General features: G+C 38.2%; 2 protein-coding genes across 2 annotated transcripts in view; one reads left to right on the top strand and one right to left on the bottom strand.

Annotated features, from left to right (window-relative positions):
* LOC139713155 (zinc finger C2HC domain-containing protein 1A-like) overlaps positions 1-6,736 on the top strand; it is an 11,666-nt gene extending 4,930 nt beyond the window's left edge. Inside the window, 7 exon segments of the mRNA XM_071624905.1 lie at positions 1-69; positions 965-1,110; positions 2,140-2,311; positions 2,935-3,058; positions 3,305-3,307; positions 4,040-4,225; positions 5,200-6,736. The exon segment at positions 1-69 is cut by the window's left edge and continues 61 nt beyond it. Of these exon segments, the coding sequence (XP_071481006.1) occupies positions 1-69; positions 965-1,110; positions 2,140-2,311; positions 2,935-3,058; positions 3,305-3,307; positions 4,040-4,225; positions 5,200-5,401 (902 nt within the window). The 3' untranslated portion in view covers positions 5,402-6,736.
* Positions 6,737-26,343: 19,607 nt separating this feature from the next.
* Positions 26,344-61,520, bottom strand: LOC139713157 (protein ABHD1-like). Its single transcript, XM_071624907.1, has 10 exons — positions 61,416-61,520; positions 56,290-56,427; positions 52,769-52,935; positions 51,396-51,505; positions 33,911-34,017; positions 32,987-33,099; positions 32,007-32,183; positions 30,725-30,773; positions 28,599-28,764; positions 26,344-27,165 (listed from the first exon to the last, which is right to left on the bottom strand). The coding sequence occupies exons 2-10, from the start codon at positions 56,404-56,406 to the stop codon at positions 26,984-26,986; spliced, it is 1,188 nt and encodes a 395-aa protein (XP_071481008.1). The 5' UTR covers positions 56,407-56,427; positions 61,416-61,520; the 3' UTR covers positions 26,344-26,983.
* Between the last annotated feature and the right edge of the window lie 10,569 nt (positions 61,521-72,089).

The following is a 72,089-nucleotide window of genomic DNA, read 5'->3' as shown; positions in this document are numbered from 1 at the left end:
GTGTATCCCATGCCATCAAGACAGGAGCGCCTCTACCCCCACCCCCATCACAAAAGAGAGTTAACCCAGGTGAGCACCTCTGCATCTATGTGATAGAAATGTTCACTCACGCAGCTGCCTCAACATGGTTCCATTATAAATACAGTATGTTTGCTCCTGTGACAATTGCTCCCATGAAATATCTGCATGCTACAGTGTAAGCCAAACATAAATTCTACCCACAAACATAACCCTAACCCTAATCCTCACATCAAACTCAACCTAAAACCCTAAACCATAACCCCAAGTCCTTGGAGGGAATAACACTGAAGCAATTGTCGCAGGAGCAAATGTCGTGTCACCCCTCAACGTAAAATAACTTTCTCATTTTCAGTCACCTCCAGGTTTACTTATTTATCTTTTGTGTACTGTCAATGAAATACTTGGGGATGAAGAATATTCAGTGTGATTTTTCTCTTGTGATTAGCTTTGTTAGCAAGTGTTAAATGATCTGCTATGCCACGTTACATCGATGATGCCATTAAAGATAAGTCAGAAAATAAAATGTAAGTCAGGTATTAACCAATGTGAATTGAGTATTTAGAGACTTATGTTAGACATTCTGACTTACAGTATGTTTGATGTCAACTTTTATGCATCAGGGCCCAGTTCTGTTTGTGAAAGACATTGTCGATTGAGACTTATTTGGTAGGCAACTCCTACCATGTACCAGTGGATTTATGCAGGTGCAAAAAAGAAAAAAAAAAATATTACTCTATGATATTAGATCTTACATGGTGTACTTGTGTCACTGTTAATTTTTTAAGAAACAAGGAAAGTGATGTAATGACAATCCATCCAAGAGTATGATTTTTTTTTTCTTCAATGATACTGATATGTGAGTAGCAGTGATTGACATTTTTGCTGTTTTGTTTTATGAACACCTTTGTACATCAATGTTTTCACTTGTTTTAATGATACCCAGATTATGTGCAATGTCCATCATGTGAAAGGCACTTCAGTGAAACTGCAGCTGAGAGGCATATAGCCTTTTGCAAAGAGAAAAACAAGCGGATGGACAAGCGTACTCCAAGTGCAGCAAACAAAAATAAGCTCAATGCAAGAACACAGGTAATCCTTTGGCCAGTGAGCTTTTTAGTCATCCCAAGTCTCCTTAGAACCCTCTGCAGAAGTGACAGAGTTTGTAGATGTTCATAATTGCAAAGAATCTTGTTAATGTGTGACTCAGAGAACAGACTTTGTATTACAAGTGTGGAGTGATATTGCTTGTACATGTATGTCACACAGTCATCTGAGGTACTTGCAGGATTGTCTAATAGATACAGGGCTGTTTGAAGGAGATGAAATATTTTGTTGTTTCGTCAAAAGGTAAGTGTAAACTGTCCTTGCCTGCTTGTGATCACATCCATTGTGGTCATCCCTGTGCTTATATGTACGTACAAATATTTTGTTTACTTTGCTATAGCCAGCAGAATAAAGAAGATGTATAAAAATGTTTGCTGTGTAGATCATTCATATCTTGCAATAGGGAAATAAACTTTAGTTGTGGACATCCTCAAATTTTCCAATATTTGACCATGCATCATAACAAGTATGTTGGGAGCATATTGTTGGCCATTATATCCACCATTTCTAATCAGATTGGTGCGTGCAGTTGACTGTATCTCACTGCACACCCATGGGGAAGTAGCCTGCTGGAGCATGCATTGTGCTGAGACATGAATCTACTGCATGGCATAGGGTTAGCTACATGTATGTCTCCCACTATGTAATTTCCTTTATACTGCATCATGTATGGTTTGTATACAAATACAAACCTTCAATTCTTGAGGAATACAAAGGTGATAATTTGTACAGGTTTCTGAAATATCCCCACCCCGTTAAAAAAGAAAAAGAAAATGAGAGAGAAATGTGGGTAAACAACTTTATAGTGCAGCATTTGGATGAGTATCAATAACAAGTTTGCTATTCATACTTTCAGAGTCGTTTTGTAGAGTGAAACTATTGTGTGTGTTCAACAAGTTTCAGTCTTAAATAGACAATATCAAAATGAGTGAATTATACTGGTTGGTTTGGTTGGTTTGGTTTGCAGCATCGGAGACACTTGTTGATTGTTTGCAATTTTTCATGTTTCTCCAGTACAAGCCTCCATTGCCAGGGAGCAAAAAGAAGCAGGCATCTCCAGCCAGCAGGACACCACAGAGTAGATCCATGTCACAGAGAGGCACTGGTGATGACATGTCAGACCTGGAGTCCCGTATGAATGGAGGAATGAGAATAGGAAACAGGACCACCGCCAGAAACAAATCCTGTGAGAATTTTGACTTAGTCTTCTCATAGCTTTGCCCAATTCAAGTGAATATATTCCAAAGTTTTTATCTCAATCTTTGGGAACATCTTGCAATCTTCTTCTCATATACCAGGGACAAGCCATGAGATGAGAAGAAGAACTTGTTTTGATAGAAATTAGCTTTTTTTCTTTTTGATAGTTGAAGGTGTTACCATATGATATCAATCCATACTTTTGACCTGGTAAGTTGTCAAATGTGAAGATTGCCTTACAAATTGTTTTGTTTCAATCAAACAACACCAGAGCAAGTTTTAATGTGATGATATACACTGTCACACCACTGGAACGCTGACAAAGAAAGAAAAGTTTCCTGTCAGCATATCTTATCCTGATGCAGTTGCCCACCATGAAACAAGTGGGATTTAGCAATACCATTTTTTTCCCCTGGAAAAATGGAATGTGTATCATTTTGATTGTTGTCACCATAGATTACAGGCTTTATTGTTTCAAAGGAAGGTCCACCCTTGTGTAAACAAGTGGCATATCTTAAGCTATAATGCTGTCTAGAAATCAGATTAATGTCATTTGTAGAACAGCACGTACCATATATCCTAGAGGTTTGTTGCTACTTTTTTCCTTGTCAGACACTGGCTCGAAAGCAAGAAGTGCAAGCCTGGAGAGACCATCTCCAAAGGCCACATCCAACTCAATGTCTCGTAGCTCCAGTGGAGACTCTGTGAGAGGGAGAAGGTGAGAAGTCCAGGGATGGTCACTATTAATCTTTCTGCTTCTATCATACTGCTGAGTTTAAAGCCTTACAATCGTGGCGAGTAGTTTGTGTGGCACGCAGACGAACGCAACATGCTGCCTCACCCATTCTGTACCAAATGTAGTGACACCGAATGAGAATAGCCCTGGCTCAATGGTCAGCGAACAACACTTTAGACTACAAATCTCCTGACCCAAAATGGCTGCCCGAGCCACGAGAGCTTGCGAATGGACGCACACTCTCAGTGCGTGTGCGTATGAAGAGAGGCCAAAGAGCCACACGTCTTCTGGCCTCTCTCCTCCAATCACCGCAGCTCACGGTCACAATGTTTGTGTGTATGATGCGTACACACACACGCACACGTCTCAGTGGCAGCATTGTCCACACGTTTATGGATATAGCACTGAGTCTGGCATTGCGCAATTGCATGCACAAACTTCGGTCGTTTGGGAGATTACGAAATAATGCACCATTAGGGGTGACGATCGTCCAACTTTAAGATATAGATCATAACTTTAAGTTTGATGAAATAGAATCATAGAGAGAAGTAGTTTGAAGTTATACAAGATTTGGTCAAGACTGCATGTCTGGAAGCAGCATATATGTATTAATTTTGTAATTCTTTGGGATCGAAGAATGTGCTTGTGCTTTGAATATTGATGCCAGTATTTTTTTTTTTCCGGAGTTTAAAAGATTTGTTTGCAAGAAACAGAAAAAAGAACACCTTGGCTGCTTCAAATTCCAGGGGACAAAACAGACCAATGTTTAGTAGGGCAGTCAGTCATGTTTCATGCCTTTATGGGTGAAATGCAACAATCCAGTTTCCAGACACTCCAATTTTTTATAGTGACACAAATCACTAAAGTGACTGAAGATGAATGTTTATCAGTCACATATTTTGTAATATTTCTTCCCCACAAATGCTAAGTAAATCTAAAAGAAAAGTTCTTTTATTCTCTTTTATTGTTGTGCTACATCAGACAAGAACCATCATACAATCATTCAGGTGATAACAGATATACAGAGCCTCATGATGACTATGATGACTATGGCTACAGTGAGGATTATCCTGATTCCAGACGGGGTTCAGCAGGGAGGAAGCTTCAACCAATATCCAAGAACCACACCCTTCCTCACAATCGACTGAAGGCTCTCTCAGATGACAGGTAGCTAAGCAGTGACCATGTCAAACCCTTCATCACAAAACCCACAAAACGTAACAATGGCTGATTTTCTTGTACACTTTGAAATGGGCTGTTTGGGATGATTGAGGTTTTGGGTATTTCCTGACAATGTTACCCTCTTTCTATAGACATTTAAAAAAAAAATGTGGACATAAAAAGTATACGTATGATTACAGAATCAGATTCAAACAGGTTTTGCCTCACTATATTTTTCTTTCTGCAGTTATTTATTTTTGCTTTCTACATAAGGTTTGCGGACATGTGCATGAAACATGTACAGAATCTGAAAAAAGAGCATGCAGTAGCACTGATACATGTACACGTACTTTAGTAAAGTCTTGAATAGAATGCTGCAGTCGATGAGTGTTCTAAGTTAATCTAAAAATCTCTCTACATTGGCTTCCACAGAGTTTTAATTCCCCTTTTTGTTCTACACACAAGCAGTAGCTTTGATAACAGTGACTACAACATATTTGAAGAGACCTGTAGATTCAAAGCCCCTTTACTTGACAGAAGCATTTATACATAATTGATTTTCTGTCACATCTTGTGGCAAGTTAGGACAATACCGTTTTGATGAGCTATATGCCATTGTTAATTGTAGAATCCCATTGTTCAAATTTGACTTTTTGAAATCTCATGTGACAAATTTTGGTTGGATTTGTGATGCAAAGTCACATTTAGCTATTTGTAAGTTCCTCTTAATACTGCATGTAATGTGTATTCAAATACAGTAGTATGTCATGTACATGTTCAGTGCATTTATGATTAGTGTTTCCACTTAAATTGATATGCAGAACTTTGTAGAAAACTTGCAAATTGAATGACTTTATTAGTATGAAAATCAATTTTCTCTACATTACCTTACCCCCATCAAGGAAGTTCACACATTTGCCAACAATGCTTTGTTCATTTCTCCTGTACCAACCTATGGAATCATCTTTGTTTTTTAACAGTGACTTTGCACTGTCCAACAGTCGAACACCAACACCTCCCTCATCTAGACCATCCTCAAATAGCAGCAGCCGGAGAACAAGTGCTGATGTCATTAATGGCCGCAAGCTGCCAAAGTTTTGCCATGAGTGTGGCACCAAGTATCCAGTGAGCAATGCCAAATTCTGCTGTGAGTGTGGGACCAGACGGGCGTACCTGGACTGAAACCAGATATGAGTACTATGTCTCTTTCTCTCTATCAACAGTACAAGCACAGCGAGTCTGTGCCTTGCAATAAATGATGCATTTTGCTGTATCAGGTGTGATTGTAACTCTGCTGTCTTAAACACAATATATTCTCAAAACAAACTCATACACATACAACACAGAATGACATGCTGACACAAGCTTGCACATTCATGCTTTTGTTCTCTCTATACAAATGCATAAATATTGTACTCATAAATTTTGATAGACAGGCTGGCATTGTTGAATACTGGTTGTTAATAAAAATTTCTGTGGGCAGAATGAAAACATGCAGAAAATTAGGAACAAAATTTGCTTTTGATAAGGCAGTAATTTGTATTTAAACTGGCTGGGTGTTGAATCATTGGCACCATTTTATTCACAATTTCACATTATTGTTTTGATTACTGAAATTATTGTTTTAATTACTGAGTGGCTAACTGGTCATCCAAGAATTATACTAAAGGCTATTGTGAACAACATTGTCTTTATAAGGAGAGCTGTTTTTATTAGTACTTGTCAGATGACACAAGTCATTTTTATTTGAAATGATTTTTTTTCACACTGTAACAGATTTTTCCCCCCATCATTTCCTGAATGCCACACATTTAGGGAAAGGATAAAAGAAAAAAAGATAAGAAAATGACAACAATCATGCAATCTCCATTGTGAAGTAAGAAACTAAGGCTTTTAATGACAAAGACATCATCTGTGAATCTGAGTTTGTAGTCAGATGTAGTGCAATATTACTATGTAGAAAGCCATGATAGAAAAGTATGTGTGCAAGAGGTGCAGATAGTGGTGTGATATTAGTAATCAATACAATATTCTGGGATTCTGGTTGAAAGTATGCCATTGACAAAGTGTCTATATTCTAACACTTCACATCCAGCAATATCATGGGGTAATTTCATCTTCTTTTCAGCCAGTGACACAAATGAATAACTGAATAACTATAAACTGAATATACATTTCAGTTTAACTGACACCTGTTCTATGCACATGATTTCAGTACACTCTTTTTACACAATTTGCATATCAACTTTCAATAATCACATTCTGGTCACAGTGTTTGCACTCCGTTCTGGTACTTGGTCCCATGGACATTTTCACTTACAATGTAACATCCTTCACAACTAAGGTAGCATATCTTATTACTGATTGCATTTTTTCTCTCACTTCTATTCTGCCAGACTAGCAATGAAAATACCTGTCATAAAGGTACGATCCTGGCTGTATAGAGCTTCTTGTAAATCTATTCAGTAAGTCAAGTTGCACCAGTAGCTCTCTATTGGTGACACAGAAAAAAAATCACAAAACACATGCTTTGTGATAACCAGTAGGTATTTGCATAGAAAATTAAGAATCAGAAAGAATATAAGTTTAATGTGATGAGAAATAAATGTGCTAAATACAATAATTCATAGAAAACTATGGTAGACCCTGGTTTGTTGAAAACTTGTATTTATTGTAATTCACAGAAGCAGCTAGGACAGCAAGTTATAATGCTCATTGATTATAATTTGCTTTGCCATGGGCATAGTGACTGCAATTGTTACAGCAGTGGTACACAATTTATTTGTCACAATGTTTCATATATACTTATACTGTTCTCACACCTCTGCATAAATGCCCAAAATAGGGCTATGAAAATATGCCAATAAGTGTTAGGATAATCTCAATAAAAATTTACATTCTCAATCGGGTTTGGGAACTGAGTGCACCAAGTATTATCACTGTGAGGAATTACAACGCTTGAATGCGATGGTTTGATCTATGGGTCATTAAGATAATATGCATGAAACTTGTCTTCAGAACAAAAGCAAGTACTTTACATACCCAAGTATGTGATCTGCGCATGCATTGTTTTGTCAAGGCAGACTCCATTTTGTCATAATTCTATTTCATTGTGGCACTTGTTATTATACCAACTACATTGGCAGCAGTGCATATTGATTTACTGGTTGTGAACATTGTGTAAGGAGCATCTCACTCTGGTATGTAAGAGGTCACTAACATGTACATGTATGTCATTAGGCATCTATGCAGAGATTGTGCTTATGCATCTCCATAAAGCACAGAACTGTGACGTCATGAGCATCAAATCAGTAAAGGGGCTACCAGATGAAAAATAGCTGGGAACTGACAATATGCATCCTTGTTCAGCAGGTACTTTGTATCAGGAGATTATTTCCACAAAATTAATAATCTTAAGGGATAGGTGGTGTCTCATCAATGCTCAAACACTTTGTGTTGATAAACTTAATGTAAACTGTTTGCTGTTTGTTATGATCACTAGCATGATTTCTATCATTATTGATTATATCATTATTTCAATGATTATGGCTTCATTTTGTCTGACAAAATACACATTTGTACCAATTCATTAGATTGGAAATGAAGTGAAAGAGCAAGATAGACCAATCTGGGTTTTGGTACAGGTACTGTTTTTATGGTAATTTGTAACTGGGGGTCTTCAAGTATGCCCAACAAAAGATAATTTATGCACTGACATACATGTAGCGATGCACCTGGCTCATCGCATAACCCATTGAAAGTGTTTATAATCTTATTTGGACCCCTCACCCCCGTAATGGCTGCCAAAAGTTAGAGTGCTCTGAAGTCAGATTCATCTATATACGTATCCTGAATGACAGTTTTTTTTTTTTTTTAAAAATTTGAACACCTTGATACATGAAGTTTCAGTACATGACATTGCGCCGAGTACAATAAATAGTAATACATTCGCTCCATTTATTTCCTCTCTTCAAATATGATTGGGACAATTCACTAGTACTGGGTATTCATAATGAATATGTGTGTGCTTTAATAAACACCTTGAAATGCATGCTAATGAGCATTTTCAGTGATGCATTTGTCACTTAATCAATTTAGTTGTTAGCAATGTTTTGGAAAAATGACTGAAAATGTATTTGTGAGCATGTAGTTTTTGTCTTTGAGTTCACTGTTTGTAAAATCCTTCATGAAACTGTCCATTGCAATTCACACTGCTCATAACCTGTTCCATTTTGAAAGATACTGATGCATTATACAGAATGTATCTCTTGTATCTGGTGTACCTTTATTTGCAAATTATGAGTATGTTTACATAGTTGATTCTGATAAAATGTGTACATTATATTAATTGTAAATAATGGAATTACATGATATTAAAGCTATGCTGCTAATTTAGATGACACATGTCTTTGTGCAATTCTTCATCAATTTTGTCCTGGCACTAAAAACAGAAACAACCACACAGTAATCCTTACATAAGTTGACAGCTCATAAATTGACAAATTCATGATTTTTCTCTGTGTAAATCAACATTGAAATGTTGACAAATTGCCTAGGTAGATATGGTTTCTTGGTCCCAACATGGAATATCCTGTTTTTACTGCCTTGTATCAGTTTGGGTGAATTACTGAATGCTGATGAGAGAGGTTGCCATGTGATGTCTTTAACTCTTTGTTTACCACATTCGCACACCTGACTCAGCCATGCCAAGTTTGCATATTTTGCTCAAATGCTCAAACCTGTCCAAACCAATTGATAAATTGCCAAATACCACAGTAGGCCCTACAATGAAAGCTTCATTTGTGATTCCATTTCTCACAGATAGCTTGCATTGCATGATGATTGAATAGCGGAGTTCCAAAAAGTTTTTGCAAGAAAATTCTAATTTTCTGTCGTGGTTGTGCACATGTGTTCAAAAGTCATGCCTCACAGACCTGGACAATTACATGGCTACTGGCCATTTGCAAGAAAAATAATCACAGTCATATCATAAGATTTACATAACAGCAAAGCTTAGAATTTTCTCTACAACTGTGCTCACCTCATGTTTAGCATAAACGTTTCTATGAAAAGTCACATGGCTTTGAAAGACAGAATGTTTTCCAACAGTGACTCCAGATAACAAATACCAAGCTGATAGGATTTTGTATGCAACAGAAAAGAAACTGGCAAGAAATCAAAAACATGCAGAGGCCTCGGACAAGCAAGAAAGGAAATGGTAGAAATGAACTTTGCCCAGAAGCTATCTGAGAATGAAATGAAGCTACTGCAAAACATGAAATTTTCGCGAATTGGAGCCGACGACCTTTTTCGTGGCATGAAATTTTCGCGAATTGCCACTGGCATTCAATGCATATAGTGTAGACAAGAACTTTCGCGTGCATATTAATTTCGCACATCTTGGCGCTCGCAAAATTCACAAAATTAAAATGCACACGAACATTCCTCGTTTTACCTTATACACAGGTCCTATACATATCTCGTCATGCCATTGTTAGACCAGAGAAGAAAAGTGCATCAATCAGAATTTTATTCAAATCCTAAGCAACTTGTCAAGGACAGTCACTGAATGACTAACTGATCAAGGGACCACACCTATTCAACAACCTGTTTGGGGTGCTGGCATCTAAAACATGTACCACAGAGAAATGATTCCTGCGCCATTATGATTATAATTACAGTTATGTTGTATCAAGTGGCTTTCCATACTCTGATTGGTTTCCATGTGTTGTGCACGCAACGTGTTACACCCGACGTGTGTAAGTACCGCTGACTCGGTCACGGCCAATAAACTCTTGAACATCATATACCAAGATCGTCTGATGTTTCTCCTTATTTACTGGCGTGGTGACAGCGCTGATTCGAATCCATGAATTCATCAATAGACGCTACCAGGATCCTAGATTAAGGTGAATCAAGCCCAATCAATAGGGGTCAGACGCTCACCAAATAATTTGGTGTGACAATCGAGGTTAAAGACACTAGAGTTCGAGTTTATTGAGTTGCCGCAGCTCTACGCACTGCAATGCCCGCAGCATCGTCGACGCAGCGATGCGCGGCTGTGGTCGAGCCCACTCGGAGCGGCACGGCATCCGAGCGCGAGCGGCGTTGCGCTGCTGCCTCCGCGAAGCCGGAGGTGGAGAAAGCCCAACCCTGGCGCCCGGTTGGTAATGCCGCTTCGGACTTTGAAGCGACACGCAAGCCTGATGATAAGGTCCCTCATTTCCCTGCTACCCTTCGGGGAGGTTATGAAGAGATTTTACAGGTTGAATTGCATTCTGGTTCTCCCTTTAATTTGGTGAGTGAATCGACTGCTGAAGCGTGTGGTTTGGATATCGTCGTTGACGATTTTGGCTATGACGACTACATTGATTGTGATGAATCGTTTACCCTCCCATCATGCATTGTAGGTCTCACTTCTTTCCGACTGGTCCACAGTGCTAGTGGTTATGAGATGTGGTTTGACGGCTTTGTGGTTGAGGATGGGTATATGAATGCTGCAGTCGCAGCAGGTGCTCCATTCATGGAACACAACGATTTGTCCATTAGACCCTCAAAACATAAGATCATGTTTGGTGACGAGCTCGTGTTCACATACACTGATTTGCTGTTAGACTTAGGTTGTGTTGATCCACCTGTGCACACAGTGATGAGTGATGATGTCCATGTAGTGAAGACGGAGACCAAGTGTGAGTGTGTGTGTGAGCCTACATTTGGACATACAGTTTACGGGCAGTGTGATATCCCTGTGCAGATGAATGAGACTCCAACTGGCATCGCTAGTGCATGTGAATATGAGCATACACATGAGCCTGAGTCGATGGAGTCTGACCGTAACGGCAATCTGATTAGTAAGCCTACAGTGTCTGCACAGAAGTGCAAAGAGTATGAGACACAACATGATGAATGTGTTGGGGATCAGCCCTGTGATGATTGTAAGTGGTTTCTCGAGAGTAAGATGGAGAAAGAAAGTGACACTGGTGGTCAGTCAGAAGTATGTCAGTCTGCTAGGCGTGAGTGCTTTCCCGAGAATGAGAGGGAAAATGAATGTGGCATTAGTACCCAGACTAAAGTGTATCTAGGTGACAGTCTTAGCTTTGACCATGCTGATAGGGATGATTGGTTGGATGGTTGTCTGGTTACACATACGAGCAAGTCCTCTGGTATTTTGACCACTTCATGTATTGGATGTGAGGTTGACTGTCCCACTGCTACTCCTGTCACTGAGCCCAGCTCTACCTTTCCCTGTACAGAGGTCAGTAGTGTTGCCATGGTTACTGAGCATAGCTCTGAGTGTGACTCCCATGGAATTGGCGCTGCTCCCTCTTCTAGTGAACATAGCATGTGCTCCGGGATAGTCTCCATGAATAGCTTTGGGTCCTCGTTAGATGAGTGTACACACACTACATGTAAATCCCTAGTCATTGATCCCACTTGTGATACTTCTATCACTGAGCCTAGCTCTGATCCCCCTGAGTGTACAGAATGTAGTTCTGATACCCCTGTGATTAGTGCTGAGCCTCGCTCTAGGAATCCCATAGATTATACGCTGATGGGACTCCACCCATCTCCTGAGAGTGCAAGTCTTGCCACTGTCGGTGAGACATTTCCCTCCTTGTATCCCAGGAACGCCACCCCTCCTGATGATCATCAGAAGTGGCCCATCATCAGCTCTGACAGAGAGACGCCAAGTGTTCCCCACTACAGCGATGGTGTGCCTGTCTCACCTCTGCTACATCACAACGCCAATCAGGACATGGCATCGTTTAGCTGCCAGTGTCGGTCTGCCCTTGACCGGAGTGACCAGCTGTCAGCCCTGGTTGTTGCTGGAGAGCCTCGTGATCCTGTCCATCAGCTGGATTGCCATACTCCATCACCAGACGTGTGTCCATCAACCAGTCAGACTGCGGTTTCTGTCCTCGCTGCTGACTATTCACAAACCTTCAATGCCGATGATGACACTCTGGGCCTCCACCTGTCCTTGGATGGTGCTGGCCCTGCCTGCTTTGACGCTAGCCCAACCTGGAGCACATCCCCTTGGACCTTTGGCCACCGCCCACCTTCAATCCGTGTTGAAGGAGGCCCTTCCCTTCGCCCCCCTGACGGTGCTCTGCAACTTGCCAGCTGGATGATGACCACCAAGAGCGATCCTGTTCACCAAGCTCCTACCAGTGACATCACCGCCTGGTTAGCCGCGGACGTCAACTGCTCCCCTGTGCCTTGGATCGCGCATCCCTCAGCACCCCCAGCCTTAACTGGCCTCGCAGTGCCGTTCCACCCTCCCTTGTCCCCAGTAACTCCAGGTTGAAGGACTTGATTAGGGTATCTTACCCCCTTGTCATGTTCTACTGCTTTTAAATAAGCAGTGTATAATTCTATATGTAGTTTTGTTTCTTACCTTCCCTTAAACCATGGTTAGTAGACATAATTCTGATACATGTTGTATGTACGTGTTGGTAGACTATTACTTCATATCCTCTGCATTGCAGGATATATTGTTTCTCAAAGTGGCATTAAGGTTGTGTTATTTATATTGTGTTCATTGTTGTCACAAGTGTGTCATTTCTTCTCAAAATTATGATTTTTTCTTTTTTTTAACAGATGAAGGGAATACACTGTATGTCACGTTATATGTTTCTAGCAAGGTGCTTTATTGTCTTATTGCAGCTCGATGTCCATAGTTACTTATGAACATTAAACTTTGTTACATTTTTTTTGTATTTGCCAGCTCCTTGCAGCATATCTTCTGTCTGCATGTTGTGTATTGAAGAGTCCAATACTTGCCATTATTCCCATACTTACCTCAGTGTCAAGCCAAAAGGGAGTATTCTTCTTTCAGATGTGACATACAGCTGTACGCATATTTTGTTTTCTCGAAGGGACCGCACCTTCTCCTCTTTCTACTGTGTGATGAGGTCTTTTATAATGTATGTGCTGGTTTTTAATTCGTACTAGGTTACCTGTTGGTACTCACTGCTGGTTCATTCATATCATGATGTAGGCTGTATTTTATTTCTGGAGCAAAATGACTTTAAGTTGTATACTAGCTTCTACCATGGTGGTGCGTGTATGCCTTGAATTTCCATTATAACTTGTCACATTTTTTATGTACAGTGTAATTTGTAAATGGTGTCATCTTTAGGCACATACATTGTATTGTATACCAGATCATTGCTTCTTATACCTGCCAATCATTTTCATAATATGCATATTTGATATGTTCATACTTTGCTTACAAACGCAGCCTTTTTGAGGGGCAGGTACATGTATCAATTCTCTAGACTTGACCCTCTGTCCACCTTTCGTAGTATCCTATACGGATATCCATAACACACAGTTTCATGATTTATAATACATGTCATTTTTGTGGTATATCACAGGACAATGTAGTTTGCTTGTTCATCCATACTTCAAAACAATTTGTATTTTTATAGATTTCACACTCTCAAAGTTGGCCTTAGTGTGTATCGGATAATGTTTTGTTTTGTGGACTTTTGTCCTAAATGTGGTTATATTTATTGTCCATTATAGTCTTGGACTATAGGTTTCTTAGGGGTTTTTTTTTCACACTTCTCCCATGTATCCACATACAGTGTGTGTTTATGGCCCTTTCTCCAGTATCTTATAGGCACTAATTGTTGTATCAACAGTATGAGTAATTTTTGCTGTTTTTAATACACGCTATTCCTCTTATTGCAAAGCTGGTCCATTGTAAGTCTACGTTTGGCTTAAGGAGGAAAATAGGAGTGAGGTGTGATGTAAGTGTTGAGTATTTATAATACATGTGAAGATGTACAGTGTAAGTAGTAAGATAGGTAGTTACACATGTATGTTTTTCATTAGGCGCAATGGAAGTGTTCCTTGAGTATTCGTTATAGGGGTACGTATCGAGGTAGGTAGGTACACTGTGTACTTCCACTGCTTGCTGTGTAAAGTACCATTTTTAATATTTTGCTATTGATTTTATTCTGTTAAAGTTTGGGGTTTAGTGTAACCTATTCATGAGTTACTCTGTGTGTTAAAGCAGTTATAAATGTGGTAGTTATTTTGATGTTGGTAAAGAGTGATTTATGATTAATGGAGGTGTTTTGATCAGAATAGTTTCAGCATGTTAATCGTGTTCTGAGCGATGTTATATGAGCTAAATACTGTGTGAGTAAGGTAGACCCGATTCTGTAAGGTGTCTGTGATAGTGCATTTATGTACCTGGTACTAGTTGCATAATCAATCTAAATTGGTTTAATGTTATGGTGCAGATTGTTTTTGTTTTGGATATGTGACCAACATCTAATTTTAGAGTAGGTCATTATAGATAATAGTCGTTTAACAGGCATAAGATATTTATTGAGAAGGATGTTGATAGTTGTTTCATGTTACATTATGCAATGTTAAGCCATATGTGGTGTGAAGGATAGTGCGTATGATTGTTGTTTTACTCTTGCATAGCCTGACACCGTATTGTTGATCAAGGCTGTTTCAGAAACAGTAGTTTTGAGTAGATTAGGTACATGGTAGTATAATCATTATTTAAGTAATGAGAGGAAAGAAGAAAGGGATCACGCCATTATGATTATAATTACAGTTATGTTGTATCAAGTGGCTTTCCATACTCTGATTGGTTTCCATGTGTTGTGCACGCAACGTGTTACACCCGACGTGTGTAAGTACCGCTGACTCGGTCACGGCCAATAAACTCTTGAACATCATATACCAAGATCGTCTGATGTTTCTCCTTATTTACTGGCGCTGGGTAGATCAACAGGATCATCGTTTCCTGTGGAGAAACATGAAGCAAGATCAGAAACCATATGTGTCTGTGAGGGAGATGGTAGCATTTGGGTTTCTCATACGAAGTAAAACTACAGGATGATGCAGCCTACATTAACAAAATAACAATGGAAAGCATCCTGAGTCAAGTATCTTGCATATTTGACCCAACTGGACTTGCAGCTGCCTATGCAAAAGGCTAATATACGTAGGACTGCAAAAACTGGGGGAAGAATGTGTAGACTGGGATGCTGAAATATCAGATGAAAGCCATGGACCTGATTTCCTTCACAAACCAAGATCAGAGTGGCCAGAAGAAGCCAAAGTAAATGAAGGATGTGGAAAAGGAAAGATGGTAAGAGCAGTTAGCCTTAACTGTGACAGACTCAGGAGAAGCTATCGACTGTCAAAGGTTTTCCAGAAGGAGAAAATTAGTACAGTAAGAGTGACATCATCTATGCTGAAGTTTGTGAGGAAGTGGATATCAAAAGTGCAAAGGAGAAAATGATAAAAATGACACAGACAATAATGGCACTTTGGCACCAGATCGCTTTGTGAGGATTACAGCCAGCTCAATGACCAGACTGTGTTGATATGAGATACAAATTTAGAGTCTGAAACAAGACTAGCAGGGCCCCATTTCATAAAAGATGTTAGGATGGCAACTCTTGCTGGAATGGCAACTTCCAATAGCAACAGCCAATCAGGAAGCTGGATTCTTGTCGTTACTATGACAATTGCCATTCCAGAAAGAGTTGCTATCATATCAACTTTTTATGAAATGGGGCCCAGATGTAGAGTCTGAAACAAGACTACAGACTGTGAAGATGGCTACCTGTTGAAAAAGCCAGCAAAGTGAGCTGCAAGATTATTGCCTCGGCATACCTTCATGAGTCCAGCATGAACACAAATATCACAATACAGCATGGTGTCAGGAGTGGGAGAATCAGCAAAACCACCCGATCGCTTGAACTTGTGACATTGATATGAAACTGGTGCGACGTCTTCGACAACTCTGGGAAACGCGAACGCCAGAGAATAGGAGCGACGCATTTGGTTAGCATGACATTGGACTGTCGCTTATTTTATATCACCGATGGCCGCAGAGGGTGTCAGTTCCTAGTCAACACGGGGGCAGAAGTGTCAGTTACACCATCCACTCGTACGGAGGGACTTTAACCCCGTCCCGGTCCCCAGCTCTGTGCGGTGAATGCCAGCCCCATTGCGACCTTTGGGGAGAAATCATTAACTCTTAATGTTGGATTACGGCGATGTTTCAAGTGGGTTCTCGTGATTGCCGACGTTTCATCCCCAATACAGGGTGCTGATTTTCTTCGTCACTTTGGTCTACTCGTGGACATACAACGTCGCAAGCTCGTTGATCCATCGACAACAATGAGTATCGATGGCATTGCCTCCGCCGTCCTATCTCCCTGACTATTCCTTGCGAAGCCCGAAGCTGACCGCCATTTCACCAACCTCCTCACGGAGTATACATCCATTACACGGACAAACTTAGCAGACCCCGACGCACCTGTTTGACACTTGACCACACACCACATTACGACCAAAGGTCAGCTGGTGGTCGCGCACCCACGACGCCTCGCTGCCGACAAACTCGCAATCGCACGAGCGGAGTTTGACCACATGCTCGACCTCGGCATCATACGCCCATCCGAGAGCAACTGGTTGTCACCTCTCCACATGGTCCCGAAACGCACGGAGGGGGATTGATGACTGTGTGGGAATTATCAGGCCCTCAACAACATCACTGTTCCTGTTGCTACCCGATCACCCACATTCACGATTTCACGTCGACACTACACAGTAAGACAGTTTTCTCAAAAATTGACCTTATTCGTGCATATCACCAGATACTGCTTGAACCATCTGACATAAAGAAGATCGTGATCACGACTTCGTTCGGTCTTTTCAAGTTCATCCGCATGCCTTTAGGACTGCGAAATGCAGCGAACACATTCCAACGGTTCATCAATTAAGTCACCCATGCTGCAGTTCTTACATATTGCCGCACCACTGCATAATGTCACTGGAGGTAAGATGAGTGCAGCTGGGAAGAAATTTCAGTGGGGTTCAGAGCAACAGGAAGCTTTTGTTGCACTGAAAACTACTCTAGCTCAGATGCCTGTTCTGGCCTACCCTCAGTTTGATCGCCCCTTTGTTATAGAGGTGGATTATGCCTCCTATGGTGATCTAGCAGCATGCCTTTTCCAAGCTGATGATGGGAAGTGCATCCTATTTCATATGCAAGCTGCATCCTGCATGGGGCAGAGAATCATCTGGATTTGCAAAGTTTTAAGGTTGAGCTGCTTGGGCTCAAGAAGGCAGTGATGGTGAAGTTTGGTCTTTTAATGCTTGGGTCTCAGTGTATGGTTTACACTGATCACAACCCACTGGCCCACTTGAAGACAGCAAAGCTTGAGCAAGAGAGATGATGTGGGTCTCACAAATTGCACCTTATTATCTGGAAATCAAACACTGTACTGGCAGGAAGCACACAGATGCTCTCAGTATGTGAACTCGTAATCCAGCAAATGACGACAGGACACTAAAGCGGCAATACGAGAAGTGGGTGTGTGTCTTGCTGTTGGACGGGAGGTGGGCAGAAGGAAATGAGTTACATCAGCCCCTACACTCCAACACTCCAAGGAATTTGGCTGAGTGTACTGCCATCCTTCATTCATGCAGAAATAGCAGAGGCCCAACATGCACATCCTGCATTGAGGGAGGTGAAGGAATTGTCTAAGAGAGCATGGCAACCTGGAGATGACTACAGACAGGATATTTCAGGACTAAAGAGTCGGCTTAGGGAGTGGCCTCGGATAACTCAACATAAGAGTCCTGTACTGGGAAGTCAAAGATACCATCTCCGGGAAAGAGGGGCAGCCGTTGGTCCCATTGCACCTGCAGAAGATGATGCTCGAGGAGGTACATGACGAATGGTGTCATCAGGGTGTAGGAAGGACAACCAGCATTCTTCAAAAGTGATGTTTTTGGCCAGGTATGCACCATCAGGTAAAAGAGCATGTGAAGGGCTGTTTTTTGCTGTGTGACATCAAAAACACCTGTGCCAACTATTAGGCCCCCTTTGAGACACCTGACAGACCAGACAGCATAGGTGGTGGCTGCTGCCCTTCGTGAGCAACTGGTTTGCTAGCTACAGACTCCCACCTAGGATCTGCTCGGATCAAGGGAGGAATTTCGAGAGCACATTGGTCAAAGAGATCTGTCAGCTGTATGGACAAAAGAAATCCAGAACGACACCCTATCATCTTTCCAGGAATGGTCAGGTGGAACGCTTCAATTGGATGCTCTGCTGAGGAATGTGTTAAGTAACAGGAATCACTCTGTATCTGCTGATATTTGTAAGGGAGCCAGTCCTTCCAATGGACCGACTGATCTTGAACACTGACAGAGATTGGAATGAGGGTTATTCTAGGACCTAAGCCAAATTACTGAAGAGGGTACACACAGTAGTGTTGAACCAACTAAGGAAGGTAGCAGAGGAAGAGGAGTGGCATCATCAATCAAGGATGTCAACCCTGACCATTCCCATTGGTCAGAGTCCTACTGTGCCGATTCGACTTCAAAGACCAACAGAAGCTCATGAATAAGTTCTACCATTTGCCATTCATAGTCATGGGCAAGAACAAGGAGGAGGATGTGTATGAAATATGGCCTGTGCGCAGGGAAGATGCCAACTGGGTGAGGCAGCAATTATTGATCATCCCTGTGAAAACACCGAAGCAGAGTGGGGACATGACAAAGAATGCGATGAGGTCCAGGACCAGGTGGAGTACGGACGTAAACTAAGTGACTCTGAGGTCAACAAACTTTGCATTTTCCAGCATCTGCCAGATATGGGTGATGCACCACTTGCAACGGACAAAGTACTAAGGAGGTCTGCAAGGAGCAACAAAGGGGTGCATTCAAACCCAGCTAGGTTGTCATGATCAGTGATAACAGGCCTCCCCAGTTAACTAATACGCAGGTATTAACGCTTAAGAATCATTTATCAGGAGTTGTTTCCGTGGTGTAAACCACCATAAGCGGGGAATGTGTGGGGAAATGTAAAATTGACAAGATGAAATAGTTGACTAAGTAAATCCAATTTTTGTAAGTTATTATGGCAGATTAAGATTTTCCGAATTGAACATTTTCCTACGGTGCATGCACAAAATGTAAAAGGGATTTTCGTAGTGTTAATTCATAGATAAGGTTTTTTGCCTACAAAAACCAGAGAAAAGATTTAATCAGGGAGTATTTCATAGAAGACTGCTGCACTTGTGATGACATCACATAGTCGTTTGCGAGCAAGCAAATCACTCTTCTGGAGAAAATTACAGAATAAAAATATCAGGTATAATATTTTCAGATTAAGTAGTTTCTTTTACACGTATTGTGATTTTGGAGAAGTAGAATTGTTTTAATTTCACCTTGAGGAAGAGCAAGGTGAATTTAGAGTAAGAGTAAATTTAAGAAAAAGAACAGTGATTGGATTGGAAAGCAAGACCTGCAGCTGAAACAGTGAAACAGAGAATCTTGCAAAATGACTGGGCAGATATCAGGAAAGATATAGGCATCACACCATTCTATCCCACAAGACAGAAGAAGTATATCAGAGAGGACATTTGAAACAAACTGAAATGCATTGTGATGACACCAAGCACTTTGCAATGAAAAGTCATCCACACCTCCCACAAAATGGGACACCTCGGCATTATTAAGACATAACAGGTCCTAAGAGAGAAATATTGGTTCCCTGAAATGAACAAGCTGACAGAGATACTGGTTGGCCAATGCTACAAATGTCAAGCCACAACCAAACAGCACACAGAGCAGCCAATCAAAATGACACCAACACCATAAAACCCTGGGCTGTTGTCTCCATAGACTTAAGAGGACCATACCCAGATGGGCATTACAACATTGTTGCCATAGATACAATCAAAGGACAGGTTGCCCTAAAGTCAAGATAAAACTATTCATTGCTCCTAAGGCCATGAAAAGCAAACTGAAGAAGACATTTGCTCCTCATGGGATACTAATCAGAGTGGAGAGTATCTATGGACCACCTGTCTATTCCAATGAGTTTGAAAACTTTGCCAGAGAGGAAGGATTTGTTTATCAGGAGATCACATAAGACAATGGTAAAGCAGAAAGTTTGTAAAAGGACTCAACAAGACTGAACATTTGCAAATCGAACATCTACAAAAACCAAGAGAAAGAGATGGCCATGCAGGATTTGCTCATAGTGATAGATCAACATCCCATCCAGCTACAAAAACACTACTATAAAGCACCAATGGGACGAATAGTGCTATAGATATACAGTCATTCTACATGATCATCGAATTGTGATACCGACATGCCTCCGAGAACGCACAGTACATACTCATCATGAGCCATTGATCATGTCAGAGCTTCTTGCGAAACCGTGGCATGAAGTTAGCATCAATTTTTGCGACATTCCATCTGGTGGCTATCTCTTACTGGACATTGACGACTACAGCAGGTTTCCAGTAGTCGAAATAGTCACTTCCACCTCTAGCCAAGCAGTGATTCCAGCGCTCGATCGGATCTTTTCCCTCTTCCATGTGCCCGAAAAAGTTCGCGCCGACAATGGTCTGCCCTTCAATAGCGAAAGTCTTTAGACACTGATTGTGTACTCAAAGCTACCATTCATGTACATACTACCACTTGATTGTATACGGTGTGATTGAAGGACACCATACAACATGACACTCAATAAACGATGCCACCAAACCCCTAAACAGTTCCTGAGTCAGATCATGTATTTCTAGCATATTTGTACCACACAAATATCACAGTCTTCACTAAACTCGTTAAAGCATCCCTTTACCCAGCTCATGGCTAGGTAAAGTGTTCCCTGTCTGAAAATGAGAACTGTCACTAAAGGCATGACTCTGCTTTCAGGTGAGTCAATCAATGCACCGAGGACAACTAAAGACATCAGAGTCATTGGACATGGCCAAGCCCATGATATGATAATCAGTGCAGGTTTGATACAGGCCCTAATATCAGCTTACAGTGCAGACAACATCTGAACTGAAGGAGAAAAAAAAAGGAGAAAATTACAGATACACGTTTGTAAATTCTGAAAGGAAAAGAAGCTAAAGAACAGGAGGAAGCCATCAAGTCTCAGGAAAGGAAAGTTTCTCAAAAGGAAAGGAAAGGAAAGGGAAGTTCTCAAAGTAAAGCTGGAATTTGATGGAAAACACAGAAAGATGATGAAGGCATGTTCAACAAAATGCAGAATATTCTTTTTTTTTTTCTTTTGTTATAACTGGGTTGCACTAAAGCTTTTCATTTTGATGTCGGTTCATTTATCAATTTTTGAAATAAATGTGTTTCTCATGCATTCCTACCCCATTTCAGTGCCATGCTGGTTTGATGCAGAACTAGAAATGTCGCTATGGCGACTGGTATGCCTCCGCCATAATGCATGATTCTCCTAATAGGTCTATAGTACATGTGGACAATGTGTGATTACATTTTCATAAAATTGGCAAAATATTAAAATTACAAGTTTGTCACAAATGTGTTGAATGTTCACCTTCCTTGACCTTGGTTTAATTGGATGAATAGGAGAGCATGTATTTGGGGATTTAAGGACTTTAACTTGACTTTGACCCATTCATACATTTATGCATTGAGTAATTTTCATGGTACCTGTATGGAGAAAAAGTGCAATTTCTGTACTGAATAGTAAATTGTTACCATGTTCATCTGGCCTTTGACCCTAAAATTCATAAGATAATCACTTTCAGGTAGAACATGCATAAATATGCAGTAAGTTTCACGATAAATTGAGCCACTTCCGAGATATGGAGGAAAAAGTTAGTTCAGCACTTTCACTTGATCTTTGACCTTTTGACCTTTGAGGCAAAAAAAAAAGAAAAAAAAAAACTCTCCAGAGAATTTCTTTTAGGTTACACATGCATACACCAAGTGTAAAAAAAAAATAATAATCCTGCTGGCATTGCATGAACATGAGGGAAATAGTACAATTTTGAAGTGTTGCACTTGACCTTTGACCCCTGACCTTTGACCCCATGAACCCTACATTCTCTAGATAATCACTGCCAGTCAGTACATGTATATACAGTAAACCTCGCATGAGTCGAAGCTCTCGGGGCTGACAAAAATGCGTCGACTTAAGTGAAATTCGACTCTCGCGAGAGTCGATTTTTTTTCGACTCACAGTTATGTACATGTATTATAGTAAATTTGCATGCATGTGTGTGTGTTTGCATTCAAATTTGTCTGTTCTTGAAGATAATGTTCTTATTTTGTTCTAAATTGAACATGGAATTTGTATCAATACTAGTAGAACGTAGTTCTGAGAATGTCTGCGCTAATGTGGCAATGTGCATGTGCTATGTCTATGGTGCAACATAGGTAGCCATCTCTGTCAAACCTACCATGAGACAAACACTCTCCCAGGCCCATCCCACCTCCGTCGAACAAAACTATACAGCCAGCCGGGCACGCACAAACAAGCTCCGCCCACTTGGCCTGTCACTAAAATATTAAAGCAGCGATTGGTTGACCAAGGAGTTCTGGCTTGACATGGATTAAGTATGGATGTGCTGTGTGTATGGATAAAGTATATGGATCGATGTGCTGTGTGTATACATGTATACATGTGTATGTATTCGACATGCGTGCAGAGCGGTACGGTGAGTGTGCATGCTTACCTGCAGCATCAGGGAGGTGAGAGAAATCACCACCCTGCCTGCAGCAAGCCAGGGACAGGGTTCTGCGACATGCCGATTTTTTTGTTCTCCTCTAAATGTAATGAGAATGCCAGACAAATCTTCTTCGGCTCAAGTGATGTAAACTACGTGTATTTTGTACAAAAGGGACTGAATGTTTTACTTCGACACAGCCGAAATTCGACTCTCGTACTTCGGCTTATCCAAATATTTCTTAGAGAAAATACATAGGGAAAAATCGGGACTTTTTATTTTGCTTCGAGTTAAGTGATTTTCGACTCACTCGACGTCGACTTATCCGAGGTTTACTGTACTATGTTCCATGAAGATACCTTGAACAATTTTCCAATTTACAGAGAAAAAAAAAGTTTTAATACTTTTACTCGACCTTTTGACCTTTGACCTTTGACCTCATGACCCAAACTTTCACCAGAGAATCTAAATTGGGTAATACATGTATGCACTAAGTTTCAAGAAAATATCTTCAGGCATTGCATAGATATGGTGGAAATAGTGAAATTTTATGTATTTGACCTTGACCTTTTGACCTTTGACCTTGAGCACGTGCACCCAAAAGTTGATAGGCACAACTTCACCCCCTAATACACATACATGCCAAGTTTCATTAGGATACCTCAACAGCTTTTGATAGTTACCTTGTCCACAAAATTCATTACGGACGGACGGAAAGACGGACGGACGGACGGACGGAAGGACGGACGGACGGACGGACGGAAGGACGGACGGACGGACAACCCGAAAACATAATGCCTCCGGCACCACTTCGTGGCGGAGGCATAAAAATGATGTGGAAACACAGCAAAAAAAAAAAATGCTAAAAGTGTGACATTTTGAATATGTCAAAAAACTTTCTCAGGTCTTTGTGCTGATGATCCCTCAGCCCCTAAACATGAGAAATGCAGTGTGGATATGTCAATGCCAATGCAGAATTCATTCAAATCATGCATTACAAATCGATGATTGCTTGTTTCTCAGGTTTTCACAAAGGACAAAACTGCATTGGTTCAACACATCTATTAAAACCATGTTATTCAGAACGGATGTTTATGTAGCTGTTTATATGTTTTAGCCTGTTAGAATATCAATTCACATACAAAATTAAACTTGGCTGAAATTGACTTTTAACTTATTCAAAACTTCTTTGTCATTATGGTGTACAGGGAAGGAAGTAAAAAGATCATACAACTTAACCCTTACTGTACTGGGCTATTTGGCTCCATGAAAATACTGGGGGGGGGGGGGGGGGGCTCGGAGGCCCCCCATTGATCTCGGAAATGCAATGTCCGATGAACTTGAAAATTTGCATGCTGATAGATCTTCGCGTGCTGAATCTGATGGTGTAATTTATTTATTATTATTTATTATTATGCAATTTTTTGCATAATTAGCTAATTAATTATTCATAATGCCTATTTTATGCATTTGGGGGATATTTTCATAATTTCAGCCTAAACAAGTACAAAATTACATGAAAACTGTGTAATAATGAAAAATAATGTTTCCCAAATGTGAAATAAATCAGAGAAAAAAAAATTATTTCTTATGTTTTCTATTGTTCTATATTCCTTATGTATATCAATGTTTCTAAACTTTGCCCAATTTATTTCAGAACAATATAGAAGCATGAACCAAGTGGAAAACCAATTCCTGAGCAAAATTTATAAAGTAATGTAAGCCATGGTCTATTGACAGTATGTAACTGTACACAAATATATGCAGCGATTAGCCGTTTTAATGACATGCGCATACTAATTGGCCCATAACACCCCGTCCGATATGAACAAATGTGACATCAAAACGTGCGCAAGACTTCAGGGGAAAAAGTCATGAAGCGAAAATCCAAAATTCCCAGCGGTCGCGATGCAATCACCAAAAGTATGGGGGGGGGGGGGCCTCCCAGGCCCCCCCCCCCCCCCAGTGCAGTTAGGGTTAATTAAAGAGTTACAATTTCAGCAAAGTCAATGTCATGCAAGCTTATACAATCATACAGCTGATTCTGTGTTAATGAACAAAAAGAGGTGACTTGCAAGGTAAATCTTGTCAGTTAGAATTTTCACAGTATTTTGCCTCACATATTCTGCCTTCACATCTACAACTACCCCCCCCCCCCCCCACCTCTACCCTAAGATATCTCCTGAAACTAGTACTGTGCACTCCCGTTACAATGAACACGGTTATTACGAAATTTTGTTATAACGAAGTAAATCTTCTGGTCACAAAATTATCACCATTAAAGTTCTGGTCCCAAAATTATCACCATTAAGGTCTATGGTACAAAATTTGCTTATAACGAACACGGTTATAGCGAAATTCTGTTATAACAAAGTCTTTTGCGAGCGCCACAGACAAAGAAAAACAAAAGTAATGTGCTCCATTATAACGAAATGCGAATTGCTGTCGAAAATACGTAGCGGAACAAGCATATAGCGTATCTGCATGGGTGAATGCTTCACACCATTGTGAGCTCACTCATAGTGTCATGCACAGTTTCTGAGGGGAACTTGCGTTTATTATTGTAATACAGTTATCCCATCACATTTCACATAGCTTTCCAGTGTATGATGAGTATTCAGCAAACAGGATATGATATATATACGCGGCTTCCTTGTTTTCGTTATACATTGTATTTGTTCAGTTATAACGAAAGAAAACTGCCGGTCCCGAGCATTTCGTTATAATGGGAGTGCACTGTACATTTATTGGACATGAGAAGCACCTACATATCAAAAGAACCAATCAACTTTCTTTCTCCAGTAGAAGCCTCTTTAACTACTCTGAGCATTCACAAATAACTCTTCACAATGAATTGCTCTCAATAATACTTGTACATGTACCATGAACACCTAGATCATTAATTGTATAGTTATCTCTCTTGTATAAAAAATGCATATGTTAATACACAAGGTAGAGCCACATACATGCTTTAAGTACATTAATTAAATAACAGATATTCATTTTCCATGACGAACAATAAATAGCATCTGATTGTAACAAGTAACATGCAGCTGAGGTATAACAATTGTCCATTTCAATAGAACAGACAATGAAGTCTTTCACTTCAACAACAGACATCTTGGCAAGCAAATCTCTTAACACTTATGTCCTTTTTCTTTTCTCTCTTCGACTTCAAGTCAAATCATTGCACAACTTCCTACAACACTAGATAATGCAAAACTTATAGTGATTTTTCACAATGATAAAAACATATCTACGTCCATATAATCACATCTCTCTGGCAATATAAACAACTTAAAAAAAAAGAAATCACTTCATTATCATTTTTCACAATGATAAAAACATATCTACGTCCATATAATCACATCTCTCTGGCAATATAAACAACTTTAAAAAAAAGAAATCACTTCATTACATGCGTGATCTCGCAAAACTGTATCTTGTTTCTGCAGATTTTGTAATATTTATCTTTAAAATCAAAATGCTCGCAGTTTATCATAATATGATCACACTTCAAATTGTGAAAATAAATATATCTATTTTCACAATTTGAAGTGTTGCTTTTCATATAATCAAAACATAAATTCATCATCATCTATTTAAAGACATTTTGCAGTTTATACAAAGATTTATAGTGTTTCCAGAAAAATGCAGGAAACTCAACATGATACTGATCTGTCAAAACTTTGAAACTTTCGAAAGAATTTTATTATGCAGTTTTGCCAGATTATTGTTATTTATAGTCTTGATCCGTCATCATGATCTGATCACATTATAAACATAATAAGAAGTAATCAGAAGTTGATATATACATTTCAACCAGAGTATGGCCAATTTCTACTTAGACTTCCACTGCTCGAAGGCATCAATCTACCTAGGACAAGAAGTAAGTGTTCTGTGCAGGTACATATAATTCAAAACAATTATTGTGCAAACTTGTCACTAAAGGCATATATACATTCCAGTACTGTTTAAAACTTCATCTCATTAATGCATGTTGATACCTATCAATTTGTATAAAGACATAAAAATACATGACAATATGAGGAGATTGTCAATCAAACAGCCTTAAGTTACCATCTGTGACCAACCCCACCTACAACTCCCATTCTTCCTGTATTAGGGACATTAATATCACCTGAGAGCTATAAAATCACACCAATCACAAACATCTACCACCTGTAGATATCAAGCATAAATTGGGAGAATGTGAATATCTATGTGCTGCCAGTAAGCCTTTCAATCACACTGACAGCTATCATCAATGGGCAAGAAGTTCTTGTCCTTCCTTGAAGATGGCAGTGACGTACTGTGAGAAGAGTTTACTCATGTAAGTCTTGCCACCATGGGGTAGGAAGCCTTCCATGAATCCAACATGGCCACCCCGTGCTGTCACAACAATCGCGACATTTTTGGACTGCTCGGCCTCCTCGAGGGGGATTGCTGTCGAGTGATAATCAATGTGAGTTTAATGTACAGGAACATTCCTTCAAACCAAACCTCAATTTAGAATAAAGGATGTGGGATGTGTTATGTAGAGGAATTAGTTTACAGTTTCCTTAGCATATGTCAAATTTGGACTTTTCCAGAGTCAATACACTCTATGTCACGGACGAATCAAATCTCCTGATTAAATTTGAAGAATTCTCTTTCTAGTCACGCTTTTGTGGAGATTGCCATGTTCTTCATATTGAGCTAAAATTTTAGCATGTTGTTCTTGAAAATGTCAGTATAAAATCTGATCATGATCTTCATGGCATTAAGAAATATCAGAATATAAAATATAACAGGCTCAAATATACATCTGCATACAGAACAGAACTGGGGGGATGTTAATCACTTAGAAAGTAACATGTAAGAATGAAAGGCACTTAGTAATAATGTAGTAATTATGTAGATTTCTTACATTAATTGGATACATGTAATGATTTACTGGAATGACATTTGGCACTTATCCAATAGAGTGTATAGATTAGTAAAATTGGATTGCCAAGCGAATATTTGAAATGCATTTATAGCGGACATAATGATTTATTGGAATTTCACTTGATCAGTTAGAAAATGTGATGGAGCATCCTGGACAAAATAACAAAATGAGTCATTGGTAATACAGTGTATGTGTACTGCGTGGGGAAATGTACGATGATTAATTGATTTTGTGCAATTGTTGTCAACCTCACAAATTTGTTGCAAATACAGCTATATTGTTATTTATTCGCTGTGAAAGTATTTGCAAGTATGTCATTACCTGCCATGTGTCCAGAACAGGACCATGGACCTGGTATACATGTCAACATGTACTTTGTTTTTACTTATCAATAAAGACATGATTACAAATGGCAGGACTTGAAGAGATATAGCGGATACCCACACATCCCAATCCTGATTGTGTGAGTTCTGTCCACCTCTGGACATGGTATGATGCATTCAGAGGTTTGGGTCATCAGTGCAGTAAGCCAAGTCCTGACTCCTGTTCATGACTAATGCCCAGATTGATGGTGCACCTTTCTGTTATGTTCTATTTCTACTCATTTTTTTTATCCATCCATCCATCTATCTACCTATCTATCTATCTATCTACTTATACAGTGTATCTTTCTATCCATTTACTATCTATTTATCAATCAGTTTTATTAATCCATTTATCTATATTTGTACCTTTAATCCTTAATATCTAACTTTTGATCACTCTGTCCAACTATCTACCTGTCTACTTTCTGTTTGTTGTACACCCTCCTGCATATACACATATTGTCTTAAATATAAGAGCTCACTGTCTATGCAATGATCACAATACCAGCTAAAATCAGTCTAAAGATGCAGTTGCAATATGTTTGTAATATCAGCTCAATGCTTATTTCTACATCATGGCTTACTGTATAGTGGTGAGAAAGCATCATCAGCTGCATTGAGGCACAGTGTAGGCACCAGAACCTTGCCCAGTTTGCCCTTTGGACTGGAGCTGGTGTAATAGTGTTGGACATCTCGATAACCAAACAGTTTCACGGTCAGCTGGGAGTCAAATTCTCGCAGGGTTCGAGACTGTGGAAACAACGAAGCAAAGGATCATGGGGGGGCTTTTATTTACACCCTTGGAATATACATTTGTGACTTTTGTATCAATATTCAGGCAATGAATGATACATTCCCCTCAGAAGGAGAAAGGGAAAGAACTTTTGTTTCCTGTACATTGTTTTTTTCTCTACATGCTCTCTTTCCAAATGTAACATGTGTAAACTCTTATTGGATTAAACTTGAAGGACAATTTCACCTTAACCCTATTTTATCTGGGCTATTTGAGACAAAGTTTTTACTGGGGGGGGGGGGGGGGGGGGAGGGGTCAATTTGACCCCCCCCTTCAGATCTCCGCAAAATTTTGCCTGAACATAGAGCCGGATGTCAACTACAAGATTACATGGTCATACAATAGAAAAATGTTGATCTTATATTTTTTAATAAATTAATTATGCAAATTTACGCATGAAATCATATTTTCGTCTATAACTCCATCAAAAAGAATGAAGAATTGCTAAATTTTTGTGTCAGAGTTCCTCAAGACACATCAAACAATTTTCTTGTAAAAAAATAGCGCAATCAAAATCAGTTTCTTTTGTTTTATATTGTTTTATTTATTTCTTATGTATTTTATTGTTTTTTCGACCTTTTGTTTTCTATTGTTTTTTTGCCAAAATTTGTTGCAGGCACTTTTTCAAGCTTATGTACATTAGAATTGATTAATCTCAATGTTCAAAAGTTGAAATAATCTGATTTATATCAATTAAACAAAAAAACACAATTTGTATTGGATTTGCACACGAAATCATGAATTTGAGCTGTTTTCGGGTTGATATGCATATATATGCAAAACATTGCGTAACTTCAGAACGGTGTACCCGGACGTCGCAAATTTTGTCTCAAAATATGCAGGAGACTTCAATGAAAAAAGTCGAGAAAAAACATGGCAAAATCTTTGTGCGTTAAGGAATTGTGGAGCGAAATGTCGAGGGGAGGGTCAATTTGAGCCCCCAGTAAAAATAGGGTTAATATACACATGGATTGAGAGAAGCAGCAATATCATTAGAACACATCAAATGAAAGTTTGAAGAAAATCTGACAATCGGTTTGACAGGTATGAATTTTTGAAGTTCAAATGCCACCATCACTGGATGACAAGACTACTACAGCTTGTGATGTCACATGCATAGAACAATATCTAGAAAATATACAGAAAATTCAGCATATTTTTACTTTTCTCTCATAATAAAGGAGCACTTGACTTGCCTCTCTCAAGAAGGCAGGGAGAATATCATTACTCTTAACAAATTTCAGTAACAAGTCGAGGGAATGTGCACATTAAAAAGTAAATGAAATGTTGTGGAATTCTCTTTATATCATCCTTATGTCATTCAACACATGTGACATCATAAACTGTAGTCAGTGGTGGATCTAGGTGGGGGTGAACCGGACGCGCACCCCCCTTTATTTCTTGTTAAAATAAAAAAAGAAAAAGAAAATGGAGGGGGGGGGGGGCACGTGCTCCCCTTTAATTTAGTAAAGGTGCCCCCCTTTACGGAATTCCTGGATCCGCCCCTGGTAGAAGTCTTCTCATCCAGAAGTGACTGCACAGAAACTTCAGAAATTCATTAATTCTGAACGGATTGTCTGATTTTCCTCAATCGTTCACTAATATGTCCAACTGATATTCCCGCATTCACAGTCCACATGTACATTAAGGTCAACTTGTCCTTCAACAAGAAGAAACAATGTGCATATCAAAGATTAATGTAGAGAGTTGGGTCCATTTCTTGGCAAATAGATGAGCTGATTATACATCATCTGCCATGACTGGATCAACAGTCATAGCATGAAGAGAGCTTTTATAAATACAGTGTAACGCAGAATCTGTACATGCCATTTCACACTGCTTCCACAGTAACTCTTGCCAACATCACAGATAAGAAGTGTGTATGACAAATATGAACCTCTTGTCTTTGACTCTTACCTTGGACACAGAGTTGATGTCATAGTGTTCTCTGAAGGCAACTCCTTTCCTACAATAAATCAAATGAACAGTAAACATTACTACGGCAACGATGATTCGCTTTGACATACAAGGTAATCATTCTCATTGATACATATCTATGGCAGACTCCTAGTCTTATGATGAGAGACGTGAGATTGTGTAAGACAGCTTGATGTCAATGACATCCTACAGTGCACTCCCATTATAACATAGTTATAACAAAATTCCGGCTACAACAAAGTAAAAATTCAGGCTGCAACATTATCCGCTCTATGTCTTTTATTGTTTATTTGTTCAGTTGTATTATGAAATTTCAATATATGAAATATGATGAAAGAGAACTGCCGGTCCCAAGGACTTTGTTATAATGGGAGTCCACTGTATACTTTCAACATGAAAATGAAGAGCAGCATGCAATATGGGACATGATGAAGGACTACAATTAGAACAAAAATGAGAACTATCTACACAAACAATTCACTTTAACACTGCCAGTCACCTAAACAGTGCAGTCCCGCAATGCAGCAGGCTCAGCCTCGATTGCCACGTACATCTTCATACAATGTTATAGCAATTCAACTGCACTTCTTTGTTGGAAAAGGTAACTTAGCCAAAAATAAATGCAGTTTTGATACAGAACAAATGTTGACAAAAGAAATTCTAATACTAGTACATGTATTTCGATTTAAGTCATTTTTCTGGTCAGCATAACATGAATAAATATGAATTTCGGCCACCAATGCAGACACTCGTGTCCATATTACATTCCATAAATTGGGCTAAGAGCTTTCTGACCTAGAACAGACTTGGATATTGACTGTAACAAGCTGGAGTAGCAGCTGCTAAAAAATTCAAACTTTATGTACAGGTGTAGTAATGAGTACTTGATGAACCTTTTGTGTGCAAAAATGCTTGTTCTAGCATATCATTGTCTTTTTTTATGTGGGTAATCACTTTTTCTCTGACCATCATGTTCCCTTCGGTGAGTTAATATACTGTAGAAGCCATATATTTAGTGAGTCTAACTGTTCGCGTGAATCGGAACTTCACGACAATGTCAAGAGTGGATGTTTAAATTTGTAATCACAGAGTACAATACTGAGCAGAGAAATGTATGTGTGCTTGTCCATTCATGTCGGGTTATGGGAAAATATTTTTGTGTCATTTTGAATTTGCAAATAGCACTTGACTCGCAAAATTCACGAAGATAAAAGCCTTGCAAAATGTTTGGCATATACAGTAAATGTTTTCCATCACTTACGTCTTAACGAGATGGATAAGCATGCTGGTGAGTGTTCTGTTGTAGAGGAAACTGTTGACTGGCTGCTCAAGGGACTTGCAGGACTCCACAAGGTCCCAGGCCACCGAGACCATCATGGCTCCAGACAAGGGCACACAGTCACGACCATACTCAGCCAGGTAGTTCAGCAACATGATCCTGTGTAGGAATGGTGACGGTAGTGTTACTGTAGAACTTCTCCCTCCTCCTACCACTACCACTACTACTACTACTACTACTACTACTACTACTACTACTACTACTACTACTATTACCACTACTATTACTATTACAACTATTGTACATACTATTACTACCACTACTACTACTACTACTACTACATAACTACTGCTACAACAACAACTACTACTACTACTACTACTACTACTACTACTACTACTACTACTTCTACTTCTACTGATTGTGATCAATATAAGAGAAAACAACAATTTTAAAAAAAACCTAAAAGCAGTTATGATTATAATTCTAGCACCAGTATTATCATTTAAATCATACACAGTTTACCATACTCAATACTTGGTTGATGAATCATGATAATTATGTGCCATTAAGCCCATAGCTTTCATCTGATCTATTATAGATGATTTGCAAATCCTCCAAGTTTTCATCAAAGTTTGCTTGAAGGTGGCGAACTGGCTTTGGGTAACATGTGCATCACACACTGGGCTACTTGTACATGCACTTCATCTTGTTAATCCTATATTTGAAATTACCTCATTAATCTACTATCATTGTATTTCCAAGCACTCTGGCTGGTCTCTACAACAGCAAATCACTACTGCCCTACAAGCTGAGACTAATATGGTAAACATACAAGTATAAGCATATCACCAACATGTCAATGTGATTATGCAACACATTGCAAAGTCTTTTCTTGTAACCAGAAAAGCACCCTCTGAGAAGGAGCTTGTTATCAAGACAAGGCAGGTACCAGAACTCACCCTCCAATGGAGGCACCAGCAGCCAGCAGCTTAGCTTCCGGATAGAACTGGTGTATATGACTCAGGACAAAATGGATATCATCCGTTCTCCCTGCACAGAATGTCCTTGGCGTCTTGACAAGCAAAGTGAGAAGACACTAATACATAGAGAAGCTGGAAACTTTGCACACGTACCTTTGAACCCTAAGGTTCCTGACAGAGATATGAAGACTATGATGAGATGTTGACAGATACACAGACACTCCCTGACACAGAAATGTATCACTCTCTCACTGATGCCTGTATAGCATGACCACTGAAAATTATGTGTGCCATTCAAAATGGCTTTATGCCACGCACTGTTAGTACAGGGTTTGACAGACTCTGCTGTTTACAAGGTCCATTATATATCCACCAACCACATCTCAATACTCTCACATACATTTTGACTTTCTTTAAACCATGCTTGATGCTGTGTAACTAGGAGCAACTGGTTCAAGCCAATTGCATTAATCAGCACTTAAATGAATAACAAGGGGATAAAAGACCCCTTCTATCGGGATGAATCAATATAGACTCGTGTCCTTTCCAAGGTGGGGGGTAGACGATGTACTTTACCTATCCACAATTACCTAGCCTAGCAGACAGACAGAAAATACAGGAGAGCAACTAAAGAAGGCAAACAGACTGGAAACTTTACAGGAACCTAAACACCTCATTCCAGTGAAGGACCAGAACTGGTAAAAGAATGGCTCATACAGCATGGTTGGTAAAACAAACTGCTATATCACCAATCCTAGTTAGCCACAGAGGCACACATGCACTTGTCAATATTTTGTTCTTGTTTCTGTTTTTATTTTCTTTTTGGAGTGATCAACATGGCTTACTTATTCACAGCAATGTTTTTTTGTTTGTTTTTTTCTCTGTTCTGTCATAAATTCTGACCTTGAGCTCTGCACCACCGAAGCCCCTCTGGTTGAAAACAACAGGTCGAAATCCCACTTTCATGATGTCATCCACCATGTGCTTCACATAGATGCTATGGCTGTCACCTGTAATCAGGAAATATATGGTCTATTATGATACTGTTTTGACATTAGTCAATGAAGCATACTGCAAAGATTAAAAGTTCTAAGGATTAGAACCAGCACTGCCTGCTGGGGGGAGGGGGGAGGGGGAAGCTTGGTGATCTAGTGGATAAGACACTTGTCCAGTGATCAGGAGGTTGTAAGTTTGAATCCTGTGCGAGTACAGTACGCGCAATAGAAAACGCCCGACGAAAGTGCGTCCAAATTTCGTCCCAACGCTTTTTTCGTTGTTGATTTCGTCGGGGACGTTTTCAACGCTTTTTGCGTCCCGACTTCATGGACGGATTTTGGACGAATTCAACGAATTCAACGAAATCCCCGAACGCTTTTCCGAAGCTGTGGACGCATTCAACGCTTTCAGCGCTTTCAACGCTTTCAACCCTTTACACGCGATCACACACACACAGGAAAGTTAGCTCTAATCGCGAATTGCTAGCTCTTCTTTCGTCGAAGTTCTCTAGGTTTCCCGTCCATTTCTCTCATTTTCTCTCTTTTGCTTTCGTATCATTGTATCCCTTTCTTTTCAGAGTACAATCATACTTTAGAGAGTATTTTTTCTCATTTTTATTAAGTGATTACCGTGTTTGCCACAATTTGGGGTGAGTTTTTGTTCGAGTGTTTGTTGAGTTTTTCGATTGAACGATGTGTCGATTATCTTCGTGTGTGCGAGAATATCGTACCCACTCGTTTGTTTCCGTGTAAGTATTTTTACCGTAAAGTGTCTTCATCGTTCGTCTTCACGCATCGGGTTTTCACCCTAGTTTTCCTCATCGTAGTTTTCCACATCCATTTTTTTTCCCGGTCCAAGATACTCTGTGTATTTTCTGCTACGGTAAAATGCCATCGTCGATATTTTTTGTGTATTCATCGTAGTTTTCACCTCCATTTCATTTTTGTGTGCAAGATGTGTAGCTAGGTCTGCGATGTCTGAATCGTTTACAGATGTGTTTTGTGAGAGTATTAACCACGATGATTTTGAGGGTTTCGCGGTGGATGAGATCGACTGGAATGATAGTGATAATGATAATGAATCTACACTATCTAGTGGTGTTGATATAAGAGCTCTTATGATGATGCAATTTATTTCGTGTGACCGACCATCATGACGTTGGCGATGACGAGTACGAAACGAGTAGCCTATACATGTACAATGTAGGCCTGTAATGATCTAAGACGAGAGTGACACTGACGACATGGCCTGGCCCTGGGGGCTGTTTTAGTGTTGCCTGCTGAGTAGGTGTTCCATTCTATCCTTTCAGTTATCTTTCTATCACTTTCTTCTTTTGACCCTGGATGGAAAAAAAAACCCTATCTTGCCATGTAAAGACAGAACACATACCATCATGAAATATCATGACATTACTAAAGTAATAAAAGAAATAAGTAAGCGATGAAAATTCTTGTTTGTAAAATCATAAATCAAAGGTGATTTCATATGAACCAGCTCTTTGAAACGTATTTAATTTGCCTATTGATACTTGCTTTGCAAGTATACATTTTCTCTCCCATGGACTTTGTGTCCCCCCTTTTTTTATGTGCTTTAATGATTATTCTAATTTGTTTTGTCAATATCATCATTATTGCTGTATTAATATTACCATACTTTGATATGGTTAATTGCATTTGTTGATTGACTCTAACTTTCAATTTGTTGCCTCCTCTTGGTGCTTGTACAGATCCTTTCTAGGGCTTGCTGTTTGCTCACCCCCCCCCCCCCCCCTTTGCTGTTGCTATTTCACTCTTTACCTTTCTTTGTCTCTCTGTTGTTCCTTATCTTGTTTGATGTTGCCTCCATATTCATCCTTTTCCTTCAATGGTTGCCCCCTGGCCCTCACGACCATTACTAACCTTCCCCTGCCTTTTGTCTGTCCATCCTCCTGCTCTAATCCCCCTCCCTTTACCTGTTGGGCTCCTTGCCCATGACATCCTACCCTCTCCTTTTGTTTTCTTTGTTCCTTGTCCCTCGCCTGTTCCTGACTGTTCTTGTTGTGTGAAGTCGCTTTACATGTGTGTGGTTGCTTTTTCTGCCTATTTGCCATTTTGCTTCTGACGAAGATTCTGCTATGATCGAAAACTTAGGTCCCTTTTGACTCTATCCTAAAAATATTCATGTACACTCCCAAAACTTGCTGGGCTAGTAATGAAAACTTCCATTATCTAGCAGGGGAGAGGGAATGCTTTCATTTTCTCAAGAGAGCTTTTGTGTGAGAGAATGCAAAACTTGATTGAGTGTTGCCAAGTTGTTTTCAAACTTCTTCATTTTATTTGATCTTAAGCATAATCACTTTCGTAAGTACATGTACAGTATTACGATTTCTTCTCCCCTGACTGTAATCGGAAAGTTTGCCATAAGGACGATCGCTAATGTGTTTGGATGTGCCGATATGCGAAACACGTGGTTCAAAAGAATGCACCATGTGCTACTTACAGTTGTACTGCCTTAAAGGTTACTGCAAGTTGAATGGATCGAATGCGCCATAGGCTTAGTGACGGTAAACAGTTTACGTTCGATGCGAATAATTATTACGTCTTTCAGGATCGAGGAATAATACACACAAAACATGCAAACAAACAAATCCACGAACGAGTGTTGATAACCAAAATTCATATGAAAAGTAATAGGCAGTTTTGATGAGCGTGAAATTTTATTGTCATGATTTTGCCGTTTAATCGGGTGGTGGCTGCATCACATAGGACATCTCAGTGAATTTGTCTAGGCATATGAGACTTTTCATATAAATCTGTGATTGCATTTTTGAGTGATTAATCAATTCCTTTTTACAGTTCGGGAACCAGAACATCAGAACATCTTTGCAATGATTCCTTTAACTCAACTCACCCGCGAGTTCTTCGATCGATATACTACACCAAATGCGCGCATTCTTTCGTCTGGCACCTGGGGTCTGGCACGCACCTGGTTTTGTGGAAATTTCCACAAAGGGAGAGGGTGGGGTTTTTCCAATTAGTCCAGTCAAAATACGACAAAAAGTGGGTTAACCCACAACTAATTGCAACAGAAACGGTTCCACTTGCATTTGACCCGGAAGAGCTATTAAAATAACATATTAAAAGTTCCCTAAAATTCGAGTGGTGGATCAGTGTCTAATTTGCATAAATTCAAAATGGCCGCCATGCAACCTATTTTTGCCTATATCTCAGGATACATAACCTACAGAAAGTAAATTCCGGTGTCTAAACCTATGTATTTTAGGTCAAGGAATACAAATATGTTATCTTTAGCAACTTTCAAGCATCCCTTTATATAGTTTTTGCATATATTTGCATATAATTACATACAAAATGACCGCCATATTGCCTGTGCAAAGCCCGTATCTTCGTATATCAGTAATGTAGTACACTCAGGAATAAGTCGCTATATATCTGGACATAAAACCCGCAGAAAATAGATTCCGGTGTCTGAACCTTTGTTGTTTTAGGTCAAGGAATACAATTATCATATAAGCAGTAACTTTCAAGCTTCCCTTTATACATTTTCTGCATATATTTCCATTTAATTAAATGCAAAATGGACGCCACAATGCCTCTACAGGCTCATATCTCTATCTGTAAAAGGTACCCAGTGATGGTGTCTGTGGTCTTAATTTTACTGCTGAGAATCACTGATGTAGAATATGTTCCACTCAGGAATAATTACCAATATTTCACGAAGAATTTGCATATATTTATACATAAATCTATTCAAATTAAGAGTAGCTTATATCCATAAGCTACTCTACAAAAGTTTCATGAGTTTGGACATTAGATGACGATCTTGTCATATCAGGGTACCATGTCACTCACTCACTTTCTGAATAAAAGACCCAGGGGTCCAGCCCTCATCCGAGTATCTCAAGTTCCCCTTCCTTGCATGTTTACAGACTATTACTTGGGAGAAAGGAACTTGGAAGACTTTGGGAACCTGTAGGGCCATATCTGGAATCCTTTAGGGACCTCCAGGGTCCAGGGAGGCATGATGTCCATATATGCATGACACTAGCGATAAATGCACCTACAGTACTAAGTTTGTTGTAAATTTTACCATGCGTTTTCAAAAGGAGGATCAAAGATCAAAAGTGGCCTCCAATAATTTGGTCCCAGCCCAAAGGCGGCAGCACCTAGATCAGATTTGAGGTGCCTTTGGGCATCCTGTGGCCAGGGGGGGGGGGGGGGTTACCAATATTCTACCAGGTTTTTTTGAAGATGAAAGAGTGAAGATTGGTCCCTATTTGGCACTAGCCCCAAGGAGGTCACCCCTGCATCTGCCACAATAATCTTGAAAGTATGCTAAGACACTCACTGATGTATTTACTCAATGCTCTTCTGGTTTTATAAAAGCAGCAACTCTAGATAGAGAGGGGGACACTAGTGCCCACAGGTAAAAAAAAGAAATGTATATATATATATATATATATATATATATATATATATATTTATATATTATATAATGACGAAGTAGGCTGGTAATGCATTTCAGTCCAACAGTGCTATCTATTCAGACCAAATTTTCGACGAATACATTTGTCTTCCTGAAGGTCGACAATGGCAGTTCTGAAGAAAGACGAATGTATTCGTCGAAAATTGGTCTGACTAAATAGCACTGTTGGACTGAAATGCATTACCACCCTACTTCGTAATCTTTTCTGTACTGGTACCAACACGCGGACTACAAATATATATATATATATATATATATATATATAATATTATATTATAATGTGTAATATTTCGAAAAGAAGATAAACTATGCATTCTCCAAGATATTAATCTTTGTACTTTGTACCTATTAGCTCTGTTGTAACTGGTTCTATTTTGTGTGGGTGTGTGTGGGTGTGTGTGTGATTTTCTTTTTAACGATAGATTCCTTAATTTGGGGGTTCTGGGACCGTTTGGACATGGTGGCTATTTGGACAACTTGATGGTCTGTCATCCTTGGGATGCTACTTGCCTAGTTTGTTGAAAATCTGTCATTACATGGGGTCTTAAAAGAGAATCTGAAAAAGTTTTTTGAAAATGCATGCATGACTGTCGACGGACGCCAGAAGATAAACTGTGGCTATTTGCAATATTAGCTTAAACCTTTTTTGCTGTCTTGAACCTTTGGCTAAGATGAATTTAAAATCTAATGAATCAAAGTCATTGGATTTCAAGAAAACTTTCTTCCATTTCAAGTACATCATTTTCATTTTCTGGCTTGCGATAATACAGATACTTAAGGTATGTAATGTGATCTCTGAAAATATAGATCAATGATAAAGGTGTAAAACATGTAAACTCGCTTACACTCAAAGTGTTCTATGCGTTTACCACAAACTCTGGACTAGGATAGTGTGAAATTGCAGTTGATTAATTTAAAGCAAACAGGATCCTGGCTTCATTTCATACTGTCGAAAAGAAGAGTGGTAAGTCTCACATTTGTTGTAAACTGTGTTGATGTCTTTCAATAATGCTATTTATTCCTAGTCACCAATTAGAACAGCATCATCTGACTCCTCATATATTCTAGAAATACAACATTACAAGTGTCTGGTCTATAATGACCCGCATCTGCCACTAATATGGGTTGTGTGCAGTCAAATCTGTTTGCCCTGCAACTATACACTACCAGTTGCTGACAGCCTGTCTTGCTGTTGCATCAGACTTCCTTCAGGAGTTCCTTAATAGCTGCAGCTTTGTCTGTAGTGATCAGAATATATTCTTGATTAAACTTCTTCCTCAAATTGTCCCAATTCCAATGATTTTACAATTTCCCTTCCACTGTTTAACTCAAAGAAAAGCTGCTGATGAAGTGGAGGGAAGGGACCTTTTGGAAGTGTTAGGAACAGAAAATGATGTTATGTATTTTGTTCTTTATCTGACTTCTGACTGCTTTTTCGCCTGCAAAATTGAATTCAGCCTTCATGCTGCTCGCATTTCCGAAAAAAAATTGTGTGTTGATAAAAATGTTATTAGTGCGAAACCTCAATGCAATGGGAAACATTTCTTTTAATAAAGGTGCAGATACAACACGAAAAATGGTAAAAGTAACACTTATCACAATTTATAAGCGTTTTATGAGCTTGAAGCCAATGAGAAGGATGCTGTTTGTATTGATCGACTGATGAATCCAGAGTACTAGGAATAGAAATGCTAAACATTTCCTTTTTCTTTTCTTTTTTTTTTGTATCTGGCTGTTTTCTGTAAGTCATTGGGTGAAACCGCGCAAAAATATGACAAAATCCACTTCCATACAAATTATCACGGTCATATGTTGGTCATTGATAAACATGCCTTTGCCAAAAGTTTTGCAACAAAAGACACAAGTATCGACTAAACATGGATGCAAATCATCGCAGTCAAGGAAAAAGATGTTTGAAAAAATCTGCTGAATGATTTAAGACCAATTTTTGTGTGGTTACACCTTAAGCACACTTTGAAAGCTATGTGAGATGATATGACAAGAACATCCTCTAAACAAATGTCCAAACTCATGAAACTTTTGTAGAGTAGCTTATGGATAATGATGATCTTGATGACTTTCCCCCTCCCCCCCCCCCCTTGCCCCCCCCCCCAAAAAAAAAGAAAGAAAAGTATTGCAACATAGACACAAGTATAAGCAGTAAACATGAGGGCAAATTACACGTTATAATACATTAAATATCATGCAATCATAATTTTGTTTTTTAACGAATCCTACGTTGTACTACATAATTTGAGACTTTGCTGTTGTGTGTATACCTATTGAGCACACTTGAGAGCTAAGTTGAGATTACAGTTAAATACTCAAAAGATATGTTCTATTCGATGCTACTTACAGTTGATTTCTGTTCTGAGGCTTTATCTGAAGAAAATGTGAGTTTAATGTAATACAATACTTTCAATCAATGCAAGAATATACAACTGGGTGTAAGGATAATCATTAAGGTTGTGAATGGAATTCTAACAATTTGCCCTTGAAATATTGGATGTAGAAATTACGTTCTGTAAATATTGGATGCACAATTAACGTTCTGTGGCTCGTATTCGTATCTGAAATTATATTCACGATAAACATTTAAACAGATTTATGCATAAATTTAACAGCTATGCAAATTTTTAGTGAAATATAGGTAATTATTTATGAGTGGAACGTATTCTACTGTACATCAGTGATTCTCAGCAGTAAGATTAAGACCACAGACGCCATCACTGGGTACCTTTCACAGATAGAGATATAAGCCTGTAGAGGCACTATGGCGGCCAATTGCATTTAATTAAATGGAAATATATGCAGAAAATGTATAAAGGGAAGCTTGAAAGTTACTGTTTACATCATAATTGTATTCCCTGACCTAAAAAACATAGGTTTAGACACCAGAATCTATTTTCTGCGGGTTTTATGTCCAGATATATAGCGACTTATTCCTGAGTGTACTACATTACTGATATACGAAGATACGGGCTTGCACAGGCAATATAGCGGCCATTTTGTATGTAATTATATGCAAATATATGCAAAAACTATATAAAGGGATGCTTGAAAGTTGCTAAAGATAACATATTTGTATTCCTTGACCTAAAAACATAGGTTTAGACACCGGAATTTACTTTGTGGGTTATATATCTCGAGATATAGGCATAAATAGGTTGTATGGCGGCCATTTTGAATTTATGCAAATGAGACACTGATCCACCACTCGAATTTTAGGGAACTTTTAATATGTTGTTTTGAAAGCTCTTCCGGGTCAAATGCAAGTGGAATCGTTTCTGTTGCAATTAGTTGTGGGTCATTTCATATTTTGACTGGACTAAATCCCAAGAGACCGCATTATACACAAGAAGACTATCTCGTCGCTTCTATCATTTTCCGTCACTCGTGTTTTCCCCTTATTCTTTGCTAATAATGAACATTTCGATTGAACTTAACGATGGTTGTTCACACGTGGTTCCTTTGTTGTGAGGTGTAGGTATTTTCTTTTTTTATCGTTCTTGGGAGGGGAAAGAAGAGTAAAAGAGGGAAAACTTATTTAAATAAACGAAGGGCACGTACGCTCAGCATCCACAGCAAGCCGTCTTTTACATCAGCATCGTTGATTATCATCACTTGCACTATCATCAGGCATCACTCGGATAATTTTGTCCTTTTTTTTATAAACATTTAGAAACACGATCACCATCACTCGAGATAAACACGTAACAGTGGCAGATCCAGAGGGGGCGCATGAGGCGCACGCCCCCTTTATTTATCGTGGAAAAAAAAATAGAAGTGAAACCCGGAAGTGGCACCAGAAATATTAGTTGCGCCCCTCCCCCCTCCTGTACAGAATTCCTGGATCCGCCCATGCCTGTACGAAAATAAATGTCAACAGACAAAGTATCAACAACCTCCCTGACAACCACATAAACATTACCACAGAGCACACCGAAGCGGCTGGCATCAAACACCCTTCGAAATACTGCAGCAAAGCGCGAAATCGCCGTTACGAAAATGCATGTATATATACACAGTGCGAGGCAATTGAAAGATTACCTTTAAATATTTCAGAATATGAAAGGAACAAATAAAGTGATATGAAACGAAAGAAATCGTACACCAAACGAAAGGTATAACGACCTCCAATAGGCCCTTAGCCGCAGCATATCAATAAACATGACGTATAAGCACACGGAATATGCGTGTTTCGGATTCCTCCCTTCTATATTTCTTTCCTGAACTATTCCCAATTAACCGGAGGGCCAAACCCCAAAAAGTCGCTTACTTAAGGAATGAGTTGCACTCTCTCTACAAACTAAGTAGACCATGCTTATTTTCAAGTTTTTATTGTAACAAACAACATTCCACTGGTCTACCTCAAAAAATTTGTTGCGAAAGCCTCCAAATCCAAGATGGCGTCCAAGATGGCCGCCATATTTACTGAATTTGTTATTTAAATGATAGAATTTGATAGAAACATCAAATTTCAACAAATGTGATGTCATATGAAAGAGAATAAAATTGTCTACAAGTTGATACCATTTTTTGTGGATCATTGTGATAATTGGATTGAGATTTTAAGGAAAAAACACTCATTTTTTGATATTTTTCTGAAAAAAGGAAAATCATGAAAATGCTTGATTCAGCATAAATCAGAGAAAGACTGAAGGATTATCTTGAAACATCTCAGGAATTTTGTTTGACATATAATTAATATTTGGAGAAAATTAGGGGTCAGTACCATTTTTGGTTCAGGAGTTATAATGTCTCAAACTTGAAAACTCACTATGTAAGAATGGCCACTTTAGTTGTGACAAGACTTTGTTGGTCGTAAAACAAGCCTGTGCGCGCCAAGACTACTACACGCACCACTGGCACTGGCGCTTGTAGCAGTGCCAGTGGTGCGTGTAGTAGTCTTGGCAAACGCAGACTTCTTCTTTGACAAACAAGGGTTTGTGCCTGCAAACTAACTTTTCATACCAAGTGGTAGCTCAGGTGACGCTGATTGCTATTATTTCAAAGTAGATCTGAAGCAGATGAGATGAAGCAAAAAATATCTTTCAAATAGAGGTAGAAGCTTGAAATAACCTTGCTATAGAAAGTTTAAAACAAAATTTGGATCAATCACTCAAAAAATTCAAGATTGCAGGCCATCAAAGCTGACATAGTGTATTGCGCCAAAGTAAATGTATTATTTCGATTTTTATACAATTTTGTCTGTTTTGGTGTCTTTTCATATGGTTTTTATATATTCTGAACATTTTAATGCTATTTCAAACCATCTTAGGTTTTTATGGAGATATTTTTCAGAATGCACCATGAATATTTCTTTAAAAAGTTACAAAAAATTAGATTAAAAATGTTTATGAAAACCATGCAGAAATTAAAATCTCTCCCATATAATCAATATTTGGAGGTCAGTATTGTATTTGGTTCAGGAGTTATAATGTCTCAAACTTGAAATCCCATTTTACATAATATGTATTTGCACGCATCTGTTCCCAAAGACGTCACAGAGGGTCAAATCCAAGATCGTGCATACTTTTCGAGTTCCACTCTCTCTATAAACAAAACCATACATAATATCAAGCATACTAAGCAATGTTCCGTAAGTACACCTCAGTAGATTTGTTGCAAAACCTCCAAAGTACAGATGCGGTCCAATAGGGCCGCCATTTTTATTGAATGTAACATTTCAAACATAAAATTTGATAGAGACATTGGATTGCAACAAATTTGATGTCATATGAAGGAGAGCAAAACTTCCTAAAAGTTGATATCAGTTTAGCTGTGTATTGTGAGGGGGGGGGGGGGTTGTTTGCTTCTCTTTTTTTTTGGGGGGGGGGGGAATCCATATTTTTATATTCTTTTGAAAAAAGGAAGAAATGTAAAAATGCATGATTTAGTATTTATCAAAGAAGAACTGAAGAATTATTTTGAAACCTGCGATTGAGATTGAGATTTACTGAGATTGAGACATAATTCATATTTCTGGAATTACAGGCAATATCATACACTGTTGACAAGTTAACATCTAAAACTTGAAAAAAATTATATTCATGCATTATAAATTTTGCATACAATGTGTTTACATGGTCACATGTAATACTGTAATGGTCTAGTGACTTGCAAGTACCTGCATGCAAACTAACTTTTCATGCCAAGTGGTAGGTGACGCTGGTCGCTATTACTGTAGCATTTCATCATAGTAGATTGTTCTGAGGCAGATAGGATTGAACAGAAAGTATTTTCAAAAAAGAGATAGGAGCTTGGAATTTGGCACAAATTTTTCCAATGTGTAATGATTAGCGATAAAGACAGTATCCACACAAAACTCAAGATGGCGGTAATTAATCGAGGTTGTCGTTCAAGGCATTATTTCCCATTAGTGCACGTAAAACAAAAACCCAGCTTTACTTAATTCCTCAAGCTAGTTCTAAACTGTGAGTTAGGGATAGAACAACTAATGTACAAACTTAAATCAGTATATTTAATGCTAAATATTGTTAGATGTACTAAATAGATCTGATAAGAATGTTTTTTTTATATCATTCAAATTCAAATTCAAATTCAAATTCAAATTCAAATTCAAATTCAAATTCAAATTCAAATACTAAATTGTTAACAGTTATCATGGTTATGGTTTCTTGAAAAGAAATGGTGATATCTCCGTATGTTTTAGGCTTTATTATGATTTTTTTACATGGTAGAATGTTTTGTAATACAACTAACCTGCACATATAAATCGAATGTGATATCTCTCCCAATGGCAAACAATACCTTAAGTGTGTTGCGTCAAAGTTAAATCTCAACTTATAACTTACAATTTGATATATATTTCTAATCTTCTAATCTTTCTATTACATGTTTCTATACATCCGAACGATATTGTACTAGTGTAAACCATATTGAGGGTCTTTTCTCTTTTTCTTTTTTTTTTTTTTGGGGGGGGGGGGTTGGAGCTCATTCCAGTGTTTGGGTAAGGCCCAATCTTTGATTAAAGAAAAGAAATGCTTCTGTATCAAAGATATGCTTTTGTACTTGTATGTTACTCTGCTGTTGTAAAAACGTGAATGATGATGGTACACTGCAAAAAGTCCGGTGTTAAATAGTGAACACCGAGCTGGTGTTAAATTTTCGGTGCTTATTTATGGTGTTAAATTAACACCTACGGGTGTCATTTCCAAATTTTAAACTGTTTTTTGAAGAGTTTCTTAGTAACTGCACTTCTTGTTGATTTTCAATTGAAACAAGACGATCAAGAATTTTACATTAAAATACTAGATTTTGGAAAAAATGTGAAAATAAATTTACACCAAAGTAACACCAGCTGGTGTGGTCCCTTATTGAAGCTGGACGGGTGTTAAACCATTGATATTAACACCAGCAAATATCAAATCAACACCATGTGGTGTCATTTTTTAATTAACACCAGTACAGTGTCAAAATAACACCAGGTACAGTGTCAAATTAACACCACGAAGTGTCAGGTGAACACTTTTCAACACCATCACAGTGCATTTTTAACACCTGTGGGTGTGGTCCTTTATTGAAGTTTGATCGGTGTTAGATTTAACACCCGTGGTGTTAAATCTAACACCGATGTTTTTACAGTGTATATGTGTAGTAATGTCTTATCCGTAGATATGTCCTTGAAAGCCCTTCTGATCCGAACCCCCCCCCCCCAAAAAAAAAAAAAAAAAAATCCGACATGGCGGCAATTTCTCAACGTTGCTCTTAAATGTGTTGTGCGAAATTACTTTTCAGTATATTGTTCGAATAAAATTTTCCAAATTGATTATTCGTGCTGTATATTCACATTTACAAATAAGCATGCTGAAACTGTATTTACTGTTATCAGATTTTTCTTGCATTGTTTTTGGGCTGATTTCATGTGGGTTATAGTGTCACAATTGATCTGAACTTACGCCATTGGTAGATGCTTTCCCATATTAGATATCAGGATCACTCGAGAGTGAAAATGTTCATTTTCATTTATATTAGAGTGACCTCGGGGATCACTCAAATGACGAGTGATTCCTATTCAAAGGCAGGGCTCGACACTAACGTTGGTCCGGTGGCTCGGGGCCACCAAAATGTCAGAAATGAAGAATTTGGTGGCCTGATCGGGCCACCAAAAAAGTCTGATATTTGCCTTTGGGCCACCAAAAATAAAAGTTAGTGTGGAGCCCTGCCTAAGGTCACTCTAAAATAAGTGAAAATGAACATTTTCACTCAAAAGTCACTCCAATTTCACTTTAAATTCACCGTTTTCTGTTATTCACTCCTCACATCAAAAGTAAAAACTTCCACTCGATTTGTTTTTTCTTTTTCGGAGAGTAGAATATCTCTGGTTTTAAAAATGTGTCCATAAAAACCTAAGACGGTTTAAGATATCACAGCAGACAAAATTGTATCAAAATCGAAATAATACATTTAATTTGGCGCAATACACTATGTCAACTTTGATGGCTGTCATCTTGATTTTTTTTTTCTTTTTTTTTAGCGGTTGATCTAAATTGTGTCTTAAACTATTTTGGTGCCAAGTTTCAAGCTATTGCCTCTATTTGAAATTTTGTTTGCTTCATCTCATCTGCTTCAGAACAATCTACTTTGAAATAATAGCAATCAGTATCACCTGAGCTACCACTTGATATGAAAAGTTAGTTTGCAGGCACAAACCATTGTTTGTCAAAGAAAAAGTCTGCATTTGCCAAGACTACTACACGCACTACTGGCGCTGCTACCAGCGCCAGTGCCAGTGGTGCGTGTAGTAGTCTAGGCGCGCGCAGACTTTTTTATGACCAACAAGGTCTTGGTCATAACTAAAGTGGCCATTCTTACGTAGTGAGTTTTCAAGTTTGAGACATTATAACTCCTGAACCAAAAATGGTACTGACCCCTAATTTTCTCCAAATATTAATTATATGTTAAACAAAATTCTTGAAACGTTTCAAGATAATCCTTCAGTCTTTCTCTGATTTATGCTGAATCAAGCATTTTCATGATTTTCCTTTTTTCAGAAAAATATCAAAAAATGAGTGTTTTTTCCTTAAAATCTCAATCCAGTTATCACAATAACCCACAAAAATGGTATCAACTTGTAGACAATTTTATTTTCTTTCATATGACATCACATTTGTTGAAATTTGATGTTTCTATCAAATTCTATCATTTAAATAACAAATTCAGTAAATATGGCGGCCATCTTGTACGCCATCTTGGATTTGGAGGCTTTCGCAACAAATTTTTTGAGGTAGACCAGTGGAATGTTGTTTGTTACAATAAAAACTTGAAAATAAGCATGGTCTACTTAGTTTGTAGAGAGAGTGCAACTCGACCTCTGTTTTTAGCTTTTGGCCCCCCGGTTAAATGCCCGAATAAAATAATGACTAGTTTGTTACACTGATTTCTTCTTCTGAGGTAAGGAAGTTCGTTCGTCCGAAAACAAAAGGATTGACACTCCGAAGGTTTGCTAATCGGGCAATGCCCCCCCCCCAAAAAAAAACAAAACAAAACAAAACAAAAAAAAAACAGCCCACAAAATGCTCGTTAATCAAAACATTGGTTAATAATGTTAAAGACGATAATAATAATAATAAAAATAATGATAATAATAATAATAATAATAATAATAATAATAATGATAATAATGATAATAATAATATAACAATAGACAGAAATAAAACAATATATGGCCCCCCATAGCAGTTACCCGCAGCATGATTACATTTTCGAATCAACAAACATGGATAGGCACAAGGAATATGCGTGTTTCGGATTCGAAATAACGCCGTAACCATCGGAATAGCGCACCCGTTTTCTTTTTTTCGGAATAATGAACACCACGGAAATGAATAAATGATTTCAAACTAAGAATCCATCGTAATTCTTGCCTTAAAGATTTTCCTCCCTTCTATATTTTATTCCTGAACTATTCCCAATGCCCGAATAAAATAATGACTAGTTTGTTACTCTGAAACATGGTGTTGTGAGTTAAGGAAGTTCGTTTATCCGAAAACGAAAGGATTGACACTCCGAAGGTTTGCTATACCCATCGAACAATGGGGGAAACAAAATAATAGTAATACATTTTATTTTCACACTAGGTACGAACATCTGTACAAGGTGTAGGGAATTTGCGTGTTACGGAACATTTTATCACTTTCGCATCAGCGAACTTTACGTGCATTGGGTACTACAAAAATGCCTCCCCCCCCCAAAAAAAAAAATGTATATATAATTACACCAACGCTTGAGCATAACAACAAACAAGCAATCAAACAAACAAATAAACAACTTAAGATTTAATCTCATAGCTGCTTTGAATATTTCACGTTCCGTCTGCATGACTGTATATATACTTCTTTTCAGAATTATCTCTCGCTTCCCGCTTCACAACTAGGAAATAAACGATGTCAAACTACAGGTATATAAGAATTAAACTTATTGTCTTACTCTGAATATAAAATTCATTATTTCAAAAGTTCGTTTATCCTTGAATACAACAGGCTCGATACTACAGTACTCCGAAGGTTTGCTAATTCGACAATAACGCACCTATCCAATCACAAACATTCGTGCATTTTCGAATTATGAATCATAATTTGACTATCACATTTACGAACATCTATTTTTCGTGTAGGGAAGTCGCGTGTATCTGAATGTTTCATTTTCGTCCTAATGAACCTTATGGGTGCATGGGTACAACGAACATGAACCTCAAACCCCCCCCCCCCAAAAAAAAAAAATAAAATAAAAAAAGAAAGAAAGAAAGAGTCAAGTCAAACTAAGAATCAGTCTGAATTAGTCGCTTTGAAAATTCCACGTACCGTCTGAATTATCTCTCTGTCCAATAAAGAAATAAACGATATCAAACTATTGTCTTGTTTTGAATACTATTTTTTTTTTTTTTGCTTTTCTGGGGCCCGTTGCATAAAACTTACCATTGAATTTCAATAGTAACTACCGTCAGCATCAATGATTATAAAATTTACCGCTGATTTAAGACTTACCGCATAGAAAGGAGCGGTAAGTCCAGCGGTAAGGGTTTTATGCAACAGGGCCCTGATTCAATAAAAAAACGGGCAATGTAACGCGCAATTGCTGAAGAAAGAAAATATATTTAATGACCAAATAACGGCGAACAAATCCTTCTAATTTCTTTTTTCCTCTTTTTGGGGGTTAATTTTCTTTCTATACTCAAATGGATTTTACGTACACGCAATTTTAGTGAAACCATTTTCTTTTTGGTCGGCATTCTACGATAAGGTTCCTGTGGGTTCCTGTGGGTTCACCCTCGCCAAAATTGCGTGATTTCTCTTAAATACTATGAACCCGAATGATCTCTGATTGGTAATTTAGTCTATTTCATGATCAACAGTTGTTTATTTTCTGCTTGTAAAAAAAAAAAAACAACACGTGAACAATTGGTAGGCCTTATACTGGGTCTTGTCATGTATCGTACATCTCTGTTTCGTTCAGCCGAGCGAGCCATGCCATGGCAATTGCGACGCACGTACGGCGCACTCGCCTTTCCCACACGTGCACATTCCCTAGTTACATGCAGCCCGCATACCAACATGTGATGTATCAGGTGACTTACAAATGCAGTGAATAATCTGCTAACGGTGCCGTACTTACAGCTAGGGTAAGGGAAACTAAAACTTTTACAAATTGCTTCAATGAAAACGGCATCGATGTATGTATACATGTTACCATTCTTAATAGTATTATGTGAATCAGGTGAATTCCACGCCTGTCTACTGTTCTCATTCCCGACCGCTGTGCTACTACTAGTACTTGTTGAGTCTAATCTTGCAGTGATTCTTGCCGGCTAGCGGCTGTGGATGTGGCCATTACACACACACGTGTGTACTGTATTCCATGTGCGCCTTGGATCACGGACGCTTTTAACGAAATTTGGACGAAACTGCCGAGCTCCGAACACGCATTTTCCGAACGAGCAACGCATTTGCCGAACGAAATTGAGCGGGCGGTCGTGCGTGAAATGCGTCCACAAAGCGTCAGAATCGTTGCTACTGGATCGATAACGAAATTTCGTCCAAATTTCGTCCAAATTTCGTTGCTACTCGATCGATAACGAACTTTCGTTGGAAAACGAAATTGACGGAGGCGTTTCTTATTGCGCGTACTGTATGTATGCCCATGATTTTTTATCATGGCTACTACTAAAAACTAATTAATTTGATGCTTATTTACATCAATGTAGGGTAGTTTGTAAAACAGTTGCACTGTTACAAAGACATTAACCAATCTACTAGACGATGCATTTCTGTATGTCATAAAGGAAAAGCAGGTATTGAATAAGATTAGGCTGTCAGCTGCATGGCTAATATTTTGTTAGACGTGAATCTAATTTCCTGTGACAACACATATGATACATTATACTGTCATTATAATGAAGTAAAACAGATAAAAGCTGATGAAGTGCCCAGGGAGTCTCTTAGCAAAACCATCACAGTACCTGATTTTCATGATATAATCACATAATCACACGGCAGATACCTACGACTCAATGAAAATTAATAAGAATAAATCACTTCCTACAACATGCACACGTACAGACCGAAGTGTCAATTTTAACAACCAAAATAACCATATGATTGTTTAAATGTTACTAACTGACAAAACACTAAATAGATATCATAATACAACTGCACAGAGTGCCCTCTGGAAAATGTAATTATCAGGTCTTTGATAAAGAATATAAACAGTAACAATTTATATAATGCCGTTGCATGTTTCATCAACAGTAGCCATTGCTACTGATCAATGTCTTGCTTATTTCATTGTAAACCTTAGTAATAGTATCTAGGCAAACACAGCAAGCTGGCAACATACCTAGAGTCTGTTATAAGGGAGTGTGTATCAAGTAAAGATGGGTACTAACCAGTGAGTCCAGGGAGGATGATGACGATGGGTGTGGTTCTACCATCTCTGGCCCCACTGTCCTCCCAGTGGAGCATGATTTCACCCCCGTCAGGTGTGCTCAGCTTTTCACTGCATTGAATGAATGACAGGTACATCAGCATAGAGATCCATACATACGTGACACACAGTACAAAGTCGCATACCTTTCAAATCCTGTTGGTTTGGGGAAAATATTCTCTACATATCAAAACATCTCACAGGTATATGTGACCGTGCATCACAAAACGAACAAAAAGTCGAACGCAGTGATTTTGTGTGAGGACTGAAAATACGATTGTAGGTGTAATGGGGCAACCTAGCCAATATGAGTTTTTCATATTTTCTGAAAGAGCAAGTCTTCTTCTACATTATGTTAAAGTTTGGGATCATTATGCCAAACAGGAAACTGTGTTTTTTGCAGTTTTTCTCAAACACTTTATTGTAGAGCAGAGTGATTAGATGTTTCTAATAGAGTCCCCTTTTCATTTCCTAAAAACCCTGTACACACTCTTCACTTGCAACTCTAATAACTTTTGAAAGGATAATGCTACTGCCTTGGAAGTTGTCATTAATCAAGGACAAAATGTTTTGATAAAGCATGCCTAATTTCAGCTTAATCTGATAATCCCTTCATTATTATTGCTCCGGTGATTAACACCCTGTTTTGATTTATTTTTGTCCCATTCATGGCAAAGCTAGCGTGGCTTGGAAAAGATTAACCGCTTGAATAGGTCTTTACTTCAGAGCCTCTTTTCTCAGTTCACACTTTTCTAGAGTGTATGCTTTCTTTCCAACATTTAGATAGGTTAGGAGAGTCCATTTGAATTGAGTTATACATCATTCTAAAGCTTAGAGTCTGCTCTTTTAGAATCTGCCCATAACTAAGAATCCATGTCTGGCAACTTTTTGTTTGTTTTGTGGTGCAGGGTCACATATGATACATCGATGGTAGCATCAGGGACTGGTAATCCGAGGCCTAAATGACCAGCCTACATAAAGTTTGAGGCAGAGGTAAGAAAATTACAATGTCGCAATGCAGGAGTAAGGCTTGACTTGACTTTTAATCTTATCTCTCTCTTAAAAAAAAATGAATGCAAAAACCAGGGAGTAGCAGTAGATTGACAGTTACAAAAAATATGTTTCCTAACTCCCAAAACAGAGATAAAAAGCAGCAAAGATTTATACATGCATCAAATTTACTAATGTATCCATGTGGTGTAAGCTACTAAAGCATATACTTCAGATATGTAACATAATGTCACTGTCGAAGAACATTTATTTCTTCATAATAATTGTATTCAGTGTATTCCAGTGGCTGACAAAACTCACTGTTTCTTCCAAAACCATACGAACCTTCGATAATTGTGCTTTGGTGTAAAATACTGAAATAAGCTGTGTATGACTGTCTGCAAGTGGGTGTCAAAAGCCCAGAAAGTTGGCCAGTAGCTATGTGAGAGAAGTGGAAGGTGTGTCGTCAAGAAGCTTTTCAATTTGGGGTTTCCACACGCAAGCACTGGTTTCTGCAGAAAAACATCAAAAGACAATAAGGATGAAAATGTACACTATCAAAAGACAATAAGGATGAAAATGTACACTATGTAGCTATGTACACAGTACACGTATATATTAGCCATCTCCCCTTTAAAACATCAAAAGCCAAGTTAAGTCTGTTAAATTATTACTGCCCACTACTGTCATTGCAGAGTCAAAATAATTTTAAACATTCACTCATCTCTGGTAAAACCACTGGCATGGGGAGGTGGTAGGCTGATAAATAGCAAAGCAAGCACATTTGTACTGAAATTCATTCAACAACCATTTTAAAGTTAGTTGCCTTTGAAGAGGATGAGCACTTTGTTTTGATCTAAGTAATATCTTATCACCACTGTTACATGTATGTGATCAATGAAAACATCATGATCTGTCACACTTTTTTAGCTGAAATCTTATCATTCACAGAATATCCTAACAGGTAATTACAGGACTGAGTAATCACACACAAAAAAGTTAGTATTATAGAAGCTGGGTAAATGCATCTGTTTAAATGACCAAAACCATACATTGTCTCATCTCTGCTTCTTTTGTTTGTAGATCAATGTCCACTGCCATTTTTCACTGCCTTCATCAGAATGTGTGCAGTTGTCATGGAGAATTAATAATATGCAGGGGCGAATCCAGGAATTTCGTAAAGGGAAGGGGGGGGGGGCAAACAATATTTGTTGTGCTACTTTTGGGTTTCATCTCATTTTTCTTTTTATTTCTTTTGTTATAACAACAAATGAAGAGGGCCCCCCCCCCCCCCCTGGATCCGCCACTGATATGTAACACTATATTTAGACTGGTTATTGTGCATAATATTTTCATCTTCATAGATATTTTGAGTCATTGCATTATGTGCAATGTACATAATAATATTGGCATCATGTTGAACCTGCCGAGACATGGTTGTAGGATCACAAACAGGTACGTATGATACTACACAGTGTGACTGTATGCTGAATAAATAATCTGAATCCCCTGTTCACACATAAATGCACGCACACACACACACACACACACAAACACAAAAGGCACTTTGCTTTCATGTGATCACCTTATGTGTAAATATATATTTATATCGATGTCAGAAGGCTCTTCAGTCAAGAAGGAACTACATATTCCCTCACTACTGTACATTGAGCCACTGTATTATTGTACAATTAAAATTCAATTAGAGTAAACCTTGTGCAGGTTGACATACTGCTGGACCAGAGAAACTCTGTTGACTTATATGAATGTTGACTGACATGTCACATGCACTTACATAGAGTAAATCGTGATAACTTTAGTTCAGTCACCTTTAGTTGCTAATGAACACATGTAGAGTTATGAGAATATATACCACGGACTGCTGATGTTAAATCTTGGTATTTACTAATGATCATTCAAATTCTTTCCCTTTGCTCTATAACATAGATATTTGTAACACACAGAATGACAAGTTCAGCCTCAAGTCTTGTAAGCAGATTAATGTATTGACCAGCCGAGACATATAATTAGCCATATTGACATCCTTTCCTAATAAAATATCTTGGTCACACCAATGTTCTGAACAGTGTTATGCATTTTCATTTCAATGTGAAAATCTTTGAAACAGGCCAACAACTATAATGAATGTTTATAGTAAAATAAAATGTAAAGCAGTAGTGCTGATGACCAATAAAAGAATCCATGAAAAAACAAGAGACCCGCGGGTCTAGCGCTCACCTGAGTATCGCAAGTTCACCTTTCACGCAGTCACTAATCTAAATTATTTACAGCTCCACCAAAATTTGACCAGGCATTCTCAAGTAGAAGATGAAAATGTATAATAAAGGCCCAATTTTTTTAAGATTCCTTAATTTGGGGGGATTGGGGCCCCCTGGGGCCCTCTGGGTGGGGCATGGTGCCCATTTTGATAAATTGAGATCCTGACCCCCTAGGGATGCTACGTGCCAAGTTTGACAAAAATCCATCATGAGGTTTTCAGGAAGAAGATGAAAATGTACAATTCAGGCCCCCATTTGGACCCTTCCAACCACCCCCCCCCCCCCCCCCACCCAAGAGGGGCACCCCTGGATCTCCTATGAACAAACTTGAAACTACAGTCATTAATGTACTCACTCATAGTATTATCTCAGCTCTATAACTTCTGATTCTAGAGAAGATTTATAAAGATTCCTTCATTTGGGGGGTTTGGGACCCCTGGGGGCCCCCTGGGTGGGGCATGGTGCCCATTTTAACAAATTGAGATCCTAACCCCCTAGGGATGCTACCTGCCAAGTTTGGTGAAAATGGGTCATGGGGTTCTCAAGACGACGATAAAAATGTACAATTTAGGCCCCATTAGGACCCCTCCTCACCCCCTCCCCTGGGTCCCAAGGGGGGCACCCCTGATTCTGCCATGAACAAACTTGAAACTACAGTCATCAATGTACTAACTCATAGTATTAACTAAGCACTATCACTTCTGGTTCTAGAGAAGAAGATTTTTGCAGAATCCTTAATTTTGGGGGGCTTGGGCCCCCTGAGGGCCCCCTGGGTGGGGCATGGTGCCCATTTTAATAAATTGAGTTCCTAACCCCCTAGGGATGCTACCTGCCAAGTTTGGTGAAAATGGGTCATGGGGTTCTCAAGAAGAAGATGAAAATGTACAATTTAGGCCCCATTAGAACCCTTCCCCACCCCCCTCCCCTGGGTCCCAAGGGGGGCACCCCTGATTCTGCCATGAACAAACTTGAAACTACAGTCATCAATGTACTAACTCATAGTATTAACTTAGCTCTATCACTTCTGGTTCTAGAGAAGAAGATTTTTACAGATTCCTTAATTTTGGGGGGTTTGGGCCCCCCTGGGGGCCCCCTGGGCGGGGCATGGTGCCCATTTTAACAAATTGAGTTCCTAACCCCCTAGGGATGCTACCTGCCAAGTTTGATGAAAATCGGTCTTGGGGTTTTCAAGAAGAAGATGAAAATGTAAAAAGTTTATGCACGACGCACGACGGACGACGGACGACGGACGACGGACGACGGACGACGCACGACGGACGCCGGACGAAGGGCGATCGCAATAGCTCACTTGAGCCTTTGGCTCAGGTGAGCTAAAAAATCCATGCAATTGAATGTACTCATAAACACATACTATCAAATTACGTTAAAAAACTCATGATCATATGAGTATGTATGTATACGTATACGTATACGTATACGTATACATTACATTATATGCATAATGCATGTATTCCCTTTCAACTCTCAAAGAATAGCATAATCTATCACCAACATGTTATACATATCCTCCCATTCATGCCTTTTCACCAAAAGAAGCCATATATACATGTACAGTTGTAATATTACCTGCACAACATATCTGAGGTAATATGCAGTGTAAATTGCTCCCAGTCCCACACAGACAGTGGATGCCAGCCAATTAGATCCAGCCTCTGTATCCCTGGAATCCATGTTCTTTTCCATTTCAGTCAAAAGACACAATGTCTATAAAAAGAGAGAACAAAGGTAGAACAAAGGCAATCAAAATGATGCAACAGAAAATATGCAATTGCTTTGAAAATGTCCTGCACACAAAGATTTATCTCTGGACTTGAACTTGTTTAACAATACCTGTTTTGAATGTCACAACAAAGTCATGGACATGTTTGCTTTGAGCTGTTATCAAAGGACAGAAGGAACTACAAATAGAGCTGTCAGCCATATGATCCCAGCCGCTAATGCAATATTTGCTTTGAACTTTATACACACTGATTCCCGCTATGCGAGCACACTTATCTTTCCATGAGTTCTTTCCCATACACAGTCAAAAATAAAATGGCTGACATAAAAAATTTGTGAAGAAAAAGTTACGGTAGGTGTTGCATACATTCCACCCATATATTGGTTCACATCTCTGATTTTTTTTTTTTTTAACTCACTCTCAAGATTTTTAAAAGTCATGCTACATGTATGATGAGGTGTAGCTGAATTTAAAACCAGATGCCTGTTGAAAGAGATCACTGTCAAATTCAGATTCTTTCCAAAGTAGCATATAGTTGTTGAGTAAACAGATAAGGTCAACAATCATAGATACCAGGGAATTCAGCCTATCCTATTTTAATTCTAATTCATCATTATCATTCACTTGAAGGAACCACAGGTCAACTCAACAAATTAATTGGCTCTAGAAGATGTTATATCAACAACTTTTGAAGATAGAGAATTTGAAAAAGATGTACCAGATATGTTGAATTATGTTATGTCTTTATGAATGATTTCATTGCTTTGAAAGTGTTTTTGTTTGTTCTCTTTTAAGATTAAAATGAATTTCCATATTTGTTATCTAAAGGATAATTTTGCTTCCAATAACATCTTTTTCAGTTTATATCTTTCAACTGGACCCTATGGAAGATCAGCAGTGGCCTATAACCAAGACAGGTAATGGGTAGCTTTCTAGGCACAGTGTTCTATGTAGAAAATTATCACAAAAAGGTACACATCCATTATAAAAAGGCACATTTCTACCTAAACAACTGAGCAACCAGTTCCCGTCAGGCTTTGGACATCCACTAAATTCAAAGTGAAAGGGCAGCCCATGTTAGACTTGACAAATCATATCTTGTGAAATCTACTGTTCATAACGAAGAGTAAACGTTTCCATAGAATTAAAGATGAAATAAGAAAGTTATGGAATTTGATGTCTAGCATAATTCCAAGAAAATTTATATCACTTGCAAAGTAGATTTAAAAATGCAAATTAAATAAGGTGATGTCACCTCACAACTCTCCTCACTCATTGTGACATGACAAATTATAAAAATCATATTTTGGTCAATAAGATTTAAACAGCAACCGAAAGTCTATTCCCATTCGTAATCATCTTTGCAAAGTTATTTAAATGCTTACAGGAGACCTCCAGATAATTTTCAGACTTTTATATTTGCACAACTATTGATCAGTTATATCGAGTACAGAGTTTCAGAATTTATAGTGATTGGGTTGAGGAATAAGAATGTTTTCAAAATTTATAGCAAATTGAAATGAAAAAGGATGACATGGCAGCCTCACCATAAGAATGCATGAGTTGGGGCTCAAGGAAGTAGAATAAAAGAAGAAGGAATGCATACATTCTACACAGGTAAAGTGGTATCGTAATGGAATTACACAGCTACAACCTTTGTACATTCTGAAATACTAGTATGTGAGGCTCCTACAATTTGTAAGTATACTGTTCAGTGTAACTTGTTTAAGATTTTTCAGAGTATCTGTTCAATGCCTCAAGGACCACAATAATTTCCACAAATCTATACATAGCACACACATTGCCTATGATGTAATCTAAAATACCATGAAGTTAATTTTTCAAAAAATTATCATTTATGCTAAATTATGCTAATTTATGCATAATGGTGCATGAAATCAGACTATTTGGTGTAAATCACAAATAAAGCTCAAAACAGGCACATTTTTTGTGTAAATATTCTTTTTAGTGTCCTTAGCAAATGTAATAAAAAAAAATTGTGATATCAGAAAAAATTCTTAAGTATTTTATTGTTTTTTTGAATTTCTTATGTATTTCTCTGTTTTTTCGACTTAATGTTTTCCATTGTTTTTTCGATGGAATTTCTTCGCGACATCGCTGCGAACAAGAAAATATGTTATTCATTGATTTTAATCAATAAAACACCAAAATAATCATGCTTTTATGAAATTTGCCTGCAAGCACAGTTTGCATTGAAATTGTACACGAATTCACGTTTTTGAGCAATTTTTGGTCTGACATGCATGTACATATTTATGCGTAACTTCGGAACCGCGCACCCGGGCGTCGCAAATTTGGTGTCAAAAGATGCGGGAGACTCGAAAGAAAAAAGTCATGAAACGTCGCGGTGATAGCTTTTTGCGATTGCGATACATCGCGGGGAACGTCGAGGGGGGGCCTCGGAGGCCGCCCCCCCCCGGCCTAGTTAGGATTAAGTGGTGTGATGCCAAAGAATATTCTTCTCCATGTACTTCAAAAAAAAAAGAAGAAATTTGGCGTATGTTTTGTGTACACATTGTAGGTCAAATGTATGGTGATAACATCTGATTTATTCTAGAAACACCAGGTTTTTTTTTAAACAAAAACATGTAAAGCTCTATAATTCCATAGATTTCTTATAAATGCCAACATGGAGTGGTGTTCTACTGTAAAAGCACCTCACTGCAAAAACAAAAAGAGCATAGCATGAGCAGTCATCCCTGCTTACATTCACAATCATGCTACCAGGACTCAAAATTCCTTTATATTACTCTGCCATGGCCATTAACCAGTGATGAAAGTCATCCTCTTCATACATATGGCATTTTTAAGGTCAAACAAAGCAATGCTTTTGCACTCTGTCAAAACCCTTGGATGCCTGGATTACTTTGATAACTTGGCATGTATGTAGATGACTCCTCTGAAGAATCAATTTGAATGATGGAGGGAGGGAAACAAACAAACAAACAAACACACACACCCTCTCATAAATAGGTTACCTGACAACCAGGAGACAAAGAAAAACTGAAGAAATAGATTCCTAGTTTTTAAATCTTTTCCCCAAAGTGAATTTCTTGCAATACATTGCAGTGGTAGCAAATAAACAAAGAGACAAATCTAATTGAATTTCGATGATTTCACAAGACATCAGAATAACAATGACATGTTGTTGATTTGTTAAATTGATACTGTGAATATGATAGGTACAGGTCTCTTAAAACATACATACCTTATTATGATAACAATGGTCTCTACAAGAAGTTAGTTTGGCTAGTAACCCTAGTTAGACTATAAGTAGTGTGACCTCATTGTGCAACTATTTTAATAGCAGTTTACTAAATTAATTCGTCTACAACCACAAGTATGAGTCATGAAGTGTAGATCTAATGGTTAGATCTCTAGTGCTGTGTTGAGATCGGTTTCTTTTATAGAGGTGCGAGGCACGCTCAATGAATGATTTGCGACACACAGTTGAGCTTATTTTTGGAGAGCATTTTATTTGAGAGCTGTGTTTGGGAGTGTCCCCTCTCCTCGAGCTTCAGATTGCAAGTCTTTCCTCAACAATACAATTCTCTTCATACATTGAATGGAAATGGGTGAATGGGGGTAAAGTCTTGTTAATGAAAGGTTTTTTAGTTCAATGGGCAGGACTAGTTTTAGAAAGGAGGTAGTCATCCTCGGATGTGCATTCAACAATAATTCTAAGTAATCAATGGGGGAAGGGTAACACGGTAGGATGTTTGGGTTGGGCTCAAACCTGGTCATAAACTTGAAGTTGAATGGAGCTACAACAACCTTCAGCACTCTGTTGCAGTGTTGGTATACTCAAGGGATGCTGAAGGTTTGTGATTCACATCACTATATGTGGAGAGTATTGGTTGGGGTCATTGACTGCCTGTTAAGGTGAAGTGACATATCCAGTCATCATAGTGGAATGGGAGGGGTAGTCTGATATCATGTATCATTACACAACACTAGACTCTAGATCGATATTTGTGCATGTGTTTGTCTCATAATGTCACAATACAGTCGACAATGCAGTTCACAGGACAAGATCCAGGAGTTGTGGCGTGCACCTGTAAACTTAATCCAGCTACTTTGGAGGCAAGGGCGGGAATATGGCTCAGTCTGTAGCACGTTGAACTTCACATCCAAGAGTATTGGGTTCGAGTCCCCGAGTCTCACTGAGCAATGAAGCATTGTTGTGTGTAATTAAGCATTCCGTCCCCTCTAGTATAAGAGGCAAAAACACTCTGCCCCTCGGATAGGACATTAAATGGAGGTCCTGTGTCTATGTGTAAGCCACATCACATGCACGCTCAAGAACCCACTTTATTCATTCATTGCAAAAAGAGCAGGGTGCCAACCATGTGAAGTGGTCCCCACTCCAACCCGCACAAGAAAACGGGCAAATGATGCCGACCTCTCATGGTTTGCCCCGGGTGACTAGCAATAGTCAGCAAACGGTATCAACCAGGCACATACTGTGCCATACGTTTGGATGAATGAATGACAGGACAAGATCACACTTAAAATTTTAAACCATGACTATAAATCTAGGTGGTCTATGACTCGTGAGGATATAGGATAGACAAGGCCAAGGGGCTTTTTAAATCAACAGTCAGGCCGAGAAAGCAACCTGCATGTATTGCTGCTGTGTTTGAAAATAACTAGAACAGCAATTAACACAGAGCAAACGCTAGATGTGTCCTACTTACAAACATAGTTAGGGGGAACCTCCTTACGAAAGGTGAGTGAGAAAGCAATGCGACGGTAGCCAACACAATTTCTAACGTGTGGGGCCGGAAAATCCACACCATTCACGATAAATAAAGCTGTAGCTTAACTGTAGCAGTAGCACTAGCAGCAGAAAAAGTCCAAAAGGAATCACGGAGGGTACTTGCCAACGTTTACATGAATTGTATCATCATGGTTATACTAAGCAAATAATCGAACTTGGCGTGGAACTTACCTAATTTCGATATGCATACAGGAGCTGGCTACATACAGCAGCACAACAGGTAAATGCGATATGGGTACACGGACGGTTTATGGGCAACCATGTACCAAAAGTAAGAGTTCCTTTGTGCACCACTCCCACCCTCTCCTAGTATCCGGAGGCACTAGACCCCCGCCGCCCACGCCTTCCCTCACCCCCTCCCAAGTATAAAAGTCGCGTTTACCATGTATAGAGCATTTTGAATAAAAATTCTAGGGAATTAAACATAATAAAAGAAATCACTGCGAAGGCATGGAAGAACAACTACAGTGGCTAGTTATTTTCTTCAAATTTTCTTTTTGTGCTTGTAAATATCTGTAAATAAACTGTATTATAATGTAAATAGCACAGTCTGCAAGAATCGTCAGCCTATGAAGGAGGCAGACTTGATCAGAAGAAGAAGAAGAAGAAGAAGAAGAAGAAGAAGAAGAAGAAGAAGAAGAACTATATGAACATACCTTATGCGGGGCTCAACACTAACGGTGGCCCGGTGGGCCGGGGCCACCAAAAACGCACGTCGGGCTACCAAAATCCCCCCCCCCCAAAAAAAGTCGGAGTGTTTGCCTTTACTTTTGGAAATAAAACAGCGGTAACAATCGGCTCTATATTTCCCTACACATCACTGCGCCACTCTTCCTTATAATTTTCATTTAATCTGGCGCTAACTAAACTTTTGCTTCTGCTACAGTGAGATTTGATGCTTGGTTGTACCAACTTTCCGTTAGACCTAGGTTGTCAAATATCTAGATTTTTTTTATAAATATTTTGGGGTGTTACTTTCCGATATTTGTAATCGAATCAGGTCGTTTTTACATAGGGTAACATTGTGTCTTGGAGTTTGCATTAATTAAGATTTCGGGGTGTCATTTTCCGATATTTGTAATCGATTTAGGTCAGTTTCATATAGGATAACGTTGTCTCTTGGACTCGGGGTGTCATTTTCTGATATTTAGAATCGATTTAGGTGGTTTTCAATAGGATAGTGTTGTGTCTTGGAGTTTGTGTTGAGTTTGCATTAATTAGTATTTCGGAGTGTCAATTTTTGATATTTGAAATCGATATTACGTGGTTTTCACTTAGGATAGCATTGTGTCTTTGGAGTTTGTGTTGAGTTTGCATTATTATTTCGGCCTTCAAAGTAATCATTAATCATTCTGTTCTACATTTTCTACACTTTAAAAGCAAAATAAAATCTACCAGACATCTATTTTGTAAAAAAAAAAAAATATTTCAATATTTCAATACAAATGATTTTCCGCGTTTTAGTTGACTGTTGAGGTGAGATGCTTGAAGTACATGTACTGAAGTAAACGTGACTTTAGTCAGTCTTCGATAGGATGGATTTACTTGATCGATATCTGTCTCGAGACGACTAAGTGGCCTACGAAGAGCCAGGTCCAGGTGCTGTAATTCACTCTAATTTTCGCCGCTAACGATTTGTATTAGTTTGCATTAATTAGTAGTTTGCGTTAGTTTGCATTAACTAGTAGTTTGCATTGAGCTAAGCTGCTTTCATTAGTTTGCATCAGTTTGCATCAGTTTACATTAGTTTGCGTCAATTAGTAGGACGGGGCATTCGGCTTTACAATGTTGTTTGTGAATATGGACAGGGAGGTAACACCTCCCTGTCCATATTGAGAAAAAAAAAACACTTTTATTAGATCTCTCTTTTTTTTTAATGAACAAACAAGTCAGATATCAATTGTGAGGCAATGACAATGTCCTTGTCACATAATACTAATGTGCTTGTGACGGCCATTGAAGTTTTGGATTTTGGATTTTTGTTTTTGTTTTAAAGAATATTTTATTCTTCATCAATGGGAAACATAATATACAAACAAATTTATACAAAATTCTCTGGACCAATTTCATGATCATTTTCGTCAATGGATACAAAATTTATACCAAAACTTAACATCAATCTAATACATTTTGATACACTCTGATACATTTTTTTTTCACAATCCATATGCACAATCCATGTACACATCTCTTCTTTTCTATTTTTACACTACTAATCCCTCATTCTCTTTTTAATTTTATTCCTTCATTGTATTACAAATTTTATTAACTAAGTCACTAACCCAAAAAATAATTTCTTTTCAACATTCATTCAATCCAACTTAAAATATCAATATCCACTGATTGAAGTTTATTGTTAAAAAACAAAACAAAACAAAAAACACACACGCAAACCCCCCACCACCCTATACCCCCGTCCATTCTCCCTCTTATACTACCCTACCCCATTCTTCCTCCCCCTTCCAAAACCCCCCTCACAACAAAACCTCAAAGGCAACTGAACCTGTGTGTCCTGACATACATAATTTACAACACATATTTCAATTCGAGTACGTGGAAAGGCATTTCCTGGTGGATGTGCAGCAGACCCTACTCTATTAAATAAAAGCAAAACAAATTCTCAATTCTTTTTCCAGTTTTCCCACTTTTGCAAATGTATTGACAACGTATTACGTATAACTCCTAACTTTTCTTCTTCTAACTTATCCTGCTCTACAGACCTTTTAATGAAATATTCCGTTGGGGGTGTCTTACTTTTCCTTCCTTAAAAGAGGAATTTCTTCACCAAAATTATAACATGGTTAACTAACCGAACTTTTCCTTTATCTGGTTGCTCTATACCAAAAAAAAAAAAAAAAAAAACTCTTCCCAACTCAACTGTTGCAAATCAACATATTCAAAAAAAAAGTACTACATTTTCCCCAAACATTCCTAGCAAATTCACATGCATGAAATATATGTTTATACGTCTCTTCCTCTTTATGACAAAAGGAACATAAATTATCATTTACTAACTTAAACTGAAATAAATGATGATTTGTGTACACTATTCCATGCAATAATCTATATCGAAAATCCCTCAAAACAGAACTCAAAGTGCTACTTCTTATCCTACTAAAAAATACATTTTATATCTTTATTAGAAAAATCACAAAAATATAAATTTCTCATTTTTTCTATCACCAAAGAATCATCACTTATTTTCTTCACTAATTCAACATAAATATCTTTGGAGGTAATCTTTTCCAAAGGAATTTTCTTCCCATTTCTTATAAGAATCATCTCGTCAACACTTATATCCTTCTCTACCTCTATGTTCTCTATATTCCTTTTCCAACCAATTGGAAGCGCTTCATATATCTTCTGAATACTCAAAATATTTAAATAATTAAATCCTTTATTATAAAAATATTCCACAGAAAATAATTTTCCATTCCTATCCATTATGTTCCAATCTAAAACATTTTTTTCAAAAACAAATTTTCATCAAAACTACATTTTCCCTCAATACGAATCATTTTATTATTAAGAAATACTTCCTTCCTTATTTGATTATAATTACCCCTAAATTCCCTTGTTTTCACCCATGTTTTCAACAGATCCCTGTAAAATTCTGGTATAGACAAATTCAAAAGATAAATAAAATAATTACAACAAAATATGAATTTACCTCCAATATGTTAAGTAGCAAACTGAAAATATTGTTTCCATTTCATTTCTTGTTTACCATTAAATAGCCCTTTAACCCACATTACTCTTTGAGCGTTTATCAATGATGGAAAATGCATCAACTTTACTCCCCCGTGTTTATAATCTAATACCAACACATTTTTTTTTTTTTTTTTGGTTCCCCTTGCCAAATAAATTCCCGAAACAACCGATTCCAATTCATTATATACCCATTCTGGCAAAGGGGTAAGAGACCCCACAAAAATCAACTTAGAATAAATAAAAGTCTTCAATAATTGAATTTTACCAACTAATGTCAAACCTCGTTGCTTCCACCATATCAATAATTTCTTTATTTTATTAAGTATTTCTTTATAATTCAATTTTTCTTTCACCTCTGGATCAAAGTGAAATATGCCCCTAAAATCTTTAACTCCGTCACTTTTTGTCCAAAAGAAAAATCATAAGCACTATCTTTACTACTTCCCAATTCTAACACTTTTATCTTATCTTTATTAAGTTTAAGTCCAGAGACCTGTTGAAAACAAAAATGAATTCCTCTAATTGACTCAAAATCTTGTACTAAAATGTAATATCATCCGCTAAAGCACTTGTCTAACTTCATTCCCTCCAAAACAAAACCCTGAAATCTCCTAATCTTTTCTTATCGAGTGCGCTAACACTTCTATATTATACATAAAATAAACAGATAGGGTGACAGTGGATCCCCTTGTCGAACCCCCTTTTCTACCTTAAAATACCCTGTCGATTTACCCCCGTTAAAAACACAACTACGAGCATTATTATAAAGAGTAGAAATCCATTTTCGGAATACAGGTCCAAAACCAAAATGTAACAGGGCCTGTTGTAAAAAAAAACTATGAGCAACGGAATCAAAAGCGTTTTCGAAATCAATTGCAACCAAATAACCCGGTAACTTAAAGTGGGAAATATGGAAAATCATATCATCAATAATACATATCGCTTCACCTATATATCTACCTTTCAAAAACCCCGATTGATCTTCCATTACAATTTCCTTTAAAATCTCTGTAATTCTCATTGTTAAAACTTTAGTAAAGAACTTTATAATCCACATTTAGTAAAGAAATAGGTCTATAATTCTTAATCTGCAAAACATCTTTACCTTCTTTTGCAATTAAAATAATCATTGCTTGTCTTTGGGAAGCCGATAATTCCTCATTATGATATACGCTTCGTTTAAAGCATCTACTACTAATTGTCCGATAACCGGCCAAAATATTCTATAAAATTCAACCGTCAACCCATTATTCCCTGGTGATTTATTCAGTTTCATTTTTTCCAAAACCTGTATACACTCCCTTTCTACAATTAACCATTCAAAATAATCATTGGACTCCTCAGATAACCTGGGCAAGTCCTCAGAAAAAAACAAATTATCTAAATTCAAAATTACATCTGATTTAGCATACAATCTACAATAAAAATCCTTAATTTCATTAATTATACCAGTTTCGTTATAAATAATATCACCCTTTTCATCAATCAATTTTTGTATATTAGTTTTTCTTCTATTTGAGTCATTAATTGCGTAAAATATTTTACATCTCTTTCTCCTCCTTCATACCAAGAGGCGCGGGGGCGAATCTTGACTCCTTCCTTATCATAATCATAACTAACCTGTAATTCCCTTTTTTTTTTTTCGAGTCTCGTACATACTTCTTGATTTGGCTGAGATATCAAACTATCCTCCAACTCTGCTATCTCTCTTTTCAATTTTTCTCTACTTTCCTTTCTATTTTTAGACATTTTCTTAGAGTACGTTTGTGTAAACTGACGAATTTTCCATTTCAAAAAATCCCAAAATACTCTTTTATCCTGAATCTCTTCCTGTAAATCTCTCTTTAATTTCAAAATTTCTTCCTTCATTTGCAGAACATAAACCATATCATTACATAAACTGTTATAAAATTTCCAATAAGAACTTCTATTTCTTATTTGGTTTTCCCGGATATCCAAAACCCTAACCATATTGCAGAATGGTCCGGGGCAATTGAAGACATGATTTCACATTTAAAAACAAAGTCTACTAAATCTTCTGAAATTATCCAATAATCCAATCGACTTTGCATAAATGGTACTTTCTGTCTATCTGTAAATTGCTTTTTTGTTGGATTTCTCTTCCTCCAAATATCTACTAAATTCCATACTTCCATAAAATTGTCCATTTCCAAATTAAACCTTCGATAATCTTCGATAGTTAAAAGCTTTCCATTCTTTAATTTCTAGATTCAGCTTCTACCAATATCTGCTTGATTGGCCTCACTGCTCTGCCTAACAATACCGCATTATTCGTAAAGCTGGTATCTCACTGAGCGGCGAACGTTTGCCAACGTAGCGAATTTGAGATTCGCCAACTTTTCTGACGAATGTTTGCGAAAACTCAGGGTTCGCTTCTGCCATTAGTGACAGTTAGCGACTTTTCGCGATGTTCAGCGACAATTAGCAACACTTGAGCGAATGTTTGTGAAAGTGTTTGCGAAACACAGGTGGCGACTATTAGCGACTGTTAGCAAATTTATTGTTAGCGACAGTTTTGCAAATATTAGCAACTGTTTGCAATTCCCTTGCGACAATTTGCGAATGTTTTGGGACCTGGAAAAGTACAAGGCGATTATGTACAGTAAGACCCATAAAACGAACGTTATACAATCTTCCACTGCATTTAGATCTTTTGTGACCATGCACCGTTCAAGATGGATTTCCAGAATATGGAAATGAATTTCTGCCAAGAAGAGGCTCAATGTGCTGCTATCCTTGAAGAGCTGCTTTGCCTGGCTGCTGCTACAGCTATATATCGATAACCAAGATAACCTGATAACCAAGGTTTGACCCTGGGAAAAAGGGGATAAATGCCCTAAAGGGCTCATTTATGAAAATATCGCTATTCTTTGTAATTGAGTTATATCAGTTAGTAGAAAAAGCTGTTTTCCCCTATTGGCCAGGTTTATATTGGTATGACATCAAATAAATCATACCTGTTAGTAAACAAGCTTTGACCCTGGCCAATAAATGCCCAAATAAAGGGCCTATTTTGTGATATATTCGGAAATTTGTGTATATTCCATAATAGACGAATATCACTTATTGATGTCGCTCCTATCCCCGTTTGGCCAGTTTCATATATTGGTATATTTCACATAATATAACTCATATCATTCTGTTGATAACCAAGATTTGACCCTGGCCAATAAGGGACAAAAGTGCGAAAGGGCCCATTTTGTGATATACATGAAAATATCGATATTCTTTGTACTTGAGTTATATGTGTTAGTAGAAAGTGCTGTTTTCCCCTATTGGCCAGGTTTACATAGTTATAATTGACATCAAATAACTTATACCTGTTAATATACAAGGTTTGACCCTGGCCAATAGGGGATAAATGCCCCAAACGGCCTATTTGGGGATATATTTGGATAAATGTATTTTCCATAATAGAGGAATATCGCTTATAGATGTTGCTGCTATCCCCTATTGGCCAGTTTCATATTGGTATAATTGACATAATATAACCACTCATATCTGTTGATAGCCAAGGTTTGACCCTGGCCAATAGGGGATAAATGCCCGAAAGTTCCCTTTTTTGTGATATACATGAAAATATCGATATTTTTTGTACTTGAGTTATATGTGTTAGTAGAAAAAGCTGTTTTCCCCTTTTGGCAAGGTTTACATTAGTATAACTGACGTCAAATAACTCATAAATGTTAATAAACAAGGTTTGACCATAGCCAATAGGGGATAAATGCCCAAAACGGCCTATTTGGGGATGTATTTGGAAATTTGTGTATTTTCCATAATAGAGGAATATCGCTTGTAATTGTTGCTGCTATCCCCTATTGGCCAGTTTCATATTGGTATAATTATATTATATAACTCATATCTGTTGATAACCAAGGTTTGACTCTGGCCAATAGGGGATAAATGCCCGAAAGTTCCCTTTTTGTGATATACATGAAAATATCGATATTATTTGTACTTGAGTTATATGTGTTAGTAGAAAAAGCTGTTTTGCCCTTTTGGCAAGGTTTACATTACTATAACTGACGTCAAATAACTCATAAATGTTAATAAACAATGTTTGACCATAGCCAATAGGGGATAAATGCCCAAATAGGCCTATTTTGGGATATATTTGGAAATTTATGTATTTTCCATAATAGAGGAATATCGCTTGTAAATGTTGCTGCTATCCCCTATTGGCCAGTTTCATATTGGTATAATCATATAATATAACTCATATCTGTTGATAACCAAGGCTTGACTCTGGCCAATAGGGGATAAATGCCCGAAAGGGCCCATTTTTTGGATATACATGAAAATATCGATATTCTTTCTAATTGAGTTATGCGTGTTAGTAGAAAAAGTTGTTCTCCCCTATTGAAAGAAGAGAAAGAAGGTGAAGAAAAACAAGAAAGGAAGAAGAAAAGAAAGACTGTTTGGATCGAAGAGTGGGTGTTGCAGAGGACAGACTTTGGTAATTACAATGAAAAGCTTTTGCAGCAATTACATGATGGAGATGTCAAGAGCTTCAAGAAACCTTGCCTGTTTCAGGAGCTTTTACATAAGAACCGTATGGTTACTTGTTCGCTAGCAGTGGCGAATTGAATAAAACGTTAAGCTGGTATCTCACTGAGCGGCGAACGTTTGCGAACGTAGCGAATTTGAGATTCGCCAACTTTTCTGACGAATGTTTGCGAAAAATCAAAGTTCGCTTCTGCCATTAGCGACAGTTAGCGACTTTTAGCGATGTTTAGCGAGAATTAGCAACACTTTAGCGAATGTTTGCGAAAGTGTTTGCGAACACAGGTGGCGACTATTAGCGAATGTTAGCAAATGTTAGCGACAATTTTGCAAATGTTAGCGACAAGTTTGCAAATGTTAGCGACAGTTTTGCAAATATTAGCAACTGTTTGCAAATCCTTTGCGACAATTTTGCGAATGTTCTTAGACCTAGAAAAGTACCAGGCGACTGTGTATAGTAAGACCCATAAAACGACATAAAACCTTCCACTGAATTCAGATCTCTTGTGACAACCGTTCAAGATGGATTTCCAGGATATGGAAATAAATTTCTGCCAAGAAGAGGCTCAAGGTGTTGCTATCCTTGAAGAGCTGCTTTGTCAGGCTGCTGCTACAGCTATTCTCTCTAAAGAAGAAAGAATGAAAATGTTCACTCTTGAAGAAGTGAATAACAGAAAAGAGTGAGTTTCAAGTGAAATTAGAGTGATTTTGGAGTGAAAATGTTCATTCTCACTCAAAATTCACTCCAATTTCACTCAAAACTCACTCTTTTCTGTAATTCACTCCTTCAAGAGTGAACATTTTCACTCTTTCTTTTTTAGAGAGCTGTGCAGCATAAGAGAAATAAAATAAAGAAAAACAAGAAAGGAAGAAGAAAAGAAAGAGAGTCAGAAAGTGCTTGTTCCAGAGGACAGACTTTAGTCAATATGAAAAGATTTGAAGCAATTACAATCATGATGGAGATGTCAAGAGCTTCAAGAACTTTCTTAGAGTGGAACCTTGTCTGTTTCAGAAGCTTTTATATAGGAACCATGTGGTTACTTGTTCGCTAGCAGTGGCGAATCATATAAAAATGTTAGCGACACCGTATTACGACCGTTTGCGAATTCTTACGAGTGTTTTGCGAATGTTTGCGAATGTTTGCGACTGTTAGCGAAAATACAAATTCGCAAAGGTTCGCAAAGAAATTTTGAACATGTTCAAAATTTCTTTGCGACAAGAAAAACTGTTTGCGACAATAAAAACCGTTTGCGAACTTTCTTGCGAATGTTAACGAACCTTTTGCAACCGTTTACGAACCCTGGCGAATTCCCAAATTCGCTACGTTCGCAAACGTTCGCCGCTCAGTGAGATACCCCCTTTAGCGACACCGTATTACGACCGTTTGCGAATCCTTACGAGTGTTTTGCGAATGTTTGCAACTGTTAGCGAAAATACAAATTCGCAAAGAAATTTTGAAATTTCAAAATTTGCGACAAGAAAAACTGTTTGCGACAATAAAAACCGTTTGCGAACTTTCTTGCGAATGTTAACGAACCTTTTGCAACCCTTTACGAACCCTGGCAAAATCCCAAATTCGCTACGTTCGCAAACGTTCGCCGCTCAGTGAGATACCCCCTTTACAGATAGTGTGTAGCGATGTCAGCACTCCCGAGGGCAAGCCGCCCTATAGATAAATCTGACTTCAGAGCACTGTATAGCTTATGGCAGCCAGCCATAACTGGGGGCTTCAAAAGAAGAACAAAAACACTTTCAATGGGTTATGAGATGAGTCAGGGCGTTGCAACGTCAGTGCATGAATTATTTATCAGTATACTTGAAGCCCCTGGTTAGAAATTAGCATAAAAACAGTACCCAAACCGAATTGGTCTATACAAGTGCCTCATATACTGGCAACCGAGAATGAGTGAGCATTGATTTCGCATGATATCAAAGAATCTATTCTCAGTATAGAATCTTTTATGACATTCGACATTGCAAGGGTTTATCTGACAGGGGGTTATACCATAATACGGGCAGTTTGAGCTGAGTAATGTAAAATCTAACGGAATCTCTGATTTGTTAGCTATTTGAATGAAGCAAGTACAGTAATTAGTCACTTCTATACTATGGAACGATTTCTTCCAAACCTTATACACGGTAGTATAAATAGATGAAAAGCAAATGCAAATAGATGGACGAGTAGCAAAATGGACAATTAGAAATGGTGTGCTCGATTCAAATGTTTATTGCAGACTCCTCATGTCTGGAAAAGTACCAAACATAGCATGCTTGTTAGATGTATTAGGCATTATAGATTCAGGAATTCATGCATGCTGTTGGTATGTATATAATAAAACTAGTAGTGGCGCAGATAATGTAGCTATAAAGATTGGTCGAGATGATGCATCGGCGGAGAGTATGATTTTTTTTTTCTCAGAGGTATTTTGGGGGCACTAAAAAGAAAAAAAAATTGCCGGATCCAAAAGACATGACCACTGGGTCGGCCCCTATCCTGAATTCCAATATCATGGCCGCCATGAAGAAACAATTATAGGGCTTAAAAATTCTTGTCTTGGCTTCTAAATGACTAATGGCAATAATATTTCGTACACAAGGACTTTTGGACAT

The sequence above is a fragment of the Diadema antillarum genome, unplaced genomic scaffold (assembly GCF_040938485.1).
Source record: "Diadema antillarum isolate AM-2024a unplaced genomic scaffold, OU_Dant_1.0 seq00001916_RagTag, whole genome shotgun sequence".
NCBI lineage: Eukaryota > Metazoa > Echinodermata > Echinoidea > Diadematoida > Diadematidae > Diadema > Diadema antillarum.
Note: the sequence above shows the minus strand (reverse complement) of the source record. Positions and strands in the feature narration are given on the sequence as shown.

Coding starts and splice junctions, on each gene's coding strand:
- LOC139713157 (XM_071624907.1), bottom strand. CDS start 56,406: ATGGAAAAGAACATGGATTCCAGGGATACAGAGGCTGGATCTAATTGG. Junction 51,506..52,768: donor CCAAAGCACAATTATCGAAG/GTTCGTATGGTT, acceptor CATTCAATGCAG/TGAAAAGCTGAGCACACCTG. Junction 27,166..28,598: donor TGCTTTCTCACCACTATACA/GTAAGCCATGAT, acceptor ATCACTCGACAG/CAATCCCCCTCGAGGAGGCC.